We start from the raw sequence: 72089 nt of genomic DNA, 5'->3' as shown, positions 1-72089 counted from the left end.
GAGGACCTGCAGTGGTAGGGTTGGGGTAGCAGTGCTGCGTGTGCATTGCAGCTGTTAGTTGTGTTATTATCTAGTTCCTGTGTAAGTTGAATGTCGTGAGAATTCTTACTACTACAGAGAGAGCGTTTATAGTGGAAGCGGTTTCCCGTGCTTGTGAGGCGGCAATTTAGATTTGTTTTCCCGTTTCGAGGTGTCGTCATCGTGACTCGACATGTGATTTAATAAGGAAATTCCAGGCAACAGGTTCAATTCATGATGCACCACCTACTGGTAGGCCCACAGTTTTAACAGAACGAAAGCTTGACGACATTTCCGACATCATGTTGCTTAGTCCATCAAAAACAGTAAGGAGATTATCGCAAGAGGCTAAAGTCTCTCGTATGACAGCATGTAAGGCTGTAACCAAAGAACTGGGGACGTGCCTGTATAAAGTTACTGATGTGCAACAACTGCACTGAATGGACCATGCGGAATGAATAGCGTACTGTGAACTGTTTCAGCGATTTGTTAACCGACATAGAGCTGATGTTTCAGCTCGAATCTTTTTCACTGATGAGGCTTGGTTTCGCCTATCTCGCTACATTAACTCCCAAAATTCACGAATCTGCTCATCAGAAAATCCTCATGCTTTGCAGAAACGCCATTCTGCACAGAGAAAATCGAAGTGTGGGTTAGCGCAAAGCGAACGCGAATTATAGGGCCAACATTTTTCGATACCACCATTACTCCCCGCTGAATGAAAATTATATGAATTACACATTTTTACAACAAGATAACGCTACTGCTCGTTGGACACATCAGTCCCTACGACTTTTGGATGAAATATTTAGCACAGAGTAATTATGGAAGGTCTCTAGCTCCAACGCTCACCGGATCTGTCCCCGCCCGACTGTTTCCTTCTGGGTGCGGCAAAAACATTTGTGTATCAAAATAAACCAATAGATAAACCAAAGACAGCGATAATTATCTGCATTCGATTACACGTGAAAGATTGGCAAAGGTGTTCGAAAACAAATATAAATGTGTTGAACTATGCCTTCAAAGAAGAGGAAAACATTTCCAGCACCTACTGTGATATTAATGAGTACAGTGTATTTAATTATAATCAATAGAATTCATTAATTTCATTGTTTTGATTGTAATATTGTTGAATCCCATTTCTCAACATAATTGCAGTCACTAGCAGTGAATCCCCGCCCGCAGCTTATACAGCAGCATGAATGTGCTGCCAGCCTTAAGTGCCCCCGCACAGCGATCTCAGGACAGACTTTGCGGATGCATTGTAGTCCCATCAAACAATCGAATACCATATTTTGACGATTTGTAAAGTCCTCAATTAACAGTAGACGTACTTTAGTACGTTTTCTGTACAATTTTTTCAACAGTTTATCGCTTTACATGCTGAGTGAGAGTATTACTAAAAATGCCATTGGCATCCTAGTTGACTTTGCGTACTCGTCTATTAGCATAGCGAACCTTAGCCATAGCTCTCACAAATTTTATTTAGTCTCGCCTCAGGAACAACTGATCTGCGACCTGAGCGCTACTTTTGTGCACAGGCAATAATATCCTTACAAGACGTCAGGCAAGTGGACCGTTCAGAATTTCATTGTTCTGATTTCATGCAGGAAAAACAAATAGGCATCTCACATCTCGCACCTCCAGCACAATTGAGGGCAGTTATGTGCAGGCTGTGGCGACATACAGGAAGGAATCCGAAAAGTGCATTGTGCTCTGGTCGCAGACCTGACGTAACATCCAGTTGCAAGTTTTGTGTGTATCTTTGTCGGGAACGTAACGGGGTAAGGCCATTGCGTTGACGCACTGACGCGCTGTTGTAATAAACTTTGATTGGATTCCGTGATTTGAAAGGTCTCCAGTCAGAAGACAAACACGTGCTAACTAACTACATTTAACACATAAAGTGAGTTTAAATGGTCAGGTTACACAGGCATTGAGCAGACAGTTATTCCTCATCGTCTGCTGTGTTCATAGATACGTTCAGAATGATTTACGTGGCTTCAACACTACCAACAGTCACCAAAACTTTCAGTCATACTATTGCTTCGTCTGTTTGTATGTGGCTGAATATTGGTGAAAAAAGAAACCATAGTCAGTATTTAGGAAGAAGTTCGAGAAAGGTACTTGTGTACCGTTATTAATCACTGTAATGTGCATTAATCACTTACCATAAACTCGACATGCGTGGTGTTGTGCATCAATAATAAAGTGCATAATCTATGAGGTCAAATTTAAGATTCGTCAGTAACTAAATGCCAAATTACCCAAATAAAAGTAAAAGAGAGTGGAATGAAGAACAAGCAGGTTTTAGTAGTCGTTGAGACATAGGTACGTCTATTGAATGTTTCTGTTTATACTTATGTTTTAAAGGTATTCTGTCTTTTTGTGTGTATGGAGAGGCACAAAAATGTGTAAATAACAAAATTAAATTTCAAAGCTGCGTCCCTTATACTAATATCAGCTATCGACTAAAGCTTATACCTTTGCAAAATATTTAAACGAATTTGTTAATTGACGCCCCGGCTGACTATTGTTATTAATACTGACACAGAACCTATACACTTTTCGATGAGTGTACCTGTAAAAATACTTTTTAACTTTTTAATTTATTATCTTTTGTTACCTTGTTGTTGTATACCAAGCGCCTCGCTCTCTTATGTTCCTTTTATCTTAAGCGCAGATATCTCATGATAGCAATAGTTAGAACGTCGTAACAAATAAAGAAATTTTAATAAGTGATCACAGACGGTTTTGACTGCAAAATAGACCTATTAAAGTTATCAAATAAGGAGGGTTGATTGCATCATAACACATGCCCAAAAGTAGAGGGATACATCTTAGGAACACGAAGCAAACCGTTGAAATCCGTAATAGCGAAATACCATAGTCAGCCGCATCGTTCATCCCCGAAATGTCTGAGGCTTCGCCGCGCGGGTTAGCCGATCGGTCTCAGGCGCTGCAGTCACGGACTGTGCGGCTGGTCCCAGCGGAGGTTCGAGTCCTCAAAAACGTTCAAATGTGTGTGACATCTTATGGGACTTAACTGATAAGGTCATCAGTTCCTAAGCTTACACACTACTTGACTTAAATTACCCTAAGGAGAAACACACACACCGATGCCCGAGGGAGGACTTCAACCTCCGGCGGGACCAGCCACACAGTCCATGACTGCAGCGCCCCAGACCGCTCAGCTAATCCAGTGCGGCGTTCGAGTCTCCCTCGGGCATGGGTGTGTGTGTTTGTCCTTAGGGTAATTTAGGTCAAGTAGTGTGTAAGCTTAGGAACTGACGACCTTAGCAGTTAAGTCCCATAAGATTTCACATACATTTGAACATTTTTTTTTGTCTGAGGTTTCACGTACTTCCAGGGTAATATAATTAGCAGTAGCGAAGATGAACCATCTTCGGCTGTATGTTGGAATGACGACAGTAAGAATTTGTGCCGGACCAGGACTCGAACCTGGATTTCCTGCTTTGCGCGAGCGGCCGCCTAGCGGCTTCGGCCTTCCGATAAAGAATCACGGCCAGACCCAAACTTCCATAAGTCGTCGTCGATGTGACACAACATGAATCCATACGTTATGTCTATTCACGACCAGGAAGGACATATCGAGGGCTTGGCATTGGTGAATCAATACGAAATAGCCGTTCCTGGCACTGCTGTTCCGTATTACGAAGAGTATGTGAACGAGTCAAAGTCACTTATCTCAATGGATTTCCCATATCTTCGCTAGGGTGATCTACCGTCCGTGTCTGCTCCTCTTACATACCGGGTGATCAAAAAGTCAGTATAAATTTGAAAACTTAATAAACCACGGAGTAATGCAGATAGAGAGGTAAAAATTGACACACATGCCTTGAAATGACATGGGGTTTTATTAGAACAAAAAAAACAAAACAAAGTTCACAAAATGTCCGACAGATGCGCGTCGTTTGCTGATGATCGTGTGCTCAGCCGCTACTTTCGTCATGCTTGGTCTCCCAGGTCCCCAGACCTCATTCCGTGCGATTATTGGCTTTGGGGTTACCTGAAGTCGCAAGTGTATCGTGATCGACCGACATCTCTAGGGATGCTGAAAGACAACATCCGACGCCAATGCCTCACCATAACTCCAGACATGCTTTACAGTGCTCGACTACAGCCATTGTTGAGGAATGATTGTGAATAAATTGAGCATTTCCTGTAAAGAACATCATCTTTGCTTTGTCTTACTTTGTTATGCTAATTATTGCTGTTCTGATCAGATGAGGCGCCATCTGTCGGACAGTTTTTGAAGTTTTGTGTTTTTGGGCTCTAATAAAACCCCATGTCATTCCAAGCATGTCTGTCAATTTGTACCTCTCTATCTACATTATTCCGTGATTTATTCAGTTTTCAAATTTATACTGACTTTTTGATTACCCGGTTCTTTTGTTACCGCGTCACGTTCCCGGAACGCCATCGGGCGGCATCCAACTTCACGATAGGCGGTGGTCATAACGTTTTGGCTTGCCATTGTACTTACTACTTGCCACAGTGTTTTCGTGAATCACAACAACTTTTTATTCGTTTAGTGTTTTAGCCTTACCTTGTCCCAGAACAACACAATAACCACGAGTATTAGCTATTCATTCAAAAGTCTACGCTCTGTACTGAACGAGTATCTCGAAAACGGTGAAGGTGGTCGAATGTTCACGTGGTACTCTCGTGAGCATCTACGGAAAGAGGTAGGACAGTGAAACTACCACTAGGTGCTAAATAGCTAGACGTCCACGACTCTTCACAGAACGTAGGGTTCGCAGACTTGTCTGCTCTGTAAAGTAGGACAGATGGTGATCTGTGGCATCTCCGCCGAAAGAGCACAATGCTGGTGCACGCACAAGTGTTTCGGAGCACACCGTTCATCGTATATTGTTTAACTTGGAGCTCCGCAATAGACCTTGCGACCGAACCGCTGAATCTTTCCATCAGTAAATGGGGTATGTTCTCAACTGACTCAGTTGTTTTAACCCCCTCCACTGACGGAATGACCCACTTCCCAATTCCGTATGTATAAAACCAATACGGACTTGTAGCTGTCACGCCTTTGCGCTTACTGCTACGTATTTTAACTGTAAATAGCTCAGTCCCAATGGTAAGAGGCAGTAGTGAATTCACGTAGTTAATATTTGAATCCAGCACAGCTGCCACAAGCTCAGCTCACTTTTACTCCACTCCTACCCTCGCCATTGCACCACATTAACTAGGTGCTACATGGACCTTGCTAAATTCACTTGCGTATACATTTTTGACCGTTACTCGCCAGTATTTACCTAATGATTAGTACACTCCTAACCGGACTATTTCCCTAAGAGCTGTGATGATTGAACGGGTTCGATCCACGGCCTACAGTGCCCTACAGTTCACACGGTAACACTGCCTACCTGACCCACTTAACTTGGTAGTGAGCTTATGTATCCAATCACCACTGCTAGCAGCAGTGGATAATCCTATCAGCACGACGAGAGCAGCAGACTTACCGTCGAATCCTCCTGAAAATACTTATAACTACGGTCGCCAGCTCTGAAGGAGCAAAAGAATAAATCAATTTTTGGGCTCGTTTCAAAGTGAAATGGCTTGAGTTGAATTTAAACTTAATTCTGAATATTACTATTTCTGATCATTCTAGATGATTCTACAAAGCAAATACTCTCTCAATTTCCGTGAGTTGGCTTGGTAATTACTACCAAGACAGGTTATGCAACTTCGGTTAACAAAATTCTATCCTTCAACTTATTTAATGATTTTGGATATTACTCTTTGGACCATCGATACAGAATTAGTTAAGTGACTTTACTTGAAAGGTTACTCAGAAAAATTTAAGTAACTATAAATAGGCGACTCATTCTGGAGTGACCATTGCTCTTTTCAACATTCTTATACGCTAAAGTATTCTACAACCAAAAGAATTGTAAATGAAAGAGGCGATGGTGGCCTCAGTCTGATTTCACTATACTATGTTTGAGGTTACTACACTTTACAATGAACAACATGTGTCGTAATTTTACTCATTACTATATTCTGTCCTCTGCACTTGCATAAAAGAAAACTGGTATTCTCCTTTTACATGTATACAAAGTTCGACTTAACAATTGCAAGCAGTCTTGCCTTGGGTAGACGTGTCGGTGCCGGTGGTGAGATGCATGTGGCTAACGCAGCTCTTCACGCCTCATGCCCTTAATGGCGGCTGGAACTATGAGCTGTAGCACTCGTATAAGCTACTGCACGTCCGCCATAAAATCTGGGCACAGGAACTCTTACAATCAGCCCCAGTGGCATAAAGGCGGCTTCAACAACCATTCGTCGCGTTTTACTCCAAAAACAGCGACGATATTCGCCTCTTCGCTGTTGCACAATCACTTTTGCATGAGCACAGTTACGCACGTCCGATCACGTCAACACTCCCCAGGCCATTCCATTGTTCAGTCCCTGTGTCTCCAGCTACCCCTAGCTACGCTCGTATCACCAAGAGTGGGGGCGTTCCCCTACCACCTTTTTACCGAAATCATTTAGTATTTAAGAATATTTATATTTACTACCCTGGAGTCCATACCAGTCATAATAATTTACTACTAGCGCTTTACAACATTAAATTATACAGTAATAACTTATAATTACCAAGAAAAAGAATACATTTGACTCCGAGAGCTTAGTGCGTTGTCTGACAGGCAGCGCTAATTCCCATTTTCGCCAATAGATGGCATCAGGGTGCACTCCCTGGCAGTCTCACACAAGCGCGCCCGTTTCAGACGCGCGGGCTCCAAATTACTGTTGGCCCACCATCATTTCAGTTCCGTTACAACCTCCCCTACGGAATCACATGTTGACCAACGACATAAATTGCGATTGCAGTGGGCACGGGACCATTGGGATTCGACCGTCGAGAAACGGAAACGTGTCTGCTCCTCGGGTGGACCACAGTTTTGCTACAATACGTCGATGGTCATTTCTGGAAACGTCGTCATCGAGGTGAATGGCAGCTCGAAACGTGCATGCGTCAAGGACGCAGGTTGGTCGAAGCAGTATTATGCTCTGAGAGACATTCTCCTGCGCTTATATGGGACCTGAAGTAGTAATCGAAGACACGCCGGCAGCTGCGAACCACCTGCATCTCTTCATGTTTAATGTCTTCCCCGACGGCGACCACATCTTTCAGCAGTATAGCTATCGGTGGCCGAGCGGGATTAGCCAAGCGGTCTCAGGCGCTGCAGTCATGGACTGTGAGGCTGGTCCCGGCGGAGGTTCGAGTCCTCCCTCGGGCATGGGTGTGTGTGTTTATCCTTAGGATAATTTAGGTTAAGTAGTGTGTAAGCTTAGGGTCTGATGACCTTAGCAGTTAAGTCCCGTAAGATTTCACACACATTTGAATATTTCTGAAGTTATCGGTGTCTCGGAGACAGAACCATGCTACAGTCTACATCTACATCTACATCTACATTTATACTCCGCAAGCCACCCAACGGTGTGTGGCGGAGGGCACTTTACGTGCCACTGTCATTATCTCCCTTTCCTGTTCCAGTCGCGTATGGTTCGCGGGAAGAACGACTGTCTGAAAGCCTCTGTGCGCGCTCTAATCTCTCTAATTTTACATTCGTGATCTCCTCGGGAGGTATAAGTAGGGGGAAGCAATATATTCGATACCTCATCCAGAAACGCACCCTCTCGAAACCTGGCGAGCAAGCTACACCGCGATGCAGAGCGCCTCTCTTGCAAAGTCTGCCACTTGAGTTTGTTAAACATCTCCGTAACGCTATCACGGTTACCAAATAACCCTGTGACGAAACGCGCCGCTCTTCTTTGGATCTTCTCTATCTCCTCCGTCAACCCGATCTGGTACGTATCCCACACTGATGAGCAATACTCAAGTATAGGTCGAACGAGTGTTTTGTAAGCCACCTCCTTTGTTGATGGACTACATTTTCTAAGGACTCTCCCAATGAATCTCAACCTGGTACCCGCCTTACCAACAATTAATTTTATATGATCATTCCACTTCAAATCGTTCCGCACGCATACTCCCAGATATTTTACAGAAGTAACTGCTACCAGTGTTTGTTCCGCTATCATATAATCATACAATAAAGGATCCTTCTTTCTATGTATTCGCAATACATTACATTTGTCTATGTTAAGGGTCAGTTGCCACTCCCTGCACCAAGTGCCTATCCGCTGCAGATCTTCCTGCATTTCGCTACAATTTTCTAATGCTGCAACTTCTCTGTATACTACAGCATCATCCGCGAAAAGCCGCATGGAACTTCCGACACTATCTACTAGGTCATTTATATATATTGTGAAAAGCAATGGTCCCATAACACTCCCCTGTGGCACGCCAGAGGTTACTTTAACGTCTGTAGATGTCTCTCCATTGAGAACAACATGCTGTGTTCTGTTTGCTAAAAACTCTTCAATCCAGCCACACAGCTGGTCTGATATTCCGTAGGCTCTTACTTTGTTTATCAGGCGACAGTGCGGAACTGTATCGAACGCCTTCCGGAAGTCAAGGAAAATGGCATCTACCTGGGAGCCTGTATCTAATATTTTCTGGGTCTCATGAACAAATAAAGCGAGTTGGGTTTCACACGATCGCTGTTTCCGGAATCCATGTTGATTCCTACATAGTAGATTCTGAGTTTCCAAAAACGACATGATACTCGAGCAAAAGACATGTTCTAAAATTCTACAACAGATCGACGTCAGAGAGATAGGTCTATAGTTTTGCGCATCTGCTCGACGACCCTTCTTGAAGACTGGGACTACCTGTGCTCTTTTCCAATCATTTGGAACCTTCCGTTCCTCTAGAGACTTGCGGTACACGGCTGTTAGAAGGGGGGCAAGTTCTTTCGCGTACTCTGTGTAGAATCGAATTGGTATCCCGTCAGGTCCAGTGGACTTTCCTCTGTTGAGTGATTCCAGTTGCTTTTCTATTCCTTGGACACTTATTTCAATGTCAGCCATTTTTTCGTTGGTGCGAGGATTTAGAGAAGGAACTGCAGTGCGGTCTTCCTCTGTGAAACAGCTTTGGAAAAAGGTGTTTAGTATTTCAGCTTTACGCTTGTCATCCTCTGTTTCAATGCCATCATCATCCCGGAGTGTCTGGACATGATGTTTCGAGCCACTTACTGATTTAACGTAAGACCAGAACTTCCTAGGATTTTCTGTCAAGTCGGTACCTAGTATTTTACTTTCGAATTCACTGAACGCTTCACGCATAGCCCTCCTTACGCTAACTTTGACATCGTTTAGCTTCTGTTTGTCTGAGAGGTTTTGGCTGCGTTTAAACTTTGAGTGAAGCTCTCTTTGCTTTCGCAGTAGTTTCCTAACTTTGTTGTTGTACCACGGTGGGTTTTTCCCGTCCCTCACAGTTTTGCTCGGCACGTACCTGTCTAAAACGCATTTTACGATTGCCTTGAACTTTTTCCATAAACACTCAACATTGTCAGTGTCTGAACAGAAATTTTCGTTTTGATCTGTTAGGTAGTCTGAAATCTGCCTTCTATTACTCTTGCTAAACAGATAAACCTTCCTCCCTTTTTTTATATTCCTATTAACTTCCATATTCAGGGATGCTGCAACGGCCTTATGATCACTGATTCCCTGTTCTGCTCTTACAGAGTCGAAAAGTTCGGGTCTGTTTGTTATCAGGAGGTCCAAGATGTTATCTCCACGAGTCGGTTCTCTGTTTAATTGCTCGAGGTAATTTTCGGATAGTGCACTCAGTATAATGTCACTCGATGCTCTGTCCCTACCACCCGTCCTAAACATCTGAGTGTCCCAGTCTATATCTGGTAAATTGAAATCTCCACCTAAGACCATAACATGCTGAGAAAATTTATGTGAAATGTATTCCAAATTTTCTCTCAGTTGTTCTGCCACTAATGCTGCTGAGTCGGGGGGTCGGTAAAAGGAGCCAATTATTAACCTAGCTCGGTTGTTGAGTGTAACCTCCACCCATAATAATTCACAGGAACTATCCACTTCTACTTCACTACAGGATAAACTACTACTAACAGCGACGAACACTCCACCACCGGTTGCATGCAATCTATCCTTTCTAAACACCGTCTGTGCCTTTGTAAAAATTTCGGCAGAATTTATCTCTGGCTTCAGCCAGCTTTCTGTACCTATAACGATTTCAGCTTCGGTGCTTTCTATCAGCGCTTGAAGTTCCGGTACTTTACCAACGCAGCTTCGACAGTTTACAATTACAATACCGATTGCTGCTTGGTCCCCGCATGTCCTGACTTTGCCCCGCACCCGTTGAGGCTGTTGCCCTTTCTGCACTTGCCCGAGGCCATCTAACCTAAAAAACCGCCCAGCCCACGCCACACAACCCCTGCTACCCGTGTAGCCGCTTGTTGCGTGTAGTGGACTCCTGACCTATCCAGCGGAACCCGAAACCCCACCACCCTATGGCGCAAGTCGAGGAATCTGCAGCCCACATTGTCGCAGAACCGTCTCAGCCTCTGATTCAGACCCTCCACTCGGCTCTGTACCAAAGGTCCGCAGTCAGTCCTGTCGACGATGCTGCAGATGGTGAGCTCTGCTTTCATCCCGCTAGCGAGACTGGCAGTCTTCACCAAATCAGATAGCCGCCGGAAGCCAGAGAGGATTTCCTCCGATCCATAGCGACACACATCATAGGTGCCGACATGAGCGACCACCTGCAGATGGGTGCACCCTGTACCCTTCATGGCATCCGGAAGGACCCTTTCCACATCTGGAATGACTCCCCCCGGTATGCACACGGAGTGCACTTTGGTTTTCTTCCCCTCCCTTGCTGCCATATCCCTAAGGGGCCCCATTACGCGCCTCACGTTGGAGCTCCCAACTACCAGTAAGCCCACCCTCTGCGACTGCCCGGATCTTGCAGACTGAGGGGCAACCTCTGGAACAGGACAAGCAGCCATGTCAGGCTGAAGATCAGTATCAGCCTGAGACAGAGCCTGAAACCGGTTCGTCAGACAAACTGGAGAGGCCTTCCGTTCAGCCCTCCGGAATGTCTTTCGCCCCCTGCCACACCTTGAGACGACCTCCCACTCTACCACAGGTGAGGGATCAGCCTCAATGCGGGCAGTATCCCGGGCAACCACAGTCGTAGTCCGATCGGGGGATGCGTGGGACGAGCTGGCCGTCCCCGACAAACCCCCATCCGGACCCCCACAGTGATGCCCATTGGCAACAGCCTCAAGCTGTGTGACCGAAGCCAACACTGCCTGAAGCTGGGAGCGAAGGGATGCCAACTCAGCCTGCATCCGAACACAGCAGTTGCAGTCCCTATCCATGCTAAAAACTTGTGCAAAGAACGTCTGAACTAATCTACAGAGAGCTCAAACAAAACGACAAAATTGAAGCGGTTATTAAAATACAAGATTGCCTAGTAAATGCAGTAATGCTGCCACTTGTGCACTGCTGACACACTGCTCGGCGGCGGAAGGAGACTACGCGATTTAACACTATTCGAGTACTAAAACGTGATGCTACAACTCTCAAATACTATAATACGCCCGAAATTTATGTGGTATAGCTAGGAGTATACGACTTGCTGCTGCAGCTGCTTATCCAACGGCGGCAGGGAGCACACTGACTGACCAACCGACACTGGCCGTTCAAAACGAAAACAGATGACAGACGACTACGCGAATTTACACTATTCAGGTACTAAAACGCGATGCTACAACTCTCAGATACTATAATACGCCCGAAATTTATGAATTAAACAATGCAAGTACCAAAAACACGCAAAGAAATTAAGAATTAAATTATGTAACAAATGAGTGAGCTAGGAGTATACGACTTGCTGCTGCAGCTGCTTATCCAACGGCGGCAGGGAGCACACTGACTGTGACCAACCGACACTGGCCGTTCAAAACGAAAACAGATGACAGACGACTACGCGAATTTACACTATTCAGGTACTAAAACGCGATGCTACAACTCTCAGATACTATAATACGCCCGAAATTTATGAATTAAACAATGCAAGTACCAAAAACACGCAAAGAAATTAAGAATTAAACTATGTAACAAATGAGTGAGCTAGGAGTATACGACTTGCTGCTGCAGCTGCTTATCCAACGGCGGCAGGGAGCATTGTAGTGAACTTACGTTGATGTTTCGGCGACCAAATTCGCCTGATGTAAATCCTGTGGAACCCATCTGGGTCGCTGTCGGTATCCATCACTGCGTACGCAAATCAGCGGCCTGTTATTTACGCGAATTACGTAATCTGCGCGAAGACATCTAATGCCACATGCTTCCAAAGACATACCAACGAATGCCGGATCCGCGATACGTAGAGTAGATTATGTATTTCGTTCCAAAGACGGACAAACAAGCTTTTAAGCAGGTGGTCATAATGATTTGTCTCATCAGAGTACGCCACATCAGAACTTGAACACGCTTTCATCCTAGTAATAACGTGTTTTCAGAAATTGCTTTCGTGTGTTTATCAACGGAGAACTGAAATGCATAAATATATTTGCGTAAGTTCTTATTATATCAGAAAATATAGCCAGAAAAGAAGTCATAATTCTGATATTTTTTTACGGAATTGCAAAAACGAGTTCTTACATATGTGAAACAAGGATCTACTGAACATTTAGTGCACTGCAAAAATGTGAAACCCTTACCCATCGAGGCAACCTGCATCTGAAATGGATGCCGAATGTAGACTCAGCGCTACACAGAAAAATGTGTATCGTCGTACAGTCGCGAGGAAATAAACAATCACGCATTCAAAAACGCAGACTATATTAGCGTATTAAACCATATTCTAAACACATTACAGTTCAAAATTACTAAAAAAAAACCGAAATTAGTTTTATTTTTTGAAGTCATGCTGACCCTGCGACAAAAAGTCGAATGTTCATTCAGATGCCGGAAACTGCTGGGAGCTTCCAGAAACGACAAGTGATGCACAGAAAGCACATGGTGTAAAGTATACGCTACAAAGAGATGCAGATAGTTTAGTCAATTCGCTAAGCTAGAAAAAAATAAAAAAAACTGTAGCGTATATGCTACGTAAAAATCAGACACAGATAGTTCAGTTAACTCCCTAAGCTAGAAAAAAAAATTGAATGTAGCATATATGCTAGCTACTTCAGGAATGAGTTGGTTATTGGAAAAACGATATACTGTCTTGGAGAATAAAGTGACTGACTTACGTTCTGTTATTTTAGGATGTCTCATGTAATTGAGTCGAAAACGTGTAATAATGAAAGTATGTAGACTATTTCAGTCGTTTCTTAATCAAAAATTCATTTTTAGATCACATTCCAACTGCAAAGTACCAGAGATAAGGAATGGTATGTGTGCTTGTGCTTGGGACGAAAGCAAAGACGTTTGTGTAAGAGGCAGTCATAGCGTTTCAGATCAATATAAAATCAAAGACGTTGAAAAATTACTGTGATGGTGGTGTAAGAGAGAAATCTGATTTCTGAACATACGGCTATTGAAATACCTAACTAAGGAGAATTATAGATTTTTTGTACACTTCCGTATTTGCTATCCGTTGTGACAAGAAAGATGATCGGAAATAAAGTCTGAATGACTATGTTTACGTTTTGACATTTTACAGCTTCCAGTTAAAGGAATGGGGAACTGAGAAATATGTAGCGACAGAATGAAGTTCCTCTGGATATTGCTGGAGGTGTAATCTTCATAGTATTCAGGCCAGCCGCCTGAAGCGTAGTGGAGCTTTCATTGAGATAGGGGGCCCGGACGCGGTGTGGTAGACGAGGAATTCATAGCGATGGCAATTCTGGTTACGAACTACAAAAAAATAGGACAGCAGAGCCGTCACAGTAAACTGCACAAAGACCACGTAGTGGTGGGCGCTCTACTGCTACGATGTGTAATCCTATTTCGCTCGATGGCGTGCATCCGTGCCAACCACAAAGCGGTCTGCACGTTTTCGTTGTTGTGATCTAGTTCTGCTCCACTATGCTCCTCGTACCTCTATATCCCCCGCTTTTCCATCTAGAAGTTTATCAAAAGCGCGTTTTTTTATTGTACTCGCCGCATATCGGGTTTTTTCACAGCATAGTGGAGACACGGGCGCTTTGTACCGCGTCCTTGTTTATAGACGTGCCTTTTAATTTTTTTTCGAACCGTCAGTACACTGACAATGATAACAGGTTTTGCAGGCAAAATTGTTGGGGTATACAAGAACCGTCTAGAAAGGATGTATCAGTGTATCCAAATTTTGCAGTTGGAAGGTGCCTATTTTCTATGCAGAAATCCATCAGGATTGAATTGCTTTTTGTAAAGTGTACTATGTACTGATGTTCATGAGAGAATATAGCAGATCCTTGGCCAGCGCTACCTTCCTTCAGTTAGGCGGTTCGACGCATGGGTTGTGTAAGAACTCTAGTTATACAAATTATGCAATAATTGCATTAAATGAAACGTAGTTAAACTGCATCGTATTATAGTATCAAGCACCAGTATATCTGGGATATGTATAGTTTTGTGTTAGAAGTAGTGTGTACTGTGTGCTGTTGTTGCTTTTCTCTGTTACACGTGTTCGAGGACGCTCGAGCATCGGCCGCGGACGTGCTGTAATAAGATACGGCGTCGTCGAAAGCCGGTCACCATAAGCGAGAAACCGACGGCCGGGACGAGCTGAAAGACGTCGTCGCTGGGAGAGCGGCCTTTGATTGTTATTGAAAAAAATATTGTATTCTAATGCAGAAAGAAAAAAAAGGTTTGTATGGTCTTAACTCATATATCAGTTTTTGGCTAGATGTTTTAACAGCATTAAGTCGCACTCATACGTGTGAGCAACCAGAGTTTCTGTTATTACGTTGACGATACAAATGTATTATGAAGAACGAATAAAAACTGAACAGAAGATATTGTTCAAATGGTTAAAATGGCTCTGAGCACTATGGGACTTAACTTCTGAGGTCATCAGTTCCGTAGAACTTAGAACTACTTAAACCTAACTAACCTAAGGCCATCACACACATCCATGCCCGAGGCAGGATTCGAACCTGCGACCGTAGCGCTCACGCGGTTCCAGACTGTAGCGCCTAGAGCCGCTCGGCCACTCCGGCCGGCGAAGATATTGTTAATGGAAAGTTAAAACCTTTGTTGGGAAGTTATCTGTTGCAAGAGTGTTTGTGCTAGATGCGTATCGTGTTAAATCTTCTTCGGAGCATGTTACTGAATAGAACCCGAATTATTAACCGAATGAGCCTGAGAAAAAGGGAAGCGAACTGTCTTCAAGGCTGAGTTTCGGTGAAGTGACTTTGGGTATCGGGGCGATATTAACGTCCATTATCAAAGGCTATTGAATTTTCTGTAAGTGATTTACAGTTTCCAACAGTTAAAAGGTGCCATAATATTTGACACCGACGTAATATTAGCTAAGAGATATGAGTTGGTACATAATTGCGCTCATAGCTCATTAGTTGCATGTGCTAATATCGCTGGTTGTCATAGCAACGGACGACGAAGTTATATGCTGAGATGCGAAAAATGCATTGTTGCTTGAGCTTATGAGCAGATTTATTTATCACAGTTGCGGAATTAATGACCGCTAGTCCTTTTCTAAACAAGAACCTGTTAGGATGAAAAACCATTCAAATCCAAGACTGCACAAAATATTTTTTATTCAAGGCAACCGGTTTCAACAGTCTTAGGTGTCATCTTCAGGTGTTAAACATGTGAAGATGACAGCTGAGATTGTTGAAACCGGTTATCGCGAATAAAAAAGGATTTCGGCGATCTTGGCTTTTGAATGGCTTTTAACAATTAAAACAGGTCGTCCTTCAATGCTTTCATAATGAGAAAATTCAACCTGCTAGGATAAAGTATTTCCTCGGAAGAGGCGACGGTGATATCGACCCAATCAGTAATGATGGAAGAGTCTACAACATTCTCGTAAAGTTAAAGCCTTAGAGAGATAATCCTATTAGCCACTGTTAAGACTAGTAAGCTGCTAAGAGTAATGAAGGACCAAACCGACCAACATATAGCACTAGAATTTTTCATCTCGTTGGATCTATTGTTATTAACGAATTAAACGGTCAGATCGACTGATGGGCACGGTGAGGAGATAGTGCGTACACGTCTGCCCGTCGCAACTTCGTTCTTGTCTTAACTGATGTGGAGCCACCAGTGACAGCTGGTGCCTACAAGTATACCTGTACGAAAAAGATCATTACCAGAACATGAAGACAAACCAAGTGATCAGCTGGAAACGTAACGAGGGAAAATCTAAACAAAAGTACGTCAGAACTCAGGCGTTTATACATGAAGAACGTTTACCGATAGCTCTACACGAAAGATTACTTGTGCGACCACACACACACACACACACACACACACACACACACACACACACACACACACACACACACAAATATATTCAAAGAGAATTCGTCGTTAAACTGGAAATTCAATTACACAACTTAATGTTAAAACACTGCCGCTTTATAGTTATAGCCTATTTTTAACAATCCGTATTACCTTAAGTATGAAGCACGACCCTGTTAATGAAAAAGATTTGTATGATAGCTATCACTATGAAGCTTAGCTGCCTATATCCAGTCTAGGACCCCGCCAAAGAGTACTTGAATTATATGCGCTTGCGCATTCTTTTTCATGATACCCAAGGAGCTTCCGCTTTGCGATACAAAGATACATGTATGCGTCTTTGGCGCCAGCTATCGTGTCGAAAGCAGCCGTTCATGCTACTAAGATAACTAATTCCGAAGCCACACGATGAAAGATAATTCAAACAGTTTATGTAAGGAGAAACAGGGTCACGCACGCTGACATGGACGCCATTCAAGGTGTTCTAAAATGCATGTATGGGAAAGCTCGTGGAGATAAAGGGCGAGAAGCGCCTGTATGGTCACAGAGACTAAGTGAAACTAAATTTGCCGCCATGCGAGCGTTATTAGTGTGAAGTCTTTGTATAATAGTGCAGTGGAACAACGGACAAACGTCCGGTTTTTTTTATAAAGGGCGAATAACCAGGACAGAGACACGTGCAGTTTTGTAAAAAGTATGCAGAACAGAAACTACAAGCAGAAAATAGGCTTATAGCAGATTCAAACCTTTCCTTTAGCACACTGGAGTCGTGTTGTGGAGGGCAACGGTTCAGATCCCCATCCCCCATCCAGATTTAAGTATGACTCGCTTCCATAAATCGCTTAAGGAAAGGGCCCGACAGTTCCTCTGAATAAGACATGGCCTATTTCGTCCCCCAAATACGAGATTGTCTTCCGTTTTTAATGACCTCATAATGGACAGGACATTGAACTACAAATATCCTTCCTTCAAACATTTGTGAATGGAAAGCAAATTCTAGATGACACTCTACACTGAGAACTGAAGAAAGAATATGTTGGTGATTTTAAGAGTACGAATCACTTAGTTAAGATGCTCCTGGAATACTATCACAAGTGTGCTGATTCCAACACAATAATTAAAGTTGTTGTCACAAGATAGTAAGGTTCAAATGGCTCTGAGCACTATGGTCATCAGTCCCCTAGAACTTAGAACTACTTAAACCTAACTAACCTAAGGACAGCACACAACACCCAACAAACAACACCCAGTCATCACGAGGCAGATAAAATCCCTGACCCCGCCGGGAATCGAACCCGGGAACCCGGGCGCGGGAAGCGAGAACGCTACCTCACGACCACGAGCTGCGGACAAGATAGTAAGACTTCTCCAAATTCTGAGCTGATTATTTGAGCACGACTGTATAACTGCTGCTATTGATAAGGACAATGACAACAAACTATTGTTTTGGGTACATGCTCAGGCCAATATAGGAAAAAATACGATTTTTATTCGTTTAATTACTTGTGTAGCTGAAAGCTGCGTTTAGACTTCTATGAATACATAAACATAGCGCCCCGTCATACAGTTGTGGATTTAATATATTTGTTATGTTTATAGAATGAGATTGTATGACGAAAAACGGGGGGTAACGGTAATTTTTAATTTTCAGAGTATTTATATTTATTTTTATATTTTATGAGTTGTCAATAAAGGTAAAATTACAAAGGTGTACACGAACAAAGGTATTTATCACCTTCATAGCATACTTCAGTTCTATAGAGGACTGGAGCTGTGGCATCTACACTTATCAGGACAGCGTGGAGTGGAATGCGCGTGCGAAGATCTGTCGGACATCCAAAGGCGATGGCAAGTCATCATTAACAGAACACACATTTATCGTTCACGGATGCACAGTTTTCTTTTTTCAGATTACTGGTAGTCAGGCAAGCAGCTGAAGCTCAAGCAAGGCCGATGTGCGCTGACACGAGTGCCTCGTCGTCTCGGCCACTACAGCGACGGGGCTGCACACGCAGTTTATCACTGCGGACGCTGCCTGCGTGGTCCTGATGGACAACAGCATGGTTAGCGGGTTACCACGATCGCTGACGTCATAGTCGGCGCCCCCGGAGAGGCACCCAACATTTCTGAATGAGGCGGCCATAGTTGTAACAAGTTATGTTATGACCTCTCAGAGGGAGGGAAAAGCCGGCGATGCAGGTTTCCTCTCGTCATGGATGCAGGTCAGTGAGGGGGCGGTGGCTACTGCGCTTCCCGAGGATGTTGGTAGCTTGGCGGCTCACCATCAGCTAGGCCTACAGCGGGCCTCGTGTTAAGGAGCCACCCAAGTCTTCTCATCACCAAAGACGAAGTCGAGGCAGCAGCAGCCCATCTAAGCCAAGTCATTCAATCTGGACAGGCTGTTGCATTGTAGATCGAAGTCATCTAGGCAGACCGCGGATGGAGCGTCACAGATCCCACGTCGGGACTTGCTAGCTGCAAAATGGAATTTGGAAGTTGGAGCCTTTGAATCAGTCAGTCTATGCCAATGAGGTTGTCATGTGTCTAGAATGTTCGAATGTGTCCTAGTTTTCTGATACTGCCAGCGGTCCACACCGTGCTGCGTTCTCACAACTCTTCCCTTCAGGACTTTCGGTTTGGTTACTTCTGCAGCGTCTCTGTTCTTTAATACTGCTCTTGCATAAGACTTATATTTTGTCATTTCAGTGTGCGTGGTCAACAGAATCATGTTACGCTCCCTTCTCACTCAGATCACTCTGCTGCAACGGCCCCTTGTCATCCACCTTTGGTGGTGCGTGAAAAATTAACACGGTGATGCGCCCGTGCTCTATGCAATATTGGCTGTCATTTCTTGTTGGAGGTCCAACCTACATACTGTCGCTAGTCTACCTTGGCTTCATTTCTGGTCACTGCCTCGGCCAAGGAAAACTTCCAAAAATTTTCACATTCTCTCGGTGTATCACTCTGGGGCGTAACTATTCTATATAATTTGCTCGAAAACGTTTTTCATCACTGTCTGCGAAGATGCGTGTGTTTAGGTTCAAAGGGAGCAATAACTGGAACGATAAGCTTTATGGAACTAGAAATAAACTAACTTTAGTGTGAAATAAAAGCAAACCAGTAACCTTAATTAAGACAGTTTGTTTTGGAGTGGAAATTTTTGCCTCATTTTTGGTGTCAAAATCTGCTGCTAGGTAGAATCGAATTTATTGTTGTTGCATCCCTTTCGGTGTAACATGCTGGAATTGTCATTAGCACGCTGTCAACAAAACGGTCGCGGCGTTTCTGCCCAAGCCTGTCTAACTCTTCGATAGCAGCTTTCCGAAATCATCCAGTGTGTGAGGACGCTTCCTGCGACGGTGCACTGCTGGTCCCAGGCATGTTAAACCGAGATCATGTCAGCAAATACAGTAGACTGTTGCATTTGGTTGAACCCTGCTACCCGGAGAGAGTGTTTATGAGGTGAGCGCTTTGTGTGCGTGCGTTTTAATCTTCAAAGACGAAACTCGTCGCCAAAATGTAGATCCCAGGACTGAACAATAGCTTGGAGGGTCCTTCCTGATGCTGCACAACCCTCAAACTACTCTAGTGATGGCAAACATCCGACATCATCTCTGTGTATAAAAGGCGATGCCCTTACTGACTGACTGACTCATCATCGACCAGCCCAAACCGTTGAGGATATATGGTTCAAATGGCTCTGAGCACTATGGAACTTCACGTCTGAGGTCATCAGTCCCCTAGAACTTAGAACTACCTAAACCTAACTAACCTAAGGACACCACACGTATCCATGCCTGAGGCAGGATTCGAACCTGCGACCGTAGCGGTCGCGCGGTTCCACACTGTAGCACCTAGAACCGCTCGGCCACCCCGGCTGGCGCTGAGGATGGAATCTTGAAATTTGGAGAAGGTGTGGATCTTACACTGTAAGCGTCATTTAAGAAGGGATTTTTATAAATTGCAACCCTAAGGGGGTGAAATAGGGGATGAAGTGTTTTTTTGAAAAATGTCGCTATTAAGGCAGTCTTGAAGCTTGACCTATGAAAATTGATATTTTGTTTCAGCGTTTTAGGAAATTTAACCTTATGGTGGTGAAATAGAGGATGGAAGCTTGTTTTTCAAAACATATTATTGTTAAAGAACTACTAAAGTATTCTTAAAGATACATCTATGAACGTTGGTATCTGACTTTTCGGTTACAAATATAAAAATATGTGTTTCACTGTTTTTGGAAATGTAACCCCTATTTGGTGAAATAGAGGATGAGATCTTTTATGAGTATATTTTATTATGTAAGTAGTTTCAAAGATAAATCTACGAAAAATTAAATTTGGCTTCCTGGTTAGAAATAAAAAATACATGTTTCACAGATTTTGGAAATTAAACCCGTATGGGGGTGAGAATGGGGATGAAAGTTCGTATTGAATTATTCCATTGTGTAAGCATTTTTGAAGCTACATCTACGAAAATTTGTATTTGGCTTCTCTTTTAGAAATAAAAGGTATACATGTCACTGCTTTTGGAAATTCACCCAATAAGAGGGTGAGATAGGGGATGAAACGTTTTGTGAAAATATTTCATAGCGAAAGTATTTTTAAAGCTAAATCTTGGAAAATTGGTGTTTGGCTTCTCGGTTAGAGGTGAAAAAATACGTGTTTACTGCTTTTGGATATTCAGCCCCTAAGGAGGTGAAACAGAGTCAGACTAATTTATTGACTTATCATCGCCTAACCCAGACGTCTAAGGATAGAAACTTGAAGTCTGGAGGGCGTGTAGATCTTACACTGTAGGTATCGTTTAAGAAGGAATCGTCCGAAATTCCACTCCTAAGGGGGTGAATAGAGGATGAAAGTATTTCGCTATTAAGAGAATTTTAATGCTGGATCTACTAAAACTGGTGTTTGGTTTCTCAGTCAGAAAATAAAAAATATGTATTTCAGCATTTTTGGAGATTCAACGACTATGAGGGTAAAATAGTGTATGAAAGTGTTTTTTAAATAAATTTTTACTCAAGAACTACTAAAGGATTTTTGACGCTAAATCTGTGACTATCGATATTCGACTTCTCGGTCGGAAATTAAAAAAAAACACGTTTTCAGTGTTTCTGGAAATTCAACCCCTAAGGGTGTGCAACAGGGGATGAAAATTTTTAAGAAAATAATTCGTTACATTAAACAATTTTAAACCTAAATTTACTGAAATTGGTATTTCACTTCTGAGTTAGATATAATGAAATGTCTGTCAGTGGATGACACTTGCTGTGAAAATATCTCCACAAGAATGCAAAAGGCATGATTAACAAAAACTTTGAACTCCAGCTATCTGCATCGCTGTTTGGTCGGAAGTACATTCGGAAAAGACCTTGCTTATAAGGTCTTAATTAGCATGAAAAGCTTTGAAGGTGTTGCAATTTGTGAACAACATAGAAGTTCAGTTAAATAAAAACAAAAAAATCTGTGCAGGCCATACAGTCTCCGCGACCGAAGCAGCGGGCGCTAAGATAGTTACATGGTAACAACCCAAAATGTGACTGATTCGCGTCACTGCTGAACCCGTGGGACTGCATGTCTGGGACCTGCGTTTGTACCTGGACTTCTTCCACTCTCCTAGCACTATTATCAGGTGTCAGACGAATCATATACACGATACCATCTCACCAGTTCCCAATACATCTACAGGACTGCTCTGTAATTCACATTTGAGCGCCTGGCTGAGGGTTCATTGAATCAAGTTCACGCTATTTTTCAGCGTTCCACCCTCCAGCAGTGCGCGGGAAAACCGAGCGGTTAAATCTTTCGGTTATCATTTCTTCCTGTGTAGGTGGGTCTCAACAAAATATTTTCGCATTCGGAGGAGAAAACTAGAGACTGAAATTCTGTGAAAAGTTCTCGTCGCAATGAAGAACGCCTTTGTTTTCATGATTTTCACACGAACTTGTGTATCCTGTCCGTGACATTCTTTCCTCTATTCCGTGCTAATACATAACGAGCTGCCTCTCTTTCAACTTTTTCGATGTCTTTCGTCAATCCTGACTGCTAAGGATCCCATACTACCCAATAACACTCTAGCAGAGGATGGACAAGTGTAGTGTAGGCAGTCTCTTTAGTAACGCTGTTGTATCTCTTAAGGGTTCTGCCAATAAAAAGGTCTCTGGTTTGCTTTCCCCACAACCTTATCTATGTGACCGTTCCAGTTTAAGTTATTCTTGATTGTTGTCTCTAAGTATTTAGATGAATTCACAGCTTTTAGATATGTGCGATTTATTGCGTATCCGAAGTTTAACGGATTCCTTTCACTACTCATGCGAATGAGCTCATACTTTTAATTATTTAGGGTCAGTTGCTGCTTTTTGTACAGATATTTTGTCTAAATCATTTTGCAAATGTTTTTGATCATCTGATCGCATTACGAAACAGCAAATGGCAGCATCATCGGCAAACAATCTAAGAGAGCTGGTCAGATTGTCTCCTAAATCCTTTATGAGGTCCATTCAAAAAATTCCGGAATGATGAGTTGGAGCGAAATGCGGTTGGCGTCCCTGCGCACGCCTGTGTTTAATGTGTAACTGCCGGAAGTTTCATTGTTCTATGTCTGTTAGTTATTGTTCAGTGCTATATTGAGTAGAACGTTATGTCGCACAGTTTGCGAATTTCGAGATGGTAGAGATAGAGGAGCAACGCGTCTGCGCTAAAATTTGCGTGAAACTCAATAAAGCCTTTACAGAGACACAAAAAATGATGCAGAAAGCCTACGGTAAATGGAAATGCCGTGTGGCGAGAGCTTCCCGTTGGGTAGACCGTTCGCCTGGTGCAAGCCTTCCGAGTTGACGCCACTTCGGCGACTCGCGTGTCAATGGGGATGTAACGACGATGATAAGGACAACACAACACCCAGTCTCTGAGCGAAGAAAATCTCCGACCCAGCCAGGAATCGAACCCGGGCCGTTCAGCTGACCACTCAGCTACCTGGGGCGGCCAGCCTACAGAGATGAATGCTTAAACCGTACTCGGTGTTACGAATGGTTCACACTGCTTAAAAATGGCCGGACGGAAGTTAAAGATGACCCTCATTCAGGACGCCCTTTGACGTCTGCCGACGACGCTCATGTCAGCAATGTCAACGAAAGTGTGAAGAGCTTTTGGATCGGACAAATGAAAGTGAGATGTTCTATAAGAGAATAATAACTAGTGATGAGACGGTTATGATATTGAGACCAAGCTCCAATCTTTACAATGGGTCGGGAAAGGTTCTCAAAAGACCAAAAACGGCTCGTCAGGACAGGTCAGTTGTCAAAGCCTTGCTGATAGTTTTCTTTGACTTTAAAGAATTAGTTCACCATGCCACAGGGTCAATCTGCTAATCTATGGCACTATTGGGACGTGTTGCGACGCGTGCAAGAAAAATGAGAAGTAAACGGCCGGAAATGTCTTGAGAAAATTCATGGTTCTTGCATCACCACAACGCACACGCACATTCATCCCTGTAGGTGGGAGACTGTCGCATAAAAAATGAAGTCACTGTGCTGACTCATCCTCCGTACTCCCCAGACCTGGCCCCTGCGGACATTTTTTATTTCAAATCTTGAAAACCCCGTTGAAAGGAAGAAGATTTGCAACGATAGACTAAATAAAAGAAAATTCGCAGACGGCGCTTGGCGCGATCCAGCAAGAGGGGGACCAAGTCTGCTTCCGGAAGCGGAAACGGCGTCGGGAACGGTGTGTCAGTTGTGGAGGAGAGTATTTCGAAGGAGACCAAGCACAATAAGTAAAATTTAAGAGTAGAATAATTTTGTGGAAGAAAGTTACGGAATTTTTTGAACAGACCTTGTATATAGACTAGGAACGGCAGAAGGGTAATAACACTTCTTGGAGAACACCAGGTATCACTTCTGTTTCAGTCGACGACTTTCCGTTAAATACCACGAACTGTGACATTTCTGACAGGAGATCACGAACTCAGTCACATAAATGAGACGATACTCCGCAGGCACGCAACGGGATCAAAAGCCTTTTTGAAATCTAGAAATGTGGAACTAATTCGAGATCAGCTGTCCGTAACACTTATTACTTCGTGAGAACAATGAGAGAGTTGTGTTTCGCAAGAACGATATTTCTGAATCCTTTCTGTGTGTCTACGGATAGTTTTCCACGAGGTAATTCATAATTTTCAAAATACTACTGCGAATCGAAGTCAGTGACAAATGTCTGTAAATCATCAGATTACTCCTACATCCTTTCTTGAGTACTGATGTCACCTGTGCAACTTTACAGTCCTTACGTACGGGCCTTTCGTCGAAAGAGAGGTTGTATATGATTGTTAAGTATGAAGCTATCATTTCAGCATACTCTGAAAGGAATCTAATTGATCTACAAATGGCTCTGAGCACTATGGGACTTATCTTTTAAACTTAACTAACATAAGGACATAACACACATCCATGCCCAAGGCAGGATTCGAACCTGCGACCGCAGTGGTCGCGCGGTTCCAGACTGTAGCGCCTAGAAGCGCTCGGCCACCCCGGGCGGCAATTGATCTATAATCTGGACCGGAAGACTTCCCTTTATTAAGTGATTTAAGCGGTTTTTCTAGACCGACGGTATCTATTTCTAAGTTACTCATATCGATTCAAATTCTAGAATATTTACTTCGTCTTCCTTGGTCATCGTTAACATTACCATCGCTTTCACTCAGTGAAGATATTGGTTGTGTCTTGTTACTGGTGTGCTTCACATACAAACAGAATCTCTTTCGGTTTTCTGCCAGATTTCTAGACAGAGTTTCGTTGTAGAAACTATTAAAAGCTTCTCGTATTGAAGCTGACTCCAATTTTAGAGATTCTGTAAAACTTCACGAATATTGAGGATTTTGTATTTTTTGTTAATTTTGCTTGATTTTTTGGTTGCTTCCGCGACAATGTTCTAATCAATTTTGTGTACCACGGAAGGGGGGAGGGCGGGTCTGTTCCGTGTCTTATTGCTTTATTTGATATAAATATCTCCAATGCTTTGAATGTAAGATACATCCGGACTACAAATGAGGTGTTCCGTTGTGCACCATGACGCCGAGGCGTTTTTAGAGTTGATCATTTGGAGATCGTTATGTACTCTCTATGTCGACAGCACAAGCAGGTTTGCCTCCAAAATGGCAGTCCTATTGTATGCTCTTTGGTGTAAGTAAAGAAAAAAAACTAAAATCGAGACCCGTGATCAGGCCCTGAAGACCACGAGATTGTCTACCTCAGCTATTCAACATCGGATGCGGTACTGGGGGCATGGAGTCAGCACACCTCATTCTCGGCTGCTGTCGATGTTTCGATCTTGGAGTCGCTAGTTCTCTGTCATGTAGCTCCTCAATTGGCATCACAGGGCTGAATGCACCCCACTAGATCCTCCCATCAATGGAAGATCCCTGGCAGGACCAGGAATCGAACCTGGGTTCCCCGCATGAAAGTCTGTTGCGTTGACCACTCGACTTCGGAGGCAGAGTCGGTGTATCTATGAGCTGTACTGCATTGGTAATTGTGTGGTTGACCGCGGGCAGTCACTACCAGGTAAATTTGGTGGTAAGTTCCTATAGGACCAAACTGCTGAGGTCATCGGTCCCTAGGCTTACACACTACTTAATCTAACTTACACAAACTTACGCTAATGACAACACACTCGCCCTTGCCCGAGGGATGACTCGAACCTCCGACAGGAGGAGCCGCGCGTACCGTGGCAAGGCGCCCCAAGTAAATCGTCAGTGTTTTGCATCTCACGTTAGCTGCTGAATTTAGAACCAAGTTGCGAATGTTACTTAATTTCCGTGTTCAGCTTCCTGCACTGAAAACTATTTTTGTCGTAAAGGGACTTTGCAACCTGGGCTAAGCTTGGAATGACCCTTCGAGGCATGTTGACAATGAACAGGGTGCAGAAGCCGTATTGTCCTGTTTTTGCTTTCACAGCGCACTCTACTCATCTGCACTGAGAATGCGGGTTTGCCTCCATTACGCAGTTCACTGCACGTAGCTACTTACTGGGGTCAAAAGAGGATTCAGAAAGAGGTCACTGATTAAAAAGACGAAACAGGCGATATAACTCATGAGGGTGCTGCAAAACGTTCAATTCGTAGAACCAGATTCTTGGGTATTTATTGGTTCTTAAACAAAAGAAATTTTTAGAAAAGTACTTCTCAGTCAACTTCAGCAGTTGAAAGTTTACTTTCAAACACAAAACAATGTTGTTGACAACTCCTAACTCATGGAAGAATTTTTTAACGTTGTAGTAATTAATATACTATCCAGTCACATTTGACCAGCGGTCAAAGTCCTGAATAACCGCCTTTTGCAGCGTGGACTGTTGCGAGATGCACAGGAAGAGAGCCAGTGAGGTTCTGGAAGGTTGTGTCAGGGATGTGGAGCCATGCTGACTGGAGTGTCGTGACCAGCTGCGCTAGGTTTCTCGGCTAAGGAAGCATACAGACCGATTGCGGTAGTCCCACATATTCTCGATTAGGTTTAAATCCACGCAGTTTGGTGGCGAGGGGAATACAGCCAAGTCATCCAGGTGCTCTTCAAACGACGCACGTTTACTGCGAGCTGTGTGACATGTTGCATTATCCTGTTGCCATCACGACGAGGAAAAACAAACTGCATGTTCGGGTGGACACGGTCCATAAAGATACACTCCTGGAAATTGAAATAAGAACACCGTGAATTCATTGTCCCAGGAAGGGGAAACTTTATTGACACATTCCTGGGGTCAGATACATCACATGATCACACTGACAGAACCACAGGCACATAGACACAGGCAACAGAGCATGCACAATGTCGGCACTAGTACAGTGTATATCCACCTTTCGCAGCAATGCAGGCTGCTATTCTCCCATGGAGACGATCGTAGAGATGCTGGATGTAGTCCTGTGGAACGGCTTGCCATGCCATTTCCACCTGGCGCCTCAGTTGGACCAGCGTTCGTGCTGGACGTGCAAACCGCGTGAGACGACGCTTCATCCAGTCCCAAACATGCTCAATGGGGGACAGATCCGGAGATCTTGCTGGCCAGGGTAGTTGACTTACACCTTCTAGAGCACGTTGGGTGGCACGGGATACATGCGGACGTGCTTTGTCCTGTTGGAACAGCAAGTTCCCTTGCCGGTCTAGGAATGGTAGAACGATGGGTTCGATGACGGTTTGGATGTACCGTGCACTATTCAGTGTCCCCTCGACGATCACCAGTGGTGTACGGCCAGTGTAGGAGATCGCTCCCCACACCATGAATCCGGGTGTTGGCCCTGTGTGCCTCGGTCGTATTCAGTCCTGATTGTGGCGCTCACCTGCACGGCGGCAAACACGCATACGACCATCATTGGCACCAAGGCAGAAGCGACTCTCATCGCTGAAGACGACACGTCTCCATTCGTCCCTCCATTCACGCCTGTCGCGACACCACTGGAGGCGGGCTGCACGATGTTGGGGCGTGAGCGGAAGACGGCCTAACGGTGTGCGGGACCGTAGCCCAGCTTCATGGAGACGGTTGCGAATGGTCCTCGCCGATACCCCAGGAGCAACAGTGTCCCTAATTTGCTGGGAAGTGGCGGTGCGGTCCCCTACGGCACTGCGTAGGATCCTACGGTCTTGGCGTGCATCCGTGCGTCGCTGCGGTGCAGTCCCAGGTCGACGGGCACGTGCACCTTCCGCCGACCACTGGCGACAACATCGATGTACTGTGGATACCTCACGCCCCACGTGTTGAGCAATTCGGCGGTACGTCCACCCGGCCTCCCGCATGCCCACTATACGCCCTCGCTCAAAGTCCACTATACGCCCTCGCTCAAAGTCCGTCAACTGCACATACGGTTCACGTCCACGCTGTCGCGGCATGCTACCAGTGTTAAAGACTGCGATGGAGCTCCGTATGCCACGGCAAACTGGCTGACACTGACGGCGGCGGTGCACAAATGCTGCGCAGCTAGCGCCATTCGACGGCCAACACCGCGGTTCCTGGTGTGTCCGCTGTGCCGTGCGTGTGATCATTGCTTGTACAGCCCTCTCGCAGTGTCCGGAGCAAGTATGGTGGGTCTGACACACCGGTGTCAATGTGTTCTTTTTTCCATTTCCAGGAGTGTAGATGCATACTTGTGTTGATCCATTGTACCTTCCAGAACGACGAGATCACCCAACGGATGCTACGAAAACATTCCCCAGACCATAGCGCATGCAGGGTGTTTGCTTCCAGAAGTTTCACGTCGTACCATTGCAGCGGCCGTCTGTCTTATCGAGCGTAAAACGTGATTCAGTCAGAAAGGCGATCTACCGCCACGTCCAGTTACGGTATTGGTATGTAAATTCCAGCCTTCTTAGCCGATGAACAACAGTCAGCATGGGTGTATGAACCAGGCGCCTGCCGTGGAAGACCATGCGCAACAACGTTCGTTGAACGGTCGTCGAGGAGACGCTGTTGGTAGCCCGTTGGTTCATCTGACGCGGTCGGTTGTTCAACAGTTGCACGTCTATTCGCCCGTACACATCTCTGCAGTCGCCGTCAACACCTGTCATCTATGGCCCGTGGCACATCACAGTTGCCTCGGCGCTGGTTTCGGGTAGTACCAATTTGCCATGCACGGTATTCTTTAAACACGGCGCCACGCGAAAAATTTGTAAACTTATCCTTTAGGAAATGCTTTGTAACATTATGTGATTGCCTTATCATTTTAAATCATTCACTAATCGAGCAGTCGCTCGGCAACAGCTACAGTTAGCAAATAATGTTGCGAGAATGTAAAAGGTGAACGACCTGTGACGTAACTTGTTTATTGTCGAAGCGCCGTCAGAGATGCAGTGAGTTATTGACTTTGAAAACCGCGGCGCAAGAAACGGACAGAAGAAGAACACTTTTACACTTTTTTTTTTTGAGGTACGAGATATTCTCGATGAACAGTTACTCATTCTTCTCTGGTCTCCTGTAACTTGTGTCGGACGCGCATGTCTTGCCGCCGTATTATTATTGTTAAAATTAATATTGTTCTAGTGTAAAGTAAATGTGTAATACTAAAAGTGCCTAGCAGTAGATTTATTGTGCGACGTGTATGTGAAAACGTCAAAGGAATTGTTTTCATTAAGAGAAGTGCCAGTCAAAACGGCATCCATGTTAAATCCTTCATTGCAGTGTAAGTTCGTCTATTAATTGCCATAAATTCAGAGTTAAATGGAACTGGTGTATGGACTATTCATTTACTATAGAATCTATGTCTCACTTCTTCATGAAATTATTTAATTTTCTATATGTTTCTGCCAAATAGAGAGTTCACAGTCACGAATTCTTTCGTCGAGTTCGGACGGAAGTTGCATGCGGCGAAATATTTTCTCCGCGCCATATTATACTGGTAAATGCATGATAAACTACGGTCCCTTAGGAAATTCATGTTGAGCTATCCAAAATAATTATATTTTGAATAGGCATTTACTCTCCTCTGCAATGCAACTTCCGACTGATCAGACGATCCAACAAGAAACAGCCGCACACAGTCGGCGTTCGCAAATATGTTTCCACCGCTGATCATAGCTGTATGTTACAGCACAAAAGTAACATATTGTTATAATTAGCGACTACGAACGGGGACATTTATAACTGTATGTTTATGTATACACATTACGTAAACTTATCGTTATAGCTTCCACCCGTGGACTGAATGCCAATTATCATGCTCTTTTGGACGTACTATAAATTGCTCTGTTTTCACATTACGACAACGACTGCTTTGTTTCCAACGTGTCCCCCCCTCCCCCATATGCTTTATTTACCCTCCACAGTTAGTAGTGCCACCTGTCGTCTGCGAATGGCTATAAGTGTGACTGTACTGCGTATAAAGTATACGTATGCTTAAGGAAGTGTGTGTGTGTGTGTGTGTGTGTGTGTGTGTGTGTGTGTGTGCAGGGTGAATCATCTAAAACTTGCGCGACAAATATTGCGGAAATGGAAAGTGCTACTGAATGGATTGGTAGTCAGAGGCGTATTATTAGCCTATAAACAGATTGTAATAATAATATTTAGAAAGTGCACTTCTGTGCGAACGTACACCTTTTTAAATGGAACAATGCCTGTTGACATTAACAAACTAAAATTTGGGTAATTTAGCATGTCAGTGGTGTTTGTTGCAGGATTCTAGTGCGAATCGTTATCGAGCTATCGTATTTTGGGAAGTTCCCACACCGACACTCGTGCAATATCTGTGGTAGCAAATACTAAAGACCAACACAAGTGCATACGCTAGATATGTGGATTCTGATTTGTAGTGGGGCAATTGGCCGTCACAGGTTGTGTTCAGAATGACCACCGGCAGCGGCGATTCACGCTTCCATTCCGGTATGGAACGACTGCTGCACACGTTCTAACATTTCAGCCTAGATGTCCGAGGAGGCTGCAGTAATATGTCGTTGCATATCAGCAGGTGTAGTTGGTGTGTCCTTGTAGACAGCGTCTTTCAGATTTCCCCACAGAAAAAACCTACAGGCGTCAAATCTGGGGAACGGGCCGGCCAAGGCACAAATCCTCTGACGATTTGGAAGCAATTCGTGAAGACATGCTGGAGTACTTCGTGCACTATGGGCTGCAAAGCCATCATGTTGGTACCACAGGTTCCTCCAGGTCTTCCGACGAACGTCTTCTAGCATCCGTGGAAGATGGTCTGTTAGGAGGCTGCGATACTTGTTTGCGTTCATTGTTCCGTCTATGAAAAACGGGCCTGTGGACTGATGGTTCACTATACCAAACCATACGTTTACACTTTATGAACGCTGACGTTCCACCTGACGAAGCCAATGGGGGTTGTCAACAGACCAATCGTGCATGTTTCGGCGGTTTACCTGGCCGTGGTTGGTAAATATGGATTCATCATTATTACTCTTAGTTTGATAATGTCGGTAGTCATTGTTCCACTTAAAAAGTGTATGTTTCTCACAAAAAATACACTTTCTAGGCAGGTATTATTACAATCTGTTTATTATCTAACAATACGAGCCACTGACTACCAAATCATTCTGTGAAAACCGTACATCAATAGCGCTTTCCATTTCCGCAAATCTGCTGTGCAAGTTTTAGGAGATTCACCCTGTATAACTTTGGTGTGGACAATCATGTAAATGGTCAACTTTACCTATATTTTTCTCTGAGGAAGTGTGCTACATTTATAAGACTGACGCGTTGTCTATCAATGTGTGAGACTCAAATTATAATCTACTGAACCTACAAAACACTTAACTCCAACACACCAAGTTCTCATTGATTCATCTGTTAATGTAGATCAAACAGGGTAACACTAACAACGAACACAAAAAAATGACATTCCGATTTCTAAAGGAGGGAAGAGTGAAGTTTCCACGAGCATATAATGGGGAAACAGGTACGTTCTTGTTGTTGTAATTTTCCTTTTCGTCTTATGAGAAGGAATTTTTCTTTTTGTCTTTATTTTTTTCTAAATAATTTAGGTTATCTGAAATATGCAAAGTTTATACATGTCGGTGAAAGTTATACGTAATTTAAGTATTATGCCCAGAGAAATCAGTATCAAAGGAACAAGAAGATTGACAGAGCGGAAGGACAGCTGTGTGTCAAGGACTGCGTAATTACGTTTGTTAAACTGATAATTGGTTAGATTAGCGAGAGAGGTACATAAAGCTGTAGTAAAGGACACTAATAATTAATTTGGCATATTTAATGTGGTTTGAAGTGAATGCAGACATTTGAAACACGGTGTATGTGTAGAGCAACGTGCAATGACCCTTGCTGGACTGATTAGTGGTTACATCCCCGAGAGAGGTACAAAAGAGGTTATAGTGAAATATGCTAATAATTAATTGTGTGTGTGGAGCAGCGTTTAAAGTTAGTGTACCGTGTTTGACTTTGAAGGGAAACAGTTAATGGTAACTGCAAAAGTGCGTTTGTATCCAGTGTGCTACGCTTAAACAAGGAAGAAGGTTAATTACAAAGAGTATTTATACATGCAGAGATAGGGAAGGAAAAACATGTGCGAGAAGTTGAAGTGTAAGTGCATTGTATATCCTGCCATAAACAGTATATAAACAGTATTACTTACATTTGATTTTCAGATACTGAGAAATTACAACGATCATCTCCCATTTACCAGTCATCTGTAATTTCGTTCAACCTGTTTGCCGCATAGTATACTGCAGTGGTACGACCTTCTTTCATTTGGAAAGAATGGCGTCATCGATATGTATACATACGTGTATATATATATAGCCACGTCTCAATAGTGCTCGCTAATCCGTCGAAGATCGTACGCAGCTCACATCCGAAGTAATTAAAAATTAGTGAAGCAGATTCGTGCCACTCTTACGGCCTGTTAGGGGGCACCAAATGATTTCTTTTGCGTAGTGAAGAGTGAGGATTGCTCGTTTAATATTTTTGTATGTTATAGCATCGTCCATTCTGGCTGTTATAACTACCAAAGACAACAAATAGCTGCTGCTGCGAGAGAGCGGTAGTCTCTGACTCGCTAATTAATTGTTTTCAGTTAACTGTAAACTATAATTTTTCAAGTCGGTGTCACTCTAATCACTTTCTGAATGACAAATCTAATCACTTTTTACAGACAGGCACTATCTTGGTCACATACTAGGAGAATTAGTACTCTCAATTGACTCCTTCTGTCAGCGTTCGTTATATCTATCACTTATATACCACGACGCTTCAATTACACTTAATATAAACGGCAGAGAGACAAACAAATTCTTTAATTTGTTCATTTGCAGTAGCTACAGGCAACAAATTTTCGTTCTGGACATTTTATTGTCACTTTTGACATGATATGTTAGTCTTAACTGAAATTATTTTCTTATATATATATTTCCTCATAAATGAGGAAAAACATGTCGAGGACCGCATGCTGCTATGCGTAACACGTGACGCACCGTTGTTAATTTCTTTCTCCTCGGTGTACTGTGTACGTAAAACAAAAACACCTGTTAACCATTGAACGAGATACCGACGAGCCTTACGATCACGACATGTCATTCACTCATAGATACAACACATGACACACTAATGAGCTGATGAGTATCTGCCAGCGTTTGAAAGATACGAGAAAGAACAAATCCCATCGTAATGTATGTGAAATTGTATCAGAACTTGTGAACCACACGTTACCGGCGGTAACGGTGTGTCCAGTCCCATGTTAGGGAATGTGTGTCCTGTAAGCGGAAAGAGTGGTCAACGGCGGAAGTAAAACCGCGGCGTGCATGACGTGTTTACAACACCTCCGCGCTGCTCACTCTGCCCGATATTCGCCGTGTCGACAGCTGCTAACGGCCGCGTCGCAGTATTACTACAGTACCATGGTAAGTTTCACAAACGAGGAATACGCCGACATCCACCTCACCTACGGGCTTGCAGATGGAACAACTGACGTTTCAAGACAACTGTATCACGGGCAGTTTCCTAGCCGGTGCCTTCCATCCGCAATAACGTTTTACTCTGTGGACAGGCGCTTGAGGGAGTATGGTGCATGTGTAGTACCTCCGGGAATTAATGGTCGTCGCCGACCGTCGACGTACAGTGCGGATGACGAAGAAAACGTGTTACAAACTGTTGCGGAGGACCGAACAATAAGCACCAGTTCTCTCGCCACTGCGGTCGGAATGTCATATCTACTGTTATGCGAGAACTCCATGGAAACCATTACCATCCCTTTCGCATGCAGAAGGTACGGGCATTATTGCCGGAAGACTACCAGAGGAGGCGGGACTTCTGCAACTTTATCCTACGGCGTCAGACCCACGACCAGCATTTTTCACGAACGACACTGTTCACAAGCCTATTTCACGAAGGAGGGTATAGTGAATTGGATAATTGGCACTAGTGGGCGGAAGAAAACCCCCACAGCACAGTGATACGAGGGTACCAACAACGATGCCGTGTCAATATCTGGTGTGGTATTATTGATCACCATCTCTTACGGCCACATGTGCTACCACAAAGGCTTGCAGGAGAGCGGTATCTACGTTGCCCGGATGCTACATTACCGGAGTTGTTGGAAGACGTTAGATTGGCCTCTCGTATGAACTTGTGGTACATGCATGATGGTGCCCCCTCTCACTTCAGCGGCACAGTGCGACGCCACCTGGACAATGCCTTCCCTTCGAAATGGATCGGTCGTGGAGGCCCTGTAGCATGGCCAGCAAGATCGCCAGACCTGAATCCACTGGATTTCTTTTTGAGGGGCCATCTGAAATCTGTGATTTATGAAGGAGAGGTTGTTGATGTCAGCACCTTTCAACGCAGAATACAACATGCCTGTGATATTACGCAAAGAGATATAGACATGTTGGATCGTGTTCGGCAATCCTTCCTGCTAAGAGTTGGCCGTCATTTCGAACGGTACTTACAAACCGCCACTGCAGCTTGTTTTCATGTGTTTCTATGTTAGTTTCGATTTGTACAGCTGTATTGTATTCGTTTGTATTAACTGCCACATACCTGTGTAGTTGTATTTTGTATTCTGCATTTATGTACTCGTTTCTTAAAACTAAGTCTGGGACACAAAAACCAAATTATAAAACATGCATGTACAGCAGTGCAGCCACTCCTCGTGTTCTTTTTCCTATGCCAAGTAGCCACCGGCCAGCGTAACCGATACGAGATAGATGTGGGCGCTGTCATTGCTCGCAGTGTCATGCAGATCGTCGTTTGACGCCGCATGCCTCGCCTTCTCGTGAGCGGCTAGACTACCTACAATACTCGCATGCTGTGCCCAGTTGCCGATCTGTCCCCTTGGCCAATGTCGGCTGTGTAACAACCAAAAGTACACTTCATATTTCCGGATTTTTACCATTCAATTGCATAGTCATATATATATATAATTGTTAGGGGTATAAGTGCAGATATTTTCATTAATGGCTGAAGACCATGTACTAAACAACATTACATCAGTATTTACTTCATTTGCAGATTAGTAATTATAGATATTAGGAGTAGCGCTCTTTTTAGATTTTTTAGTACTTCCAAATACATCTGGCAAGAACAAGCCATTAATGCTTATTTTCCCCTGACAAACGTGTCAGCTGTTGAAGGTTGGATGCGTGGATGCAAAACACTTAGTCTACACTGACAGACGTAATCCGCATAGTGGTACAATTATACCAAATTATACCATACTTAAGTTACAATAGTCGAGGGACATGAAAGGGAAGCAGTGGTTGGGAAGGGAGCGGACAGGCTTGTAGCCTCTCCCCGATGCTATTCAATCTGTATGTTGAGCAAGCAGTAACGGAAACAAAAGAAAAGTTCGGAGTAGGTATTAAAATCCATGGAGAAGAAATAAAAACTTGAGGTTCGCCGATGACATTGTAATTCTGTCAGAGACAGCAAAGGACTTGGAAGAGCAGTTGAACGGAATGGACAGTGTCTTGAAAGGAGGGTATAAGATGAACATCAATAAAAGTAAAACAAGGATAATGGAATGTAGTCGAATTAAGTCGGGTGATGCTGAGGGAATTAGATTAGGAAATGAGACACTTAAAGTAGTAAAGGAGGTTTGCTATTTGGGGAGGAAAATAACTGATGATGGTCGAAGTAGAGAGGATATAAAATGTAGACTGGCAATGGCAAGGAAAGCGTTTCTGAAGAAGAGAAGTTTGTTAACGCCGAGTATAGGTTTAAGTGTCAGGAAGTCGTTTCTGAAAGTGTCTGTATGGAGTGTAGCCATGTATGGAAGTGAAACATGGACGATAAATAGTTTAGACAAGAAGAGAATAGAAGCTTTCGAAATGTGGTGCTTCAGAAGAATGCTGAAGATTAGATGGGTAGATCAAATAACTAATGAGGAGGTATTGAATAGAATTGGGGAGGAGTTTGTGGCACAACTTGACCAGAAGAAGGGATCGGTTGGTAGGACATGTTATGAGGCATCAAGGGATCACCAATTTAGTACTGGAGTCTAAAATCCTACCAGATTGAAGTGAGCTGAAACAGAGAAATCAACTGTTCATTCTTCAAGACTGAAGAGGACTTATACGCTGCAAAAAGTAACTACTGTATTAAATATCTAAATATTAGAAGGAAGCTGTGACCTCTCTTTTCCTGTACGTGGCTGTGTGCTTCTCAGAGGCAAAATACATGCTGCCAGACAACTGTCTCTACCTAAACTGCTCTCAATTATATCGTATGGGGTACATGGAGGGTAAAAATCGTAGAGGGAGACCAAGAGATGAATACACTAAGCAGATTCAGAAGGATGTAGGCTGCAGTAAGTACTGGGAGATGAAGAAGCTTGCACAGGGTAGAGTAGCATGGAGAGCTGCATCAAACCAGTCTCAGGACTGAAGACCACAACAACAACAACCATACTTAAAACATCAGGTAGTAAACTATGTGACATGTTTGTTGGGGAGAGAGCTAGATGCAGAGAAAACAACTAACACATTGAAACAGGTACATATGAATATAGTAATGATCACAATAGTGCAGATATTATGGTCATTACTACATTACTATCTTCAAAAAAATGGTTCAAATGGCTCTGAGCACTATGGGACTTAACAACTATGGTCATCAGTCCCCTAGAACTTAGAACTACTTAAACCTAACTAACCTAAGGACAGCACACAACACCCAGCCATCACGAGGCAGAGAAAATCCCTGACCCCGCCGGGAATCGAACCCGGGAACCCGGGAACCCGGGCGTGTTACTATCTTCGTATATAGTGGAAAATATTGTTATTATTATCTTCATATGTTCTCATTTCAGTATATATATATATATATATATATATATATATATATATATATATATATATATATATATACCCTAGCCGAGCCTCAGGTACAGGGCGGGTCGCAGGTGGCGGATAGCGAACGATCCATCAGATATGGTGGACAGCTGCGAATAAGGGGAAACCCAAATAAGCAGTCCCGGACCGAGGCGGCAGCATCACGAGGGTGTGGGAGGGTGACTTTTGGCAAGGGTCACACTCATTCAAAAACCACAGAACCCGAAGACGTTGCTGTGTCATGGCGAGTAAGTGCCGCCATTACAATAAGCATTGTCAACACCCAAATCCAGGACGCGTCTGAAGTGGGAACCATCGGCATCCTGGTCAGCGTCTGTTCACACAATGTGCGGCTGGTCATAATGTGCCAGGAACTAACAATCCCTGGTTCTAAACACCCAGTGGAAACACTGGACCAACTTGATTACAAGCAAGTATGACTCGTGCAAGTAATAACAACATTACCCCAGGTGGTAACCAATCCACCCATCAACAGATGGCAACCAGGAATTCGGATTCTGGGGAACCTGGACTTACACGATTACATCAGAGAAAGTCGGAGCTCTCTGGCAAACTTCCACTCAAAACACCTACATACATTGGAACCTTTAACATAAATACATTAATCCAACCAGGAAAACTTCTAAACCTTACAACAGAACTTGAAAAGCAAAAGATAGTAATACTAGCTTTACAGGAGACGCGTTTTACAGATGAAGAAACATCAGATTATGGCAACTATCGCATCTTTAAGAGCAAGACGGATAAACGAATCGGAAGAGGAGCCCCCCATCTCGGGATGGCGTTTGTCATACACAAGAGCGTGCTCAGCTCCATCAAGGAAGTTACTCCCGTAAATAATAGGATAATGACGATGCGCTTACAATGTGCCAACAAAACATACACAATGGTTAATGTTCATGCTCCCACAAACGGAGACAACAAGAAAAACCCCATAGAAACAGAAAAGTTCTGGGAAAATTTGGAGAATATAATGGCCAAGATTCCAAAAGATGATACAAAAGTTCTACTCGGCGATTTTAATGCCCAAATTGGTAGAGAGAAAATCCACCAAAAGACCGTAGGCAAATATCCTGCACATAAATTTACCAATAAAAATGGTACAAGGCTCGTCGAACTATGTAAGCAGAATAACCTGAAGATAATGTCAACATCTCTAAGAAAATGTCCAAGAAAACAAAAGACATGGAGATCTCCTATACAACAAATTGGCGAGTTTCAAATAGATCATGTGGCGATTTCATACCCAGTACAAAAAGAAATTTACGACGTCCAAGTACGCAGAGGAGCAAACATTGATTCAGACCATTACCTAACTAGAATTAAAATCAAGTTTACAGCACGAAGAAGTCATCAGAAGAAAACAGAAATACAGAAATATGACACCAAGAAGATTAAAGAATCTAAAGTAAAAGAAGAATGGGAGAAGGAAAAGGCAAACACATGGGAAGAATTTCATTCTAAAATCACGCGAATAGCTAAGGAAACTATTCCCTTGAAAAAGATATTCAAACACCCTTGGTGGGATTCAGACTGTGAAAATGCATTGGAAAGGAGAAAAAAGGCATTTCAAGAATATAACAGTAAAAAATCACAAGAAAGTCTACAGTTATTTAACGAGGTTAGAAAACAGGTTTCAAAATCTATTAGGCAAGCAAAAAGGAAGTACACAAAGGCACAACTGGATGCCATAGAAGAAAATTTCCAAAACTATAATACAAGAGACTTCTACAGAACTTTCGCAGATAAAATACGAGGATATATCCCTCAAAATTTATGTTTCAGAAAACCAGATGGTAAATTAGCCCTAACAAACCAGGAAAACTGTCAAGTATTGGCTCAATATTTTTCTAACCTACTAAATTGCCCAGAACCTAGTTTAAGGTTTCCCAAAGAAATCAGTGCCAACGCTCAACCGGATTCATTACCACCAACACAGGAAGAAATCAAATGTCACATTAAAAACTTAAAAAATAATAGAACATCTGGCGAAGATGGCATTGTTGCAGAGCTATTAAAAAACCTAGGACCAAAGACGTTGCAAGAGCTCACAAAAATAATAACAAATATATGGGAAACAGAAAAATTACCAGAGGATTGGAAATGTGCCCTTATTCACCCGTTACATAAAAAAGGAGACAGAACAAATGTCAATAACTACAGGGGAATCTCACTTTTACAAGTCACCTACAAAATTCTCTCAACATGCCTGCTGAAAAGAACACAAGAGCAGCTGGAACGCCAAATTGGTGATTATCAAGCAGGCTTCCGCCCCGGTCGCTCATGCATAGAACAAATATTTAATTTAAAGACAATATTAAAACACAAAGCAATTAGAAATGCCCCCATAATTTGTACATTTGTAGATTTTAAGAAAGCCTATGACTCAATAGACCGGCAATCTTTGTTTAACATTTTAGAGGAACTTGGACTTGACTCCAAAACACTAAGGCTTATCAAAGAATCACTGACAGACACTGTATCTAAAGTTAAATTCAGGGGAGAAATCTCTGAACCTTTTCTCATAAAAACTGGAGTACGTCAAGGTGACGGGCTATCTCCACTTCTGTTTAATATAGTCCTGGATAAAGTCATTAAGGAATGGGAAAAAGAATTAAAAAATCAATCCTACTGGAAACCAATCCATCTTGGTAGAACCAAAGACAACGTGGAGATATCTTGTTTAGCATTCGCGGACGACTTGGCCATACTTGCAGATGATGAAGAAATCGCCACCAAACAAATAGAGATCCTTAAGGAATGCGCGGATAAAGTAGGTTTACAAATTTCGTTTCAAAAGACAGAATTTTTCTGTACAAAATTACATATACACAGTTTGAACACAAAATATGGAAAAATAAATAGAGTAAAACATTTTAAATACCTAGGTGAAATTTTGGAGCCAACCGGAGGAGAGAAAGTTGCACAGAAGATCAGACAACAGAAAATGAAGAGAGCATATGGTATGACACATGAAATATACAACAAAAAATGCATCTCCTCGAACACAAAAATCAGACACTACTGCGCAGTAATTAAGCCAGCAGCACTATATGCTAGTGAAACGCTCACACTCCACACAAAATGTGATTTAGAAAAAATACTAAAAGAAGAACGCAAAATTATGAGAAAGATTTTAGGTCCAAAATTAACAGAAGAAGGATATCGGATACAATCAAGAAGAACCACAGAAACTATATCAAACCTGGCAGCAGACATAAGAAGGCGAAGATTAAAATTTTATGGACATGTCACTAGACTTCCCCCCACACGACTCACCAACAGAATTCTCACTTACATAGAAAAAGTCAAATCAACAACACCATGGATTAGCCAAGTAAAATTAGATTTACAAAAAGCAATATTGAACTTAAAGATGTCAAAGACAGAAAAACTTTTAGAAATAAGGTGGAAAAGTGGATTGTATTGTCGGAGAAGGAAGCACTAAAGAGACCAGGAACAAAATGGACAGAAGAAAGAAAAAGAAAACATGGAGAACGGATGAAAGAAGTATGGAAGAAACGACGTCAGAAAGCTTTGCGTGATCCTTCTGGGTCCATTCGCGATAAGTAAGTAAGTAAGTATATATATATATATATATATATATGGATAAGTCACATAAGGCGTAACATCCCCTTTATTTCGTGATACGCCGTGTTTTGGCATGTCTGTTTTTGTCCGGTAATGCTTTTAGCGCTGGTATCAACGGAGATATTGGAGCAAGCATTCTTTTTAAACGGAACCGTATACTGTTTACAACTGTATTCGATAGCTCTTGAGAAGACAATTACAGTGGTATAGCGTTTGTTAATGTTGACGTTGAAACCTGTCGTAAAAAAATCGAGAAATGTTCTAGAATGTGAGAGCATGGTGGCTGGAAACGGCATTTGCAATGCAAAAACTCCCAATCAGGCGTCTCAAACCAGGCTGCGTAGTTATGTACTGTAAAATAGGCCTGCGCCACGAGAATAAAGCTTTATTTACCCTTCAAACGACTTTCGATCTAGAATTTGTGTATGGAAATGTGACATAGGCTAGAATCTAGCGTATCAGAAAGGGCGTAGGAAAACTATTTCACATTTGTGTTTCCTACCAGATTGAAGTGAGCTGAAACAGAGGGAAATCAACTGTTCATTCTTCAAGAATGAAGAGGACTTATACGCTGCAAAAAGTAACTACTGTATTAAATATCTAAATATTAGAACGAAGCTGTGACCTCTCTTTTCCTGTAAGTGGCTGTGTGCTTCTCAGAGGCAAAGTACATCTACCTAAACTGCTCTAAATTATATCGTATGGGATACATTCATTGAACTAAGCGTTTTATTAAAAATACTTTGATGACCACCTTTACACCGCAAAATAAGTATTCTTCGTATTGAAACATCGTTTCATGCTCAACGTAAGTGCGTAATGACAGTGTAACCGGCTACGTGAAATACACGCTGTCGACTTATTTGACATTGCGATGCAATTTAGTACACGCGTAAATTAAATGAACGTAACAATGATTTGATAACCATCCATATCACATAACATAAATTTTTTCTTCCAAAAAAATAGCTTTGTACTTTATTTAAGCATGTATTCAGTTTGTTGAGCATGGGCTGAAAGGCACATTTGCAATCTCCGTTCGAATGAACGATGAACAGATGTAAGTACTGTGGATGATATGGTAGGGCATGCCCTGGCGATTCAGCGACACACATCGTCTGGCGTAGTTAGAGCTTTGTCACAGACAGCATTTTTGAGTTCTTTCTAAAGAAAGAAATCGGTGGACCTCGCAGGCCATTTGACAACAGAATTTCGGCCTATCCAACGTCCAGGAAAGCTATCATTCAGTATTTGCGTTGCAACACGGGACCAGTGGACTGGACAACCGTAGTGTTGCAGCAGAGTACATTGTCGAATGTCCATGGTCCTCTTCTAGGAAAACCGGCAGAGTGTTCCTCAGAAAGTGTGCACACGAATGTCCATTTAGAACGCTTGCAATGACGTAAGATCCCACAACGTAATTTCCTTTGATGACGCGCCATACGTTTACACTCCATGGCCGTTGATGTTGCACCTGAAGAAGCCAGTTTGGATTTTCGGCAGCCCAGTAGTGCATGTTATGCAAATTTATACTGACGTGGTTAGTAAACGTGGCTTCACCGGTAAAGAGCACGCGGTTGAAAACGTAGGGTCGTCTCTCAGTTGCTGAAGGGCAACCGACGTTCGACCTCACGGTCTTCGAGTGCCTGGTGTAGTGACAGATGAGAGGAATGGAAATTCTGTCTATACAGGATGCGAATGACACTCGTCTGCCTGATTCCACATTCCTTGGCCTGTACAACTGTGCGGATCCATTAGTGTTGTAGCCATAACAGCTCCTTTGTGTTGTCTGTCAGTTGCAGTCTTCTTTCTTGTCCTCTTTTTGATGTTCAAACAGCCTGTCCGCACTAGAGTCTTAATAATTCGAGCAGTTGTCTGACGCGTCGGACATTGGCTGTTTTTACGGAATTTCTTTTACATTCATCATATAAAAGTAGTATATCCAACTTCTCCTCATTGGTGTACATGACTGCACGCAACAGATGTTGAGGCAGAACAGAGCGACCTGCAGTGCAGACAAGTAAACAGGCAAGTGTGTTGACATTCTGACACAGTGCAGCACGAGAGCTCTGCTTGGCGGTGATTGCACCGCTAATGCCGATAAGGCCATCGTGCTCTCAAATTCCAGGATATTTCTCGAATTTTTTTAGATAGGTTTCAACTTCAACAAATGCTATATCGCTGTAACTGTTTTCTCAAGAGCCATCGAATGTATTTATAAAAAGCATTTAGAAAAATGTACTTGGTTCAGTATCTCCGTTGATACCAGTGCTAAAAACATTAACCGAACAAAACATGCGTGCGACGCTCTTAACATTTGCTGAAAATCGCGTTTCGTTATGCGTAACTGTTCACGAAATGAAATGAGTGTTACGTCTTACATGACTCACCCTGTATATATGGTCATCAGGCTCTACTCGTCCACACCATGATTCAAGACCATAGGGATCATCCTTAGCTATAATGTCCGTACATGCAGAATCACGTAATCTAATTTATACACATCAAAAAAGTTATGCATCACCTCGGTTCAGAGAGTTCCGGAAACCGTACGGAAAATTGGAATAGAGATCAACATAAACATCATTTCCGCCCTTTTTATTGCTCATAAAAACCACAAATTGCATGTTGCATCACCACACAGCGAGGCCTTCAGAGGTGGTGGTCCAGATTGCTGTACACACTCATACCGAGTAGCACGTCCTCTTGCGTTGATGCATTCCTGTATTCGTCGTGGCACACTATCCAAAAATTTATCAAGGTACTGTTGGTCCAGATTGACTCACCGACGATTCGGCGTGGAACCCTCGGAGTGGTTGGTGGGGCACGTCGTCCATAAACAGCCCTTTTCAATCTATCCCAGGCATGTTCGATAGAGTTCATGTCTGGGGAACATGCTGGACATTCTAGTCGAGCGATGTCGTTATCCTGAAGGAAATCATTCACAAGATTTGCACGATGGGAGCGCAAGTTGTCCATGAAGACGAATGCCTCGCCAATATGCTGTCGATGTGGTTGCACTGTCGGTCGGAGGATGGCATTCATGTGTCGTACAGCCGTTACAGTGCCTTCCATGACCACCAGCGGCGTACGTCGGCCCCACATAATGCCACTCGAAAACAACTGGGAACCTCCACCATTCTGCAATCGCTGGACAGTGTGTCTAATGCGTTCAGCCTGACCAGGTTGCCTTCAAACACGTCTCCGACGATTGTCTGGTTGAAGGCATATGCGACACTCATCGGTGAAGAGAACATGATGCCAGTCCTGAGCGGTCCATTCCGCATGTTGTTGGGCCCATCTGCACCGCGCTACATGGTGTTGTGTTTACAAAGATGGACCTCGCCATGGACGTCGGGAGTGAAGTTATGCTTCATGCAGCTACTGCGCACAGTTTGAGTCGTAACACGACGCCCTGTGGCTGCACGAAAAGCATTATTCAACATGGTGGCGTTGCTGTCAGGATTCCTCTGAGCCATAATCCGTAGGTAGCGGTCATCCATTGCAGTAGTAGCCCTTGGGCGGCCTGAACAAGGCATGTCATCGACAGTTCCTGTCTCTCTGTATCTCCTCCACGTCCGAACAACATCGCTTTGGTTCACTCCGAGACGCCTGGACACTTCTCTTGTTGAGAGCCCTTCCTGGCACAAAATAACAATGCCGACGCGATCGAACTGCGGTATTGACCGTCTAGGCATGGTTTAACTACAGACAACATGAGCCGTGTACCTCCGTCTTTGTGGAATGACTGGAACTGATCGGACCCCTCCCTCTAATAGGCGCTGCTCATGCATGGTTGTTTACATCTTTGGGTGGGTTTAGTGACATCTCTGAACAGTCAAAGGGACTGTGTCTGTGATATAATATCCACAGTCAACGTCTATCTTCAGGAGTTTTGGGAACCAGGGTGATGTAAAACGTTTTTTGGTGTGTGTAATTGACGTGACAGAATGATCTGCTCTTTTTTCTAACCTATGACTAATACTGTTATTAAATAAGTCTTTTCTTACTACTCGCTGGTGAGTCGTTGACTAAATAGTCGATAATTCTGCCTGGTCTTATACTGTATTTTAGCCTCCCTAAGCCATAATGTGTCAGAGATTCTGACTATTCAACGGCATTTCTTAACTAACTTATTGGCTATACTGGTGTCACTGATCGTTGAATGAAATTTACTTCTCCTTTAAGTTTGACAAGTAAGATGCCCCTAAGCACAAAATTTACTACTTGCCTTGAAACTTGGGATTTGGATTATTTGGATGATACATTTAATCTGCAAGCTGTTCTGATGTGAGACACTCAGTTAGGTCTAAATTTGCACTCATTCATGTAGGCTGATATCCCTGCTATTAATTAAATCTAATCTACCATTAAGTGCATTATTTATATATTACACCTTTGACAGCAAGTATCTTGCTTATTTGGTAAGTTAGTTTTCTCCCGAGCCTCCCGATGGGCAGACAATATAAGATTAACCCTAGATTACATACATACTTAACCAGCTCTTATTCGCTACGTAGCCATGGAATTAGATGCTGCTTTGTGATGTACCAAACATGATATTATCCCTAAATACTTGGATGGGCGTAGCTACCCAAGCTGTAAATCTACTGAAAACTTTAATCTCACCATTTCTCACTGCCTTCATCGGCCCAACATCTGGATCCTAAGGCTCAAAAAGGGATCTTGCAGTTGTAGGAACTACCCAGGGACATGTCCTTTTGCGTCAACCCTCCCCAATATTCGTAATGCTTAGAGAGACTCTCTTGCACATGTGCTCATAATTTCTTCCACTACTGGACAGGCTCATCTCACTATAATTGTTGACAGTACTTTGAATATTAATTGTTCCATCAGTTGAATTATTCTTACTCTGTAATCACCACTTATTTTTCAAGTACCATAACTGTATGACATTTTATGATTACTTCCAGTCTGGCAACACTTCAGTAACTACACTGTTTACTCGCCGGCTCCAGCCACTTTAATAACTATTGCCTATTGAGTTTTAGTCATAAGAAAATTTTATCTCTAACTAACAGGCTATTCCTTCCTGGAATAACAAGCTGATGTGACATCTACCACAGACATTTGCCTTCCTTGGGTATTGCTTAAATCTTCCATTTCTTGGAGTTGCAGAGGTACTGTTTTCTTGTGAACGTGAAACATCCTAAACGTTGTTACACGTTCCTTCTGTCTTCTTCCTTTACCTATATCATCCCCTCTTGGATGTCCTCGTTTTTGTACAACTGTTATATTTAATATCACTTTTAACATAACAAATCAAGATTTGTTGTACCATTGCTTCCATTCTGTGATTTAGCTATCCTAACTGGTACTAATCTTAAAATGTTCCATCGATCCCAAACAAAATATCAGTATGACCCAGAGTGTACTTTTACCACTTTCTTAATTCTAGAATATTCAAAAAGACATTTCATACTTGTATTCGCCTTTTTAGATCTACACTTAGGAATACGCTCTGGATTGTATAAACCTTTGTACTTTATGGAGTTGGTATCTTTCAAGATGACTACTTTTGGTTGTTTCATTTCAATAATCTCCCATGGCCCATGGCTCATGACACATCTTTTAATTTAATTTGAAGTTACGTTCATGGACCATAATCACTATCAAATCACATATGTTGAACTTATGTAGATAAGCAGTCTGGTTATGATTGCACAGTCTTTACTGAGCAATCCTTTCAAGTTTGTCTTTGATAATGGCTGTTGAAGCTCGACTTCCTGTTTACGCAGTGGAATCCAGTTTCATTTCGCTAGGAGTGGTTCTCCCACGACTTTTACACCGAAAATTTCTAAGGGTGCCAAACCTGCACTTACATGTGACATTTCATTCAACACTGTCTCAAAGTTCTTCATGTTTTATACCCTCTTGCTATGGTGTTGTGCACAATATGTCCTACACAATCTATTCAGCTCTTTCATTACTTGCCCTACTGAGTTTCCTTGGAGATGGTATTTCGAAATTATCAAAAGTTTTGATCTGTTTTATTCACAGGAATACTTTAACTTTTTCCCTACGAATTGGCTCCTATTGTCTGATGGCAAGCATTGAAAAGTTTGGTATTCTCTGTAATTCTTTTTTTTAGGCCTTGCCTTTGGTGAAGGGCCATAGAGTTCAATCATAATTAGATCCCATAAACGTTTCAATATTATCAGATACAAGGACAGTTTAAATCGAGGTATCATGTCCTTTGCTATTTGATGGTTGATGCAACTCACTTGACCTTCCAGATTTTTACAGTGATAAAATTTTGGTAAAACTTATTAATATGGACTAGGCACATCATTGTCCCAAAATGAGCATAACCTTGATGAATGTACCAAATCAAATGGTTCTGCCACATTTTTGGGGACGCAGATCCTTAACTGATTACTTCTCACATCGTTTCTCCAATGCAGAGTATCTTGAAAGATCGACCAATGATCACTTTGCTCTTTAGTCCAGCTGCTGATTTTTATCTTCGTCTTTATCGTCATCATTTAGTACAGCTAAAGCTAGAGTTTTTCATTAATCTCCTTGACTCAGGTTATCAAGAAATATTTGTAGAATTCCTTATTCACTCTGTGTCTCTCACTGTGACCCTTAACAAAATGTATTGATGACGACTAAAGGGTTGTTATATGGACTGCACGATCTATAAAGTATTTTAATAATTTCTTGACAGGTCACCTAATTAATTGTTTTGATGTTGTTTTTAGTCTGTATACTGCCGACAAAGGGTCTCTCCATTTTGGTTTTTAGGTAAGGCAAGACTAACTTGTTATTTGTAAGATCTAACGACGCTTGATGTTTTTGTAACCAGTCAACCAGCGGTAGCATAGAAACATTTAAATTTGGAATAGTTAAAAAGCTATGATCACATACAACTTTTCCAACTGAAAAAGGCTCTGAGCACTATGCGACTTAACATCTGAGGTCATCAGTCCCCTAGACTTAGAACTACTTTAACCTAACTAACCTGAGGTCAGCACACACATCCATGCCCGAGGCAGGATTCGAACCTGCCACCGTAGCAGCATCCAACTGAAAAAGTTGTTAACACCTACTACGTAACAGGCTTCCTCTTTGTAACCAGCAAAACCAAAAACCTGTATACCTGCTACTAGAAATTTAGGATATTCTCCCTTCTGTCTTACTAGCTCAAAACGATTCTCGTGCAGCACACTAATATCACTATCCAAATCCAAAAACACATTCACTATTTTTGATTCCAGTTCTTCCCAACCACTATCAACTTCGTAAACCTGACCTCTTGTCGGAACACATGACTGATTTTTTTAAATTTTTATTTAAATAAGTAAATAAAAAAAAATAAAATTGCATTCTCTTCCAACAATTCTTCTCTTATCTTTCACTCCTGCCCTAACATTTGGATCCCTAATTTGATAGGTATAGTATTACTTCTCATTGATCTCCCAGGATTATCGCTCCATTAAGACCTTCGTAGTTTTCCGCATTTTCGTTTATCACAGATCCTATCAGCTGTTGATTTCAGAAAACTTGGCTGGTGTGTGATACTAACCGGTTTTCATTACGATTTCCTCCATTATTTGCTGTTTTCTGTTTAGTTTCATAGTATTGGCTGTTTATCACTGTATCTTCCCATTTTACATTCCTGTCGCCTTGTTGATATCCATTTTTTCCTCCTCACTCACTCTCCTTCGCTCCTTTCCTTGAATGGAAATAACTGCTCTAAGTAATCAAGCATTTGTCATGCATTATTACACCCTCTTAATAATAGCTTCTCCTGTAGCTGAATGGGTAAACGATCTTTCAGTACGCCAATCAGATTAACCATATCAACAGGTGTGCCTAATAATTTATCTTCGTCAATACGCCACATGAAAAAACGCTTATGCACCGCCTCCAATCTCTTCCCATAGGAGAAGGGTTTGATAATTATAGTGTCAACCTCCCTTAACTTCCAGCAGAGTGTAAGACTCCTTTAATCCGCAAAGTTCCCACCAGCTCATAAATGCTCCTCTATTCATTATTGCCCACTTAGAGACTTCCCCACCAAGATATCCTATGGTTAATTGAATAGTCCATTTATCATCACAATGCTAGGTAGACCGCACTCATATTAGTTTAAAAATACTGTTGGGCATTTCCCATTACCAAGCTTGAATAATTGGATTTTATTGGACATCCCACGATTAATTGCTAAACGAAATTACTCCCAGAAAGGTCGGACAGGATTCGGTTACTCGTTCTCGTCCTCCATCCTTTCTCTTCCACTGGATTTTCCTTTTGCACTATCCAGCAGACTACCATCACCATTCTGTTATAGTAGCTGAGGGGAATGCCCACCTTTAGATTCTTGACCAATTTCTTCTACGTGTTTTCCCGGTTCCTCTTGAGAGAGATTTATATTATCATAACCACTGTTCAGGTCGAAATATGTGTTTGTTTTATTTGAATTTTCGTATTATCCAGAATGACCTATCAATATCTCTCTGGTCTCTGATATTTTAGATTTGTCCCCGAACGTGTACCACAGTTTTTTCTACTTTACTTAGGTTTTCATTATGACGGTCTCTCCCCTCAGATGTGAATGCCCTCAATGAATTTTCAAACTATTCACTTAGTACTTCTCTCTCTTATCTACGTAAAGTTGTAAGTCTTGAACTTTTTCCTCATGTTCCTAGTTAAATGTGCTCTTGAAATTATTCATTTTCTCAGCAAATTTGCCCATTTTCTGATACGTCTGATACTTTTCTGGATTAGACTATTTAATATGCGTTTCTAACCTTCCTGTATTATCCTCTATAGTCCCTACAAGCTCCTTACTACACCTTCCTAATTCTTTTCATTTCAGTCATTGTTTCTGTACTATTGGCTGTTACACTTTTGTCTGACATCGATTCCATAATTTGGTATGGAATTCCGACGTATCCCCTAGCACTTAGATATTGTAAGTTACAATAATTAACTTATTCTAACAAATACCTGGTTCCACAATAAACGTATTTTTTATTTCTCTATTTCCCAATAGTTTCACCAGTAGATTCCTGTTGTCACTTGGATTCCTTTTCCTACCAAAATATTTATATTTGTAGATACATTATAAAGTTACATCACTTCTACTAAAATTAAACTAACGGGTCACCCATCAATTTGACTCACTACGCTCGTCTGTTGAGTTTGTGGTAACAGCTAGGGCGTCGGGTGGTAGCAGTGATGCGCCGTTGAGATTCTGCAGCTGCCTCGCTGCTCCGTTTGGTCCATGGTAACTACAGCACTTCGCTGTGTGACGGCTACAGCTTGGCAGGGATGGCTCCGACTCAGTGTGTCTCCTTGCTTGCCTCTTGAAATTTATTCTCCGTCGTGTCTTCTTTCTTCCCGACATACCTCGGTTTAATTTTAATTTGTGCCCATTATCCGAGTACTTTTACACAGTCTCCACGTTGCAGTGGTACGGCCTTCTTTTAGGGGTAGAGAGTGGCATTATATATACACTCCTGGAAATGGAAAAAAGAACACATTGACACCGGTGTGTCAGACCCACCATACTTGCTCCGGACACTGCGAGAGGGCTGTACAAGCAATGATCACACGCACGGCACAGCAAACACACCAGGAACCGCGGTGTTGGCCGTCGAATGGCGCTAGCTGCGCAGCATTTGTGCACCGCCGCCGTCAGTGTCAGCCAGTTTGCCGTGGCATACGGAGCTCCATCGCAGTCTTTAACACTGGTAGCATACCGCGACAGCGTGGACGTGAACCGTATGTGCAATTGACGGACTTTGAGCGAGGGCGTATAGTGGGCATGCGGGAGGCCGGGTGGACGTACCGCCGAATTGCTCAACACGTGGGGCGTGAGGTCTCCACAGTACATCGATGTTGTCGCCAGTGGTCGGCGGAAGGTGCACGTGCCCGTCGACCTGGGACCGGACCGCAGCGACGCACGGATGCACGCCAAGACCGTAGGATCCTACGCAGTGCCGTAGGGGACCGCACCGCCACTTCCCAGCAAATTAGGGACACTGTTGGTCCTGGGGTATCGGCGAGGACCATTCGCAACCGTCTCCATGAAGCTGGGCTACGGTCCCGCACACCGTTAGGCCGTCTTCCGCTCACGCCCCAACATCGTGCAGCCCGCCTCCAGTGGTGTCGCGACAGGCGTGAATGGAGGGACGAATGGAGACGTGTCGTCTTCAGCGATGAGAGTCGCTTCTGCCTTGGTTCCAATGATGGTCGTATGCGTGTTTGGCGCCGTTCAGGTGAGCGCCACAATCAGGACTGCATACGACCGAGGCACACAGGGCCAACACCCGGCATCATGGTGTGGGGAGCGATCTCCTACACTGGCCGTACACCACTGGTGATCGTCGAGGGGACACTGAATAGTGCACGGTACATCCAAACCGTCATCGAACCCATCGTTCTACCATTCCTAGACCGGCAAGGGAACTTGCTGTTCCAACAGCACAATGCACGTCCGCATGTATCCCGTGCCACCCAACGTGCTCTAGAAGGTGTAAGTCAACTACCCTGGCCAGCAAGATCTCCGGATCTGTCCCCCATTGAGCATGTTTGGGACTGGATGAAGCGTCGTCTCACGCGGTCTGCACGTCCAGCACGAACGCTGGTCCAACTGAGGCGCCAGGTGGAAATGGCATGGCAAGCCGTTCCACAGGACTACATCCAGCATCTCTACGATCGTCTCCATGGGAGAATAGCAGCCTGCATTGCTGCGAAAGGTGGATATACACTGTACTAGTGCCGACATTGTGCATGCTCTGTTGCCTGTGTCTATGTGCCTGTGGTTCTGTCAGTGTGATCATGTGATGTATCTGACCCCAGGAATGTGTCAATAAAGTTTCCCCTTCCTGGGACAATGAATTCACGGTGTTCTTATTTCAATTTCCAGGAGTGTATATTATGTATGTATCGTGTGTATAGCAGCCACTCAATATGACTCGCTAATCCACCAAAGATCACATGCAGCGGACATCTGAACTGATTAGCAAGTAGCGAAACAGATTATTTCTCCTTTTGCGGTCTGCCAGTGGACACCAAACAACTTCTTTTAATAGTGCAGAGATGGAGACTGATCAATTAAAATAGCATCATTAACTCTGGTTGCTGCAACTACCAAAGATAACAAACAGCTGCTGCTTACGGGAGTGCAATTGTGTCTAACTCGTTAGTTAATCGTTTTCATTTAATTGATGAATACACAGAGAGAAAAACAATCGCAATACCAAGTTGAAGTTGTGTGACGTAAATAGTTGGTAGGTGTGTTTCTACATCTGAAACATGATGTCTGTTCAAATTTCGCGGCAGTCTCACAAGAGTGACGCTAGTAACACCACTATGAGGATGCAACTCAGATTTGCTGTAAATAGACGCTGTAACGAAAGTGAGCGTTGGTTACCTTCGAGATGGGACTTGGTGAGTTGATGTTAGTCATGAATGCCTTTAAGGCGACAAAGACGCCATTATCGAGACATCACTGAGTTTGAATGAGGTCGCGTAAAGGCTAAGAAAAACTGGATGTTCCTTTTGCGACATTGCAGAACGACTTAGCAGAAATGTTGCGATAGACGTTATTACTGGCAGCGTTGGTCACGAGAATGTACGGTCACAAGAAGTTTGGCTCCGGACGGCCACGTGGCACTACCGGGAAAAAAGACCATCGTGCTCGGTGTATGGCTCAGGCGAATCGTATCGCATCTGCAGCAGTAATTTGAGCAGCAGTTGACATCACAATGGCACAACGAACTGTAACAAGTCAGATACTTCGAGGACAGATCCGAGCCAGACGCCCTGCAACACAATTCCACTTATACCAAACCACACCAATTTGCGACTTCAGTGACGTCAAGAGAGAGTTCATAGGACGGCAGGGTGGAGATCTGTTTCTGAAGAAATCTGGTTCTGCCTGGGTGTCAGTTATGGCCGTGCCGTGTGTTGGTTAAGAGGGCCAGTTTAAGACCTGCAATGAACTATACACACTGGATCTATACATGGAGTTATGTTCTAGGGTGCGATTTCGTATGACAGCAGAAGCACTCTCGTGGTTATCCCACGTACCCTGACTATAAATCTGTACGCCAATGTGGTGATTCGACCTAATATGCTGCCATTCTTTAACAGCATTTCAGGGGATGTTTTCCAGCAGGATAACGCTCGTCCACATACCGCTGATGTAACCCGACAGACTCTACATAACGTCGAAATGTTGCCTTGGCCTGCTCAATCAGCAGATCTATGTACCATCGAGCATATATGATACATCATCAGATAACAACTGCAGTGTCATCCAAAACCAGCGTCAACCACCCTTGTAATAGTCGAACAAGTGCAACAGCGATGAAATTCCCTCCCACAAACTGACATCCGGCACTTGCTTGTATTCAGCATTCTGGCAGCTACAATTTATTATTAATGTACCAAAATTTCACGTTTGCAATGGCTTGTCTCGTGAATATTAACCTGTAATCTTTCGATGTTAATCACTTAAATATAGTACCTACACAAATACATTCCCGAAATTTCATTACTCTTCATTAACTATTTTTTGGTGCTGATGGCCGGCCGGGGTGGCCGAGCGGTTCTAGGCGCTACAGTCTGGAACGGCGCCACCGCTACGGTCGCAGGTTCGAATCCTGCCTCGGGCATGGATATGTGTGATGTCCTTAGGTTAGTTAGGTTTAAGTAGTTCTAAGTCTAGGGGACTGATGACCTCAGCAGTTAAGTCCCATAATGCTCAGAGCCATTTGAACCATTTTTGGTGCTGATGTCTTACCGCCAGTGTATAATTTTCCAAGTCTGTATCACTCTACTTTTGAATGGGAAATCTGATCACTTCACAGATAAGCACTATCTTCTAATCATAAGCAACTTCTGGCGTGGCAAGTGGTAACTATTATTTCCACTTTTGTAGCGAGCATTTAGTTCAAACATTTGTTTGAGTATTATTATTCAGGGCGAAAGATAATTTGGTAGAAACGTACTGTAGAAGTCGCCTCTGAACTGATAGGTGTGCTGTTTAGAATGGAGAGATTTACTGTCAATTGAACATAGTGATTTTCAAAGTGTTGTGCGTGAGATACTTTACTCAATAAATATTTGAACTAGAACTTTATATCTTCATTTATAATCATAGTCCTGGTCTCGCTAAGTAGAAAGAGAAAAGAAACATTTCTTTCAGTATGCTGGACCAAAATGTGGCCGTGCAGGCTGGAAACTAAGATCAGTATGTTCTCCCTCGCTTTCTGGCTGACCACAGAAATAGTTGCCAGGCTCGCGTGAGAAAGACGGCGAACAAGGACAACAATAAACAACAACCATCTCCATCAAAATATTTAACCCGCCTCCCCACAGGTCGTGAAATCTAAATCATCCAATTCTCATGAAGACCTGCATAAATGTTATTTATTAGTTAATTTCTTGGATATTCATTCAAATGACATCAATATTTCGTTAGGAAGTGTGGAAATACGAATATTAGAAGCAACAGGAAATAACTCGGACGATTCCGTGAGTTGTAGTTCGAACAATGATTGTCGTGCTAATTAAAGCCCAGAACAAAAGCAGACTACCTTCCTAGCCCAAAGAAAACATGTGCAGTAATTGCTTTCAGTGAGAAAGGAAAGGCTGTAAATTTTTTGGTTAAACGAGGAGGAGAGAAAACGCTTAAACCTAAGGAGTGTACAAAGCTGGTTTTGTTTAGTAAAATCTGAACGTGAATTGTACAAATGGAAGAAATACTTAGACAAAGTATGAAATACATGCCAAAATGAAACTCACATTAAGTGTGAAAGAAAAACTATTAGAAGGATTTAAAACTGCTCGTCAGTCAGCGTCCTGTTACGTAGGGATCTACGAGACTGGCCGCTCTGAATTACAAGTGAGATGAACACTACTGATTTTCAGGCTTCTTCGACCTGGTTAAACACATTCAGAAAATTATGCGAAAATGAGGTCGCAAAATTACGGAGCTTACCTCAAGTATATCTGCAGAGTTGTCATTAATAAGAAATAATATACTGAAATTCCTAGCTGACATGAAAACGAAGCTCCTTGCTGCGAATAAAGCCAATCAGTCACGATTCGTACAAGAACTGTGAGCAAAGCGCACTTTATCATATCAAACAAAAAAAGACAATGGTAAGTATCAGTGGAGCACTGTTTTCGCAGCTTTATATCTGCTTTCAGGGACATAAAGGCAAATTTGAACAAAAATTAAATAAAAAACACTATTTTCTTGCAAAAATCTCGTAATCTATTTAGCAAAATCTGGCAATATGGGAGATAATTAGTTTCAATTATACATCCGAGACGTCTTCTTACCATTTGCAGAAAATAATTTATTGATTTTATTGGACTCTTTGTCTGGACATAAGACACTTCTATCTATAGGAAGTTGTTAATATAATTCGGATTCCACCCCGTACTAGTAATGTGATTCAGCCTCTCTATAAAAAAATGTTTCAACCGTGAAAAGCATTATTCAGAGACTTGTTGGACAATATAATTTACGATAGATCTTTGACATTTCAGGTTTATCAGAGGAATGGTACTGTTAAACAACAGTAATTTCTGCATTGTCAAATTGAATCACTACATTTTACGAATTTGATGAAGCATGCCTGGTACGCAGCACAAAAGCAGAACAACGGTCACGACCATTTTTTTCCATTTAAGTTCTATATAAACAGAACTTGTAATTACTGTGAAGTGCCTGAACGCATTAACATTTTGTCAGCTGTGCCTGGTGTAAGGAAAACGTTTGTTTTCTTCATGCAACAGCCACTTCACATTTTTTGTGATGATTACAAAGAATAAACAAGGAAGTGTTTCATTGCTACAAAAATATGCATTATTCAAAAATTATCTGAAAGAACTGTGTTTCAGGAATTGTTATAAAATACTCAATGCCAGCAAATTAAAATTCCGACTGATGAAAATTGTTGAAATGCAACCATCTTCTCCTTGTCACTTACGTAACAAACAGATCTTCAATAGTTACCGGTATCAACGGTACGTTATTAAAAAGAAATTGGTGATTTGAGATATGTTTGGTGTAGTTTAGTTGCTTAAATTCACTTGCATGCGTTTTGGACTTCACGATACGTGGCTCTACATTCTTATATCACGGCTGTATCTGCTTATTCGCCGAACGCGCGCTAGGCAGGAATGACTGTACAAACGGCGGTTATAAGTGGTTCTTAGTGCTGCAAGAATGAGTAGCTTTATCATTTTTTGAAAAATACTTGGAGTGCACCTTAGCTCCTAAAATTTTGACAGTGCACTTTTGTCGGTGTGTTTTCCCTGACTAAAAATGTCAGGGTATGTTTCGACATGTCGGACTGGGCCATTTCCTTATTAGTAGATATCCTCGGTGTAGCGAAACAGCTTGAATCACTTAATAAAAGCAAGGCCCCAGACCCACATTGTATACCATTTATGTTTCTTTCAGAGTATGCTGATATAATAGTTCCATACTTGGTGATCATATACAACTTCTCGCTAGACGAACGATACGTACCTAAAGACCGAGAAGTTCCACAGGCCACACCAAACTCGGGAAAGAAAAGAGGAGTAATCCGCTGAAAGCTTATCACTACCATCGATTTGCAGTAGGATTTTGGAATATACTGTGTTCGAACATTATGAGTTACCCCAAAGCAAGCGGTTTACTGACAAATAACAAAGAGGATTTATACAATATCGTTCTTGCGAAACACAACTAGCTCTTTATTCACCTGAAGCAACAGGGTATCTCAGTTTGATTCCATATTTTTAGATTTCCAGAAAGCTGTTAATATTGTTTCTCATATGCGACTTTTAATCAAATTGCGTGCCTACAGAATATCGTCTCAGTTGTGCGACTGGATTCGTGATTTCCTATCGGAAAAGTCAAAGTTTGCAATAATCGGCAGGAAGTCATAGAGTAAAACAGAAATGATATCTGGAGCTCCCCAAGGAAGGTTTATAGGTCCTCAGCTGTTCCTGATCTATATAACGATTTAGGAGACAATGTGAGCAGCTCTCTTAGATTGTTTGCAGATGATGCTGTGATTTACCGTCTTGTAAAATCATCAGATGATCAAACCCGAATGAAAAAAGATTTAGACAAGATATCTGTATTGTATGAAAAGTGGCAATTAACTCTGTTGTCATCCGCATGGGCACTAAAAAGAATCCGCTAAATTTCAGTCATACGAGAAATCACACAAATCTAAAGGCTGCAAACTCAACTAAATTCTTAGGAATATTTTTTTTGTAAATAAAATCGCCTTTTATTGCTGCAGCTGTCATTTATTTCTCCCAGACGCGTTTCGTCCTTTTTTATTTTTTTACTCTACAGCATCTACAGTGGGATAGTTTGTTGGCATCTTCGTTTCCTCTCATCTGGTCTGGAGGTCGCACTACGACATCATCTCCGAATCATAATCGCATTTTTATATTCCAAACTTTTTCTTTGACACTGCTCACCACGTTTATCCTTATTTTTGTGGTGCACTATTACTCTTTTACCGCTACTTATATTTGATAGAAAACTGTGCTTTTAAAGAAGTAAATATTGTGCGTGCATTACTTGTTTCCAACTTGTTAAATGCTTAGGGATTACAATTTCGAATAAGTTAAACTGGAACGACCAGATAGATAACGTTGGGAAAGCGAAAGACTGCGATTTATTGGCAGAACACTAAGAAGATGCAAAAGGTCTGCTAAAGAGACTGCCTACGCTATGATTGTCTGTCCTCTTCTGGTGTATTGCCACGCGGCGTGGGACCTACATCAGATAGGATTCACGGAGTACAGCGAAAAAGTTCAAAGAAGAGCAGCTCATTTTGTGTTATCGGGAGATAGGGGAGAGAGTGCCACGGATATGGTACGCGAATTGGGGTGGCAATCATTAAACAGAAAAGGCGTTTTTCGTTAGGGCAGAATCTTTTCAAGAAACTTCAGTCACCAACTTTCTCCTCCGAATGCGAAAATATTTTGCTGGCTCCCACAGACATAGGTAGAAACGATTATTGCAATAAAATAAGGGAAATCAGACCTCGCACAGTAAGCTTTAAGTGGTCGTTTTTCCGCGGACTGCTCGAGAGTGGAACGGTCGATAAATAGCTTGAAGTATGGTTCGATGAACTCCGTCAAGCACTTAGTTGTGAATTGCCAAGTAGTCATCTAAATTTAGATGTAGATATAGATCCTATCAATATATACCATGATTCACAATTAGAACGGAAAAGTCGCGATACTTACAAAACCAAAAATGAATAACTGCTTTCGTGATTACGTAGGCTTTCCCGGCGTAATAAGTCTTGAAAGTCTTTTCGGGTTTGCTGCCGGATCCTAAAATCAACTTGACTCGATATTTCGGCGATCCAACTGGTCGCCATCTTCAGGAAATGCTGCTTCTGCTGATTTCAATCGCCTTTTTATAGACACTGTTCCAAAAACCGGAAATGTTGGCGATTACCACAGTTTCATCAAATTTTATACTGTGTCCCTCATTCAGGCAGTGTTCTGCTACCGCCGATTTCTCCGGCTGTTGTAACGTCGTATGACGGCGATGTTCCACACACCTCTCATGCACTGTGCGAATCAAACGGCCAATGTAAGACTTCCCACATTGACACATAATTTTGTACACCCCCGGTTTTTGGAACAGTGTCTATGAAGAGGCGATTGAAATTAGGTTGGCTGATTATTTAATCAACAGAGACAATGGGTTTCCTCTTAGCAAGACGGGGAATCGTGTATTATCTCGCATCAAAACTGAACGTTCTTCGGTGCGGCCTTGATTGCGATATATCGTTGCCAGCAGTGTTTCACTAAGGGCGGCGCCACCTCCCTGTCTTGGAAGGCAGAAGAAACCGTGATGGGCGGCGCATGCGCCGTGTCCTGAACGGCGGCCTTCATAGGACGTCGATTTGCAACCTGGCGTCAGTTCTCAGCGGGACTCATCAGCAGAAGGAGCATTTCCTGAAGATGGCGGCCAGTTGATTTTAGGATCCGGCAGCAAACCCGAAGAGACTTTCAATAACTGCTTTCTTTTTGAGGCTTAACTGATTTTTAATTTTAGAAAAGCAAAATCATTTCACGGAATGAGCTTTCCATGAGGCAGTATTTAAAATATTTTCAATCATGTGTTTGCAATATAATTCATCACACAAACAAATTTATATTTTCCTCAATACTTCTAACAAGTTTATCGCATAACATTACGTGCATACTACTGCCACGCGGTGAAATTATTCAGTGTACATGCTAATTCGGGACTGGTAGAAAACTCTACTAGCATATTACATATTTTTCATTTTTCTCGTGGCAATAATGATATTCAAAGGAGATCTTGACCAGCTAGGAGACATCTTGCGTAGATGGGTCGTCGGTACGGCCGTTGTACTCTCTTCAGCAAAACTACGCCAGAAGATTTCTCTACCTCCGTCAAGTCACCAGGTAGACCATGAAAAACGGAAGAAATCACACAATTTGCAGTATTATACATTGCACATACTAAAACTGGCAATTCTTTGTTACAAAAGAAAAACGTAATAGGGCACTGTACCATGCGTATGTCAGCTTGCACTGTGCCGGAATTACCGCCTGCAACTTCGTGTACCTAGCCCTGCTAATAGCAGACACAACGCCGTTCCAGGAAGACAAGAAACTGAGATAAAAATTTTAAATAGTCTTAAGAATTACGATTTTTAAAGCGAAGAAACGCAGCGGTAACAATCTCACTGCACAGAAGGTCAGGTTCTTGGGAACTGCAATTGAGCACACAAACGGCAGCTATTTGCGTAGACTCTTATCGATATAGTTTTTAAATACCTTTCCATTATATATTATTATTACGTTTAAGTCATCAGCAGTGACGTTTAATAAGTAGTTCCTCCTATAATGACGTTAACACACTAACGGAAAAACGCGACTGCGTGTTGTATACTGTCCGCAATACAAAGAATGAATGTTATGAACTTATCGATATTAATCTGAAATTATTTTGTGTGAACATATATGTAAGAGGTAGGACTCTAGAACTGTTTCTATAACAGAAATAACTTAATTTTCTTCGTCGTAATCTTGTAAAGTAGCCAAAAATCACTACTACAAATACACAGGCCAGACCGCTCTTTAAAATAAATCACAGACCTTAACTGCGCTCGCTTCCCTATTGAGCTTTTAGTAAAATTACAGTGAAGATGGATACGTTTTGCTACCTTCCAGCTTACGCATACTTTTCTCACAAAAAATAAAAATATGTTTCAAATATATGAATTTTGGCAGGTACAGTGAGTGATCTGTTTGTTTCTACGGCAGTAATATAAACAACTTCTCTGTCTTTATGTTACGAAACTACTTTCATAAACTTTCAACTTTAGAACAAAAATAAACCAGTCCTTCGATTTTTCAGTACTTGTAAATAGATAACTCATTCTTATATCCTTTTCAACACAAATTATGGCCCTCCTTATTTTATTATGATTCTATCAGTTAAATGATCTCGATTTAACTCGTAAATACTTCGAATTATCTGTCTTGCGTTCGTTTATCATTCTTTGACCTCATTTTTCTACTTGTTAATATTCCACAGTTCGAGAGCTCGCTTGTTTCTATCACAGTGAATGATTTCTCTCAGATAACAATTATTTAGTAGCTTTGGGCTAAATGAGAAAGCGAAGATCAGGATTTACTTTTAAACAAAATAACAATTTATTTCCTTCTCTTTACCAACTTCGTACAAAGACAAACGCCAACGAGTGATGGAGTGACAAACAAAACTAAATTTCCGCCATAAGCGGAACTTTTTGTATGAGGTTATACAAAACGAATCAAACTTAAGTTCTAACGGGTACCATCACTTTGTAACTCAATTTAAAACACAAATTAAAGTGTTCTCAGCCACTTCAGGTGTAAGCGATCCACGATCCCATTAACAAAACCTCAATGAAAGTGTCACTCGTCACTATTAACTACAGGAATAATGGTTGCAGTGGGACTCCACTTAAATATGGTTCAGCTAAGGTCTGGCGGTCAACACGAAACGTTACTATCGCAACTCTGAGTGGGATAAAATTTACCAAAATTAAAAAAAAAAACACACCCGTCTGGCTGTTCCGGTAACAATCTTAAAATCTCTACAAAAATCAAGAACTCTGCTCGACAACAAAATAATTCAATTTCCACAAAGTCCTGCACAGTTATCACCTCAAATATAAATCCTTCCAATACCTTGCAAGGTCATTACTCTGTGTGTCAAAGAACGCCTCCGTCAACTTTTGCCATTAACCACAGCGCCCACTTTATAGGCGTGCTACAAATACGCCACAACCGGAACCCCGACTCAAATAGCTTCAGTCAGATCCCTTTAGTCAAACATTACTTATTCGATTCACGACTCATAGTCCTCAGAAAACTCGTAACCAGCGTTAGAAGTACAAAACTTAAACCCACACTCAGCTAATTGAAGAATACGTCATTGCGATAATTCTTCAAAATAAATCGAGGACGGCAACAAAATTGAATTATTTTCATTCTTTGATATCCAGTCCTATAACCGTTACTGCAACTTTCACCGTAATATAGACACTTTCAGTCATTCTTCTAAAACTGCAGAAACTTCCTATTTGCACAGTGGATCGATACAACCATTCGATCATTAATATCGATAACTAATTGCATCAGCTCAAGTTTGCGAAGAAACAGCAACTGAATATCCTGTCCTTCCGACCCTCTACGCACAAACTTAGTCCCTCTTAAGTGTCTTTCACTGCTCCTCGATAGTAACTGCACTTTTTTTAGGGTTTAAAACCACAGCTGAACAATTTCGTTGACGAAAGTACGGCGTCACCATTATTGCATAACAATTATCAATGAGCAACAATTAGCCATCAGTCGTTCTTCTAGCGGCCAGCTGGTGCATGATGGTCTCTGGCTCCAGTTCTCTGCGGTTGTCTCTGGGCTGACGGATGATCTTCATCGTCACCTTCAGAACATGCTGTACAAGGTACTCGACTATATGTACAAATACATAAACCATAGATCACATGAAGAAAGTTTAGGATTTTTACATATTCCTTTTCCTCTATTTTGTCTTGTGCTGTTTCAATAGAGTAAAACGAACCACAAAAAATTACATCTCCAAAATGTGCGAAATCTATCTGCTCCAGCACAAACTTCCCAGATGAAACACTTTTCTGCGCCAAGACGGCAGAACCAGGAATTAAAAGCACCCACTTGTCATCTTCATATGTCATGATACAGGAGTAGTTTACATGCATACAACCTTGAGCACAGAAAACATGGGCAGTAGAAGCGGACCAAAAAGCAAGTCACGTGAGCATTGAAAATGTTAATATTTTGTACCAATACACAGATTGAAGACTTCCCTGCAATATTTAATAATGTAATTTCATTTTAGGAGAATTCTCGCAGCCGAGAATTCTTGACAATTTGTTGTATTTAAATAGTTGTTCTGCCGCGTATTTGTGACATTTAATTAGCTGTAGTTTTGTGACTCGCTGTTATACTGTGTCAGATTTGACGAACATTAAAAGACGTTCGCCTCGACATATGTGCTACGTCACGTGAGTTATAGAGAAGAAATACGAAGGGTTTTAATGTAATCATTTTGTAATTGTTGCCTAAGCAGTTTTCCATATATTTTGTAGATATCTAGATCGACAAATGGCTGCAAAACCCATCAATCGTGCAGCAATGCTGAGATAGGGCAGCGGGGACGGCGGAGTTCAGATATGGACGCCGTATGACGCCGCGAGAGCTATTTTCAACAATGTGAACATTATTTTAAGTCAAAAAATCGTCGCATTTTGTCTGCGATATGGTTCCTGCAGATTCTGGCATTAGCAGTCAGTTGAGTTCCCGTTTTGCCGTAGGGCGCAGCAGATCGTCAGACGGTAGATAATATTGGTAACAGTTTGCCTGGGCCGGGAAGTCTAACTGCTAAGAGGGGTCGCAGTTAGCTCGTTCCGAAATTTGTACGTTATAGGAGATTTAGTAGTGTCCCTAAACCGTGGGGCTCCGCATGCTAGAATTTGATTAATTAACCTGCGAATGCAGTTGCATGGATTAGGGAGATCTCCTATTTGAGTTAGGAGCTAGTGCAGTAAGCTGGGTACTTGTGAGGCTGGATAATTCCAGTGGAAGTTAGTTTATCTGGACTTTAAGGGTTCTACAGGTCCGTGAAAGGGTGTTAGCGAAACTGCTCTCTGATTCTGTGGCGATAAAGCTCGTGCTTATTTGGAGGCTGTGGCTGTAGAATTATTTTGGTTTCCAAGCGGAGGTCTCGATGTAGTATATATTTCGTTTGGCTAACGATACATAGATTGGGAACTGTGACTTATTTTGCTACGGCACGCAGCTTGTTACGTTAAGTTTGCAATCCACGAACGTATAAAGAAAAGCAACTGAAGGTCAGAAAAGTGGGAACCATATTACGAGGCACTGTGTAACCATTTTAAGACTATAGAAGAGATTTGTACCAGTGACATTCGTAATTTGTTTGAAGTAGTGTGACTGCGTATTGTCAACGCCTGAAGTATTTAGAGTCTTGGATTACCATTCAATTGCAGAATTTAAAGTGCCAGTGATGCGTTGATTTTTTATTTTGTTAATTTGATTCCGTTTCAAGAGACATAGCCTTCTTGCTGTAACTCGATCACACGTGTACTCAGAAACTGTATTGAGAACTGGATTTTATCAATAAATCATCAAAGAAGGGAGCCGAGATTGGCTAGAGAATGTAAAACTTAGTCTTCTGATTTGTAGTGTGAGTCTGTTGACGTGTACAAGTTTTGAATAGTGTGGATATGTGTCGTCTTATTTGGAAAATTCTTTATTGATTATAAACAAAACGACAAAGTCCATCAACAATTAAAACGACTAAGTTCCACTAACAGTTTCTGATTATTTGAAAGATGTTTGCATATGAGAAACTGTTTGCGAGTGCATCTGACGTATAACAGTATTTTGAACCGAAGGTATTTGTAATTTTTTGTGTCACGTCATGCGAACTCGCGTTAATTAAAAAGATAAAAAACTGAATGTTATTGAAAGAGGACGTATTTAACAGAAATTAACTCCAAAGTGCGATAAAAAATAAAGTTAAATGAAATTATAGTTAATATTTCAGTAATATGAATTCCAGACAAAAGACGCTATTTACGTAGTAGAAGCAAGGAGGTAAAAAAAGAAGGGAGGTCGCACTACAGATCGTTTTGAAGTGAGAGTGGGCGGGGCCTGCCGCCATATTGAGTCATCCAAAACAATAGCTTGCTTCTTGTTGCTGATTGCTTCTTGTTCGTTATTTCTGTCGTTTTCACGCAACAGCTGTTTTACATACTAAAAGTTGTACAGCTTACATGAACAACGTAGTGACAGGAAGGTAATTTCGAAAGTTTTCTGTTCCTGAATGCGTATTTGCACTAGTAATACGATACATTTGGCCTCGTAACTCGTTTTCTTCTGCTATATTTCGGATAAACAGGAAAAGAAGCAAGTGATATGTAAAGCATGCTTTCGTATTACATTTAATTCCACTTTTGCTGTGTTTGTATCGGTGGTAAATGAAACTGTAACTCCGAAACCAATGCTTGTTTGCTTACTGGTACCGGTACCGCTTCTCGTTCGTCACATTTTCAGTTTCGAGTTACTATGCACAACATTTTTAATGTTGATGTTTGCAAAAAACTTACCTACGTGTTCTTTGCTAGCCCATAAACCTGTGTAATGATGAAAGAAGTAAGGCGTGCTATCCTTGTCTTGCGCATGACACCATAGTCAAATTATTGAAATGTCAAAGAAACAGAACTGCGTAGAAGTGTACCTCCATGCAGAATAGAGTTCTTGTTTTATTAGATTATCAGAGTGCATTAGTCGGTAATTTTCTAGAACGCTTGCAAGCGATATATATCAAACGCGCGACTGTTGTGGAGCACGACATCAATTTTCATTACAGCGATCGGAACTACTACGACAAAAGCCGAACGATGTGGATTTTGGTTTATAGCGTTAGGAACGATAAAAACAGTACGTGAAAATTGTTCAAATTAAACATATTAAATATAATTTCACTTACCTTATGTAGCATAGCCTCCGGTAAAAAGAAGTATAAATCAGTCATCGATACTCAACAACGAAGAAGCGCTATCTGTGCTCTTAGAATCGCAGTTATTATTATTTTTGTCCCTTTGTACAAGAAGATTGAGCATATTTTTTTTTGTTTCATTATCGTAGCGATTCTGATGCACTAGTTGACTGAGCTAATTGTTCACTGTCTGTAACTGATACGATTATCTGTAGTAGTAATAAAATTTTGTTGAATGTATATGAAATAAATAATTGTAATATGTGTTTTTGTCAGTAGTGAGTACCTATCCTGCATATGATTCAGTACGTAATAATTAAATGTTGCCTTGGGAAATTTGTGTAGGCTCATTATTGTAGCGACGCCATTGATGACAAAAATTATATAAGTTCTCTTAACAGTCATTTAATGCTAAAAGTATTAAAAAGAATAATCTCCATAAACTGAAAACGACGCTTTGTAATATTTTTCAATTTATATTAGGCCAGAGGTACAGTTTTTTTATTAATAGTAATATCTATAAATGCTTACGCTGCCATTGCACATAGGCAGCTATCTTGGAGCATCCAGCCTCACGGAAAAAATAATTAAGTATTGTTTAAATGGATTGTTGTTGTGGTCTTCCGTCCAGAGACTGGTTTGATGCAGCTCTCCATGCTACTCTATCCTGTGCAAGCTTCTACATCTCCCAGTACTTACTGCAACCTACATCCTTTTGAATCTGTTTAGTGTATTCATCTCTTGGTCTCCTTCTGCGATTTTTACCCTCCACGCTGCCCTCCAATACTAAATCCCTTGATGCCTCAGAATATGCCATACCAACCGATCCCTTCTTCTAGTCAAGATACGCCAGAAATTTCTCTTCTCTCCCATTCTGTTCAATACCTCCACATTAGATATGTGATCTACCCATCTAATCTTCAGCATTCTTCTGTAGCATCACATTTCGGAAGCTTCTGTTCTCTTATTGTCTAAACTATTGATCGTCCACGTTTCACTTCCATACATGGCTACACACACCATAAAAATACTTTCAGAAACGACTTCCTGACACTTAAATGGATTATCGCGTAATATTGAAGAAAGATTTTTAACCCATTGTAAGACGAATATCTTCGCGTTGGGTTACGTATGATATTTCTGGCGACAGCGCTCTGAGAAAAATTAGCCGTGGATTTTAACAAACATAAAAGAGTACTTTCAAAACCATTTCATACAATATGAATAACGGCAGAGCTATCGTTTTGTGAAGCAGTATTCAATTTAAAACATTCAAAAAAAAAAAAAAAAAAAAGAAAAACTACGCGATAACTGGCGCTCAACGTGGGGATCGAGGTTCCAGAAAATTTATGTATGTGGCAAGAATATATTATTAATAGAAGAAAATTAACGCTTGTATATGTAATCTGTTTCATGTGTACAAGGAATATTATTTTCGATGTAAAGACAAACGGAAGACCTGGAACCCACCACAGATTTGAATAAGAATAAAGACGACAATAAAAACGAAGGTAAGGGCTTCTGAAAATATCTCTTGCTTTCGTGTGTCGTGTTGTTTGCCAATATTCAGGGTTCGTATTGCGCGGTTGTGTTTTGTAAACAGTAATTCAAATAGGCAAGAAAATTTATGTTTGCTGTAAATTTGTGTAGAATTAGAAAGTTTATATTGTATTATCATTATTTTTGAGGTGATTGCCGTGTGAAAATAATTGTGACAGAATAATGTCTCGTTCAGAGTCAAAGAGATTACGTAGTAAGACTAGGAGAGTGGTTGATATGGAAGCAGATTCACGAGAGGGTAGTGATAACGAATTGGAGGAAATCTCCATGGGATCTACATCCAGTAGGAACATATTACTGATTATGAAATAGAAACTGCACACCAGCCTGCAGAAATCAAGCGATGTGTTGATAGCAGCATATTGCCAACTGTTGCGAGTGAAACAGCCGCGCCCGCAACTAAGCTAACAGTTACTTGCGCCGCGCCTGGTTAGACGCCGTGACTGCAATTCTAATGAAATTAGATCAGTTCCAGAAACAACAGGAGGAGAGAGAAAAAGGGAGGAAAAGAATACAGTTAGAAAGGGAGAGACAGCAGGAAGAGAGGGAAAGAATACAGTTAGAAAGGTGGAGACAGCAGGACGAGAGAGAAAGAGAGAGGGAAAGAACCCAGTTAGAAAGGGAGAGACAGCAAGAGGAGAGAGAAAGAGAAAGAGAAAGGGAAGAAAGGGAAAAAGAGACGGAAAACAAAATATATGAACATCTTAAATGTTTAGAAGTCAGCCGGCCGAAGTGGCCGTGCGGTTCTAGGCGCTGCAGTCTGGAACCGCGAGACCGCTACGGTCGCGGGTTCGAATCCTGCCTCGGGCATGGATGTGTGTGATGTCCTTAGGTTAGTTAGGTTTAACTAGTTCTAAGTTCTAGGGGACTAATGACCTCAGAAGTTGAGTCCCATAGTGCTCAGAGCCATTTGATTTTTGTTTAGAAGTCATGAAAGCAGACATAGCCAGTTTCAAATAACCATACCAGGAATTGCCAAATTTGGTAGCCAGCTTAACCACAGACGTACAGAATCTGCAAATATAGTAGAATACCACGTAGGAAGATATTCAGAACATAACCGAGAGGGTAGAAAATATAGAGACAAGGAATTAAGAAAGAATACAGAATAGCCTCCCGCGCGGAACGTACTAAAAAGGTCGTAGAAAAATGGATAGATAACAAAGAGAAACAGATAGAGGATAAAACACAAACAGAAGTGACACCTGCAATTCGCGCATTGCACTCGACTGGTCAGATCAATCAGACAGAACAGGAAAGAGTAAATAACATGAGAATGGAGAACAATTACGTACCTGCTTCGCGTGTCTTATCTGAAAATCCGCCGTTCTCTGCCACTTAAAATACAATTTATGGGGGATAAGCAGGAAAGTGTAGTTCTAACAGTGAACCTTTGAATGATGCAGGAACTGTGCACACTGTATCTTCAATAAAGATGGAGGAGAGTTTAATTAAACACCGCCATTTCCAAACCTTCTCCACCGACAAGAAAAATTTTAACCAGGTTGTATTCATAAAGAGTTTTCGAAAAATACTGCCCAGAACATGGCCAGAGAAACAAAAGATACAATTTATTGTTTCGCACATAGCAGGATATGTTGCTCTATGGGCAACAGATGCAACTGCAACTAGCAACACCTGTGAACAATTTGAGAATACATTTCTAAATAAATACTGGTCGCCTTTCATTGAGGAAAGACTTAGAACAGAAGTCTATAGTCCAGAGGCATATAGTCCTAAACAAGGAAGCCTAAGAAAGTGTTTCGAAAAGTACATAAACAAAACGTGGTGTTGGGACGAACAGATTTCAAATTGTGATGTGATCAGGCTATTAAATGCTAGACTTCCACCAAATATTAGAGAGAAACTATTCCATGTTCCAGACAATGATTTTGATAACTTCTAGTCCATCTTGGATTTGATATATTTAATTCAGGAAGACTTAAAGTTGCAAAGGAGCAATGGAGATAGTAACGATTATATCGAAAAGAACAATAATAGACAAAATGGTTGGAATAATTGTGGGAATTGTTCTAATGGGCGAAACCACAATGGTAAACCTGTGAATGGAAACCAGTAGTTTAACAGTCATCCTAATGATGACAAAGGTAATAACAATAGACAGGCTTGGGGAAATAGTTCACTTCAATACAGACGGAAACGAAGGTATGAGGAAAGGTTTGGCCCAGTAGGTGGCAATCAACAGCCAATGCGAGACGCGGGGACACAGGGAAGAATAGATTTGCAATGCCATGGTATCCGAGACAGGATAGTCAGAATAACACATAAAGATACACAAACAATAGCAATAATAGGAATGAACATGGTCAAGCAGGTACTTCAAACTGCCTGGCTTGGTACAATCAGAATCAAAGTGTGAGAATAGATGATGTGACGAATGACAATCGCCCTATATCAACCGATCCGACAAACTAAAGACGACCGCAATTAGCTCTCCGTTGTCAGCCATGGGACGGAGGGAGAGCTCACAAGAGAGTAAGGAGAAACATGATTAGTGAATCTGTTAAGGCATAACAATGGTGTTCGAATGGAGGAGGAACTTTTATCAGAGAATAAGAGATGTAACCAAGTAGATTGTGAGTTGATACAGGCTGTGGTTCAGGCAAAAGTTCTTAGTATACTGGTCAATATCATGATTGATACAGGAGCTACGGTTAATGTGATGAGTTATGATTTATATAAGAAATTGTGCCAATTTCATTAAGTGCCAGTGTAGCCAGTTCAGAATTGCAAAGTGTCGGGTGACATCGGTGTCCAAGCACAGGTAGTTATGGGAAATGGAGCATTTAGTTGCAAGTCCTGGCCGTAAAGGGATTAAGAGTCGCTTGTATTCTGGGACTTTTTGAGAGAAATGAATGCCTATATGAACCTCTCTCAAGGTATTTGCAGTTTGGAGAATAGGGAAGTGAGAGTGAAACCGGAATTGCTGCGCACTAAAGCTATACATGGCAAGTATTGTCAAAATATTAAAGTGAAGTGTAACCTACTAAAAATACTGCATGTGCAGCAGTGTTTTGGGGGGCGAGATTACAGCCATCACGGTGGAGAGAATGTTAGTACCACAGAGTCCTGTCAAGCAATAAACAATAAAGTAGAGGATTCCAGGTATCTGACACCAGAGCAACAATTACAATTATCTCAGCTATTAAAGGAACATACAGAGGTATTCTCTGAGAGACCAGTGATCATCAGAGGTTATACGTATAATATTGATGTGATACCACACAAGACATTTTGCAACGCTACTTACTCCATTACATGGTCGAAAAAGGAGGCAGTGAAACTAGAGATACGAAAGATGCTAAAATGGAGAATAATTGAGCCGTCAGTGTTACCGTATAGCAAAACCGTTACTAGCAGTTACAAAAGATAGTAGAAAAATTTTCTAAGAAACCATGGTACAAAACAAATACTGATAGCTAGGTTCCATCCGGAAGCCAGTCCGGCGGAATGCATATTCAAAGAATTTAATAGGTTCATGCAGACATGTGCGCCGAATAAGCATACAAAATGGATTGAATTTGTAAACCTGTCTGAGAACATATTTAACCATTTACCACATTCTGCCTCCGAATACGCTCCAACAGCATTTATGTTGTCTGAGGATGAAAGTGACGAGTGGGTAACTTCATTGCCAAAGTTAATCTGTCGGCAGCCGACTAGAGAAGAGAAGATCAGCAAGGCTTTGACTTCTCTTAAACAATGCGCTGAAATTAAGAAAGGGAAGTATGACCAACAGTTAAGGAAAGTACAAGAGTTTGAAGTAGGAGAGATGGTACTTCTAAAGAACCACCCGAAGGCCTCTCTGGTAAATAAAAGAAATAAGAAGTAGCAGTTATTGTATAGTGGACCATAAGTAATCGAAAAGATACCGTATGGATGTAGTTATTTTCTAACTAATCCTGAGAATAAGAAACCAGTGGGTTTATACCCATATAAGGATTTGAAGAAATTTTATGAATAATGTGTATGTATGTAATAGATGTAAGTTTAGGCTTCATAATATTTCTTTTCATTAACGAAAATGGACGATTAATTCATACGTAAAACGACATAAGCTGGTGCTGGATGAAGTAATAAAACATGACTAATAATGATGTGTTTTCCTCATCCGCAGGAACAAACATCTATTTATTTATAATGAGCTGATGCTGCTGCTGTTCTTACATTTCATGAAATTTTGCTGTTGAGCGGTGGCGGAAAAAAACTGCAAGGAGGGAAGGGACAACGCACGTCCGGTACGAGGTTGTGTGCGGTTAATCGCTGTCACGCGTCAGCTGATCGCTCGCCTCGCTGACGTCACGCGCTGTCGGGGGGGGGGGGGGGGGGGGCGGATTGCGCCCACTCCCTCAACTCTTCACCAGCTTACTACGATCCGAAATGAAGTAAAACATTGTCTGTATTTATATATTTAAATGTTTGATAAGAGTACAGTCTTTATAGCTCTGTCCTGGTTTTCCCTCGGTTTCCCAGTGGGTTTTACCCAAATGGGGGAGCGTAAAGCAAATCATTCTGAGAAAAAGTAATAGAAAAGGCTGTACTCAATTTTAAAGCAAAATCATCCATGTGCAAGATTTGCAAGAAAGCACCGGTATTAACACAACTATTAAAATCACATGTGTCTGTAGTCATCTCTTTGGACACAGGCATACTTAAAACATATTAATATAATGGTAAAAAAAACATCAATCTGTAGTGACCTGTTTGGATGCAGATAAGCTAAGAATATATTAATACCATGATTAAATCAAATACGTCTGCAATCAACTGTTTGGACGCAGACAAACTTAAAATTTATTAATATCACAATCAAAACAAATACGTCTAACGTCACCTGTTTGGACGTAGACAATTGATAAAAAGAAATATGCTATCGTGGAATGCCATTTACAAGACTGTATGTAACTGTGCATTTGGCATTCCAGGGGGCTTTTATAGCATAGCCTAAGGTAAAAAAAGAGTATAAATCAGTCGTCGATACTCAGCAATGGAGAAGCGCTATCTGAGCTCTTAGAATAGTAGTTATTATTATCTTTGTCCCTTTGTGCAAGAAGAATGAGCGTATTTTTGTTTGTTTTATCATCTTAACGATTCTGATGTTCTAGCTGACGGACGATAATTGTTTACGGTGTGTAACTGATACGATTATCTGTAGTAGTAATAGAATTTTGTTGAATATATATGAAATTAATAGTTGTAATATGTGAGTACCTATTCTGCATATTACCTCGAGCAATTAAACAGAGAACCGACTCGTGGAGATAACATCTTGGACCTACTGGTAACAAACAGACCCGAACTTTTTGACTCTGTAAGTGCAGAACAGGGAATCAGTGATCATAAGGCCGTTGCAGCATCCCTGAATATGGAAGTTAATACGAATATAAAAAAAAAGGGCGGAAGGTTTATCTGTTTAGCAAGAGTAATAGAAGGCAGATTTCAGACTACCTAACAGATCAAAACGAAAATTTCTGTTCTGACACTGACAATGTTGAATGTTTATGAAAAAAGTTCAAGGCAATCGTAAAATGCGTTTTAGACAGGTACGTGCCGAGTAAAACTGTGAGGGACGGGAAAAACCCACCGTGGTACAACAACAAAGTTAGGAAACTACTGCGAAAGCAAAGAGAGCTTCACTGCAAGTTTAAACGCAGCCAAAAC

This window comes from Schistocerca cancellata, chromosome 2 (assembly GCF_023864275.1).
Source record: "Schistocerca cancellata isolate TAMUIC-IGC-003103 chromosome 2, iqSchCanc2.1, whole genome shotgun sequence".
In the NCBI taxonomy this organism is placed as follows: domain Eukaryota; kingdom Metazoa; phylum Arthropoda; class Insecta; order Orthoptera; family Acrididae; genus Schistocerca; species Schistocerca cancellata.
The sequence above is the reverse complement of the archived record's forward strand: the minus strand, read 5'-3'. Positions refer to the sequence as shown.